At 42.0% G+C, this 72,089-nt stretch overlaps 1 protein-coding gene and 1 long non-coding RNA gene across 2 annotated transcripts; one reads left to right on the forward strand and one right to left on the reverse strand.

The window, feature by feature from the left end:
• Positions 1 to 1,890: 1,890 nt before the first annotated feature.
• On the reverse strand, positions 1,891 to 41,385 carry LOC106630860 (uncharacterized). The gene is made up of 7 exons (XR_008732963.1): positions 41,059 to 41,385; positions 31,538 to 31,637; positions 18,755 to 18,864; positions 16,168 to 16,393; positions 13,142 to 13,348; positions 4,346 to 4,482; positions 1,891 to 3,713 (listed from the first exon to the last, which is right to left on the reverse strand). It is a non-coding gene; the product is annotated as an uncharacterized LOC106630860 (long non-coding RNA).
• A 20,483-nt stretch (positions 41,386 to 61,868) lies between these two features.
• On the forward strand, positions 61,869 to 65,154 carry HTR1B (5-hydroxytryptamine receptor 1B). Its single transcript, XM_005434977.3, has 2 exons — positions 61,869 to 63,083; positions 64,040 to 65,154. The coding sequence occupies exon 1, from the start codon at positions 61,887 to 61,889 to the stop codon at positions 63,018 to 63,020; it is 1,134 nt and encodes a 377-aa protein (XP_005435034.1). The 5' UTR covers positions 61,869 to 61,886; the 3' UTR covers positions 63,021 to 63,083; positions 64,040 to 65,154.
• The last annotated feature ends 6,935 nt before the right edge of the window (positions 65,155 to 72,089 follow it).

Genomic DNA, 72,089 nt, shown 5'->3' on the forward strand with positions numbered 1-72,089 from the left:
AAATGAAAGATGTGTCTTCGCCCTTCTATTCAGATACATTTTTAACATGAAGAATCAAAGTGTAGTGGCATGAGAAAAAAGTTTGAGAAAGATTAATTTGGCACTAAGGAAGAACTTTATAATGAACACTGATAGATTTAGCTGATGGTTTTTTCCCAATTATTATCTTTGTCGTCTTCTGTGCAGGTTATGAATGAGATGGATTTACTCAGTAGTTTGCTTATTTATTATGAAGCACTTCATGTAACAAGAGCACTGTTCTTCTATGCTATATGGCTTTTAAGTAGATCAATACTCAATGAAATTACTTACGTAATATTACTTTAAATGTGCTGATCTACAAATACTACCAATTTCAATTTCCCCTTTGTACTTATAGGCATAATATATTTCCAGCCATAATCTTTGAGAAATGCGAACAATCTGCTTCTACTTTTCTTGGTTCCACCTTTAATTTTGTTTGGCTAATGTTAGTGTGGTTTTATTTATTTTGTTAATTTTCAGAATTCAGTATTTATAGTCCTTTTGAGTTAGCTCAGTCTGGGCTTGGGCTATTGGCAAGCTGGTATAAAATGGTTTAGAAAGTTACTTTATTAGCTTCTAACAACATTTCTTCATCATTGGGAACACTTTTTGTTTGTATTGCTCTGGTATTTTATAATCTGAAAAAGAAATTTGAAATAATAGGACCAGATGCTGGGAGGACCACGTGCAGATCTTATGTAGAGCACCTTGCTTGCTGAGAATAGTTCTGTTAATGCTAAAATCATTATGTTGCACATTAAGGTCAGGCTCTGTCTCTGTGATCTCTCAAGACCTGGCAATGCCACATGCAGTTAGTGTTAGCCAAGTGATGTCCTTGTAGGTGGAGGACAGACACCTTTGGAGAGGAGTGAGGTCCACCTGGAGCTTTGGCTCTGACAGCAGCTGTTCCTGTCTCCTTCTATTAGCTGGAAAGGGAACAGACCGGTATCCAGATCTCTAACCTTTAGAAAGCTGGGCTTAGGTGAGAGGAATTGCAGCCTCAGTGGCCCAGTGCATTACTGGAGGCCTTGCCCTGCTGGGGTAGGGGAATGGCTGACAGGGCAGTGGTACCTCAGAGCAGCAGCTGCAAAGATGCTGACCTGAGCATTTGCACGGAAGGGGCATCATCCCAGAGGATGGCTCACTGCCATGCACCATGGCAGCCATGGGCATCCCAAGCTGTCCTGACACCAGTCCTGTGCCAAGGTGTTAGGGTATGGGGGGGTGTGCACTTCCACTGTGCACCGCTGGACTCCAGCTTGCTGGCCGAGCGTGGGGCTGGTGTGATGGCAAAGAAGGGCTTGGGGTGAACATGGCAGGCGGGTGAAGAGATGCAGCTGGGTCACAGCTAGAGATGCTGGGGAGAGAGCTGAGGAGACGGGTTGTATATCAGCACAAATGGTCATAACAAGCGGGTGGTGAAGGAAAGGACAGTGACGCACTTTTGCCTGCACACATGCATGGCTTGACAGAGAGTGAAGAACTGCTGTTATTACCACCGAAGCTACCTTCAAAGACAACTGAAAAAATTGTTTGAAATGCCCTGCTTTTTTATTATTTGAAATTTTTTAATTTTTTGTATTTACTTATATTCTTTTCAAAAAACGTTTTCCAGTGCCTCTTGCCCCCAAAGCACATGTTGGGACCAAAGTTCTTTCACCAAAACATCTTGACACATACGGGATAAAATGCTGCTTAGTAAGATTTCATTAAATAACTAAGAGGTTACTGTCAGAGCTGAAATTATTATTCAAGAGTTGTGCTGTCATGAAAAAGATTTTTTCTCATCTTTAAATCTTCTTTTAATGATGTGTTTTTCATTCACTTTGTTAGAAGGAAATTACTTGAGTTGTCTTAATAAAAGTTTAAGCAGTCTTTATTCTGTAAATGAAAGGATGCACAAAACCAAATCATTGCAAAGATATATATCAAGTGTATACAAATTCTACAGAATCATCTCTTTTAAAGCAATTTTATAAAACCACTTAAAATCATATAGTGAGACATAAGACATAAATAAAACAGGTACAATGAATTTAAAATATGCAGAATGAACTTAATTTGTGCTTGTTTGTGAACATTTATTACTAAGAGACATTTAAAACAGAACGAATGATGTTTACAACTGGTTCACTCAGTCACCTCTTAACCACTTCCAGCATTTCTGTAACGGAGATAAATTTCTGGAAAATTATTATTGTTTTGTAAGCAGCTCCTCTATTCACCCAGTTGTAGCATGGAGAGCGGGATGGGCGTCTCTGTGTAGGCTCATGTACTTTACCAAGGCCTTATGGAGAAATTTTGGCCAACTCTAGCATTGTAGCTAGGTCTGTAGTTCCCCGAACAAGCTTCTGCATACATGCCCTGCAATGTATCTCTGAGGAGATGGTCATGCCTCTGCTGTGGAGGAAAATCTTCATGCAAACTCAGAGTAATCCAGCCCAGGAAAGCCTGAGTACCACATATTTTTCAGTGACTTGGAGGCCCAGAATTCAGTGATAATAGGCAAAGAAGAGATGTTTTAGGTTTTTATTGCTTGATAGGGCTTGATTTTTTTGGTTTAGTCCAACATATAGCACAAACCATAACACCTTACCAGGTATGCTGTGTTAAAGCCTGGAGACTTTTGTGGTACTGAAGCATGAGAGTTCTCAGGAAATTAAACTGTGCAACAGACAGAAAATACAAGAAACCAGAAGTGTCAGTGGTGCACAGTTGTATTAGCAAAGGAGCAGGTACCTGTGCTGGGCAGCAGCCTTTCTCTGCTCCTCTTCCACAGGTGAGTAAGGGGCAGTCCAGTGTCTTCCTGTGCTAAAAGTGCTTTTGAATTCTGGACCAAGCTGCATCTGGGAATAGATGGGCATGCACAGTGCCTACAGAGGGCATGTGGTGCAGGCTCTCTGGCCATCCCTGCTGTAGCCCCTGTCTTGAAGAAGTCCTCAGCGGCCACATCCAACTGATCCTTAATCTACGTGTAGCTCATGAGCAATGGATATGTCACCTCCAGCCTGAATAGATCTCCCCAGCTGTGGCAGATACATAGCTTGTCCCAAAACATTGCTGGAATTCTCCCCAAAATGAGAATGCCCTCCATCCCTGTCCACCCAGCACTGTCTGTCATGTCTTTGTGGCCTGAGACATTTCTGCTGCCCTGTGTGCCATCCCCGTACTGCACCAGGTGGCAATTCAGACAGCTCTGTGCGTTTGTGAGGAAGGTGAACTTCTTTCTCGGGTATGACTATCTTCCTCACAAAAAGGGGTATAGGAGAAGAAGTTTAATCTCTGTGTATTGAGATATTAGGACAGGCATAGGTGATCTTGTTAGGTGCTACCAGGAGGTGAACAAATTAAAATGTAAGAGTCATGACCATGTCAGACTTTCTAGTCTAATTCTTGCCTTAAGCCAATATTTGAGCAATAATTATACTCTCCGTTGAGCTGCTCTATGGACACGAGTAATTATAATTCCCAATACACAAACCCATGTATCTCATTATATTGAAACACAGAAGTAAACAAAAAAAAAAAAAAAAAAAGGCCTAGAAATAAATATTCAGGATGGCATTTATATGCTCGGCTTTAGTCAGTCAGCTCAGGTTTTACATAACAAGGAAGTCTGCATATGGAAATCTGGCCTTGTAAGTGGAGTTCGTGTGAAGAGTAGTTGTTAAGAGATATTTGTCCAATACCTGAAAAGAAAATGGCTATTCAGTTCAAATATTTCATTAGGTAGTAATCAAAGTGAGAAGTTTGCAGAGATACACTGCTTCTAAAGTTAAAATATAATTCTGTGCTCACATTTCTGTAGTAACTAGCTCAGTAACATTAAATAATTCAATATTGCAGCCTTTTTTCATTAAAATCCTAAAGCATTTACTAAAAAGTAAGTATAAAATTATAAAATTGATGTGGCTAAATGTAGTTAGTTACTGTAGACTCCTCTTAAGAGTCAGCGCAGACCTAGGGAGCAACCCAGTTCATCCTAGAGCAGATGTCTTAAATATACTGTAGATATGTGTATTTAATCAAAAGAATCTACCCCAACAATATAAAAAGTTTAGACTTAGAAAACCAATCTCCATGTGTTCAAATTTCATTAAAATAGATCTGATACCAGACTTTCTAGATATCCGCAAAACGTATAAATCTTACCAAGCAAAAAGCTGCAGTGATGGCTACTCAGCTGTTAAGACAAATTTAACCATCAGTCAGTTCAGTTCGGTCTGATTTTTCATTTTCATTTTACATTTTTCAATGTAGGGAAATTGACTACATGGCTACATAAAATCACATCATTTCCAGCATTTCCATGTTTCCTTACCTGAAAGAATACAGCACTGGAACACGTACGTGGTGGAAATCCTGATGACGCTGAAGTCAAAGGGGATGTTTCCTTGATTTCAGAAATGCCAGGATTTCACCCAGGGACAAGAATGGTTGTGCCATGTCACCACAGATCTGCACAGGGAATGAAGATAATCCCCGAAACTTTAAAAACAAAGCCAAATACCCACCACCCACCACCCCTTGTCTGGCGGGTTCATCATTTCATGTCCCATTAAGGCATCTGTAGGCAACTCTGTCATAGAGAACAGGGTGTCTTGTGCTTGAAACGTGAATGAGGAAATGAGTGCTGGAGTTCAGCGATGAGTCACATCTGGCAAGTGTCTATTCCTGTCACTTCTGAGCAGCACTGCCCTGCTCTGCTCCACCGAAACATTTTAAATGATGTGGGAGATATTTTATATGGAGAAGCAAAGCACTCTGTACATGACTCAGAGATTCTGTTATTATTTTATCCCTTATTCAAATTAATCTTTAGATCAAGATTGTATTATTACTCATAATTAATTTGGCCTTGCATAATGCTTTTAATCCAAGTATCTCACAATACTTCTTGAGCATTACCTAATTAAGCTAGTCACAATATCTCTGTGATGTAGTCAAGGAATCTGTGGCTTGTTTCATCCACTGCCAAGAAGCAGTCACCTCTGGGGTCAAGTAAAGCAGCTGTTCAATAATGCATAGTGGCATTGCGCCACACTTTGGGAGAGGGAGTGAGAAATAGCATCCCTAATTGGGACAACAGGGAGATTAAGGGAGGAAAATGTAATTATCCATAATGTCAGATTTAAAGGTGATAACTCGTCTTTTCATCTGAAGATTGTCAAAGGCTTTTTAATGTCCAGTGTTCTTTTAGCGCACGGAACAGATGTTTCATAAAATACCACAGGTCCTCTGGTACCCTCTGGTCAGAGCCCGAGAGGAGTTCCTTACCTTGTCATGATTTGATGACCTATTTTACTTTGAAATTCTGTATCTACACATAGCATTTACATGCCCAAAGTAAATAGCTAGTGTGATTCTTTGATCAAAACCTTTAAGCAAGTGTCAGTATTTAACATTTCTCCCTATGAGGCTTATTTCAGGTAGTGTTATTATCCCCACAGTACAGAATGAAACTGAAGCACTGGGAAAATAAATGACCTTCCTCTACATACTGAGAAAGCCAGTGATTAAAAGGTCATCAAATCTTATTTTCCAGGCCTATATTAGTTTGCTAAACTCTCCCTCATCCTTCTTTCTGCCTGTTAAAATATCCCTTACATTCAGTCTGTACGACAAACCCTTTCTGTATTTGATTAAAATACAGCTCGAACACAGAGTCTAAAATATTGTGCTTAAGAGGAGAGCTTTCACATATCCATTCTCATTCCTGCCTCCTGTAAAACAAGATTTAAAACCCCCACGAAACCAAACACTACTAACCCCACTAATGCAGAAGCTCCCCAAGTGTCTTTTGGACAACTACTCCCCAAAGCAGGAGCACCCCATTTGTGGCTACTGCTGCTTCAGCCCAGACCCATCCCTGCGGGAAACTGCAACAGGCACCCGTCACCCAGGCTGTTCACAGCTCCACAGGCCGAGGTGTGTGGGACACAGGGCTTCGGGAGTGTGCCAGAGTGGGGACAAAGGACATTATATGCAGTTCCCTCTTCTCGGGAAGGGGCAGGAGGAGCAATCCCATGGACAGGATAGTCACTGAAAACAGCATTAAACTTTTCACAGGTTCTTGCAGCCAGATCAAGCTGTAGTGATCTCCTGTAACCTCCTCTGCAGCACACAAACCAGCAGGTATCACTAAGGAATTTTTGCATACGATAAAAACCTGACCTTCATTTAGATGCTGAGAGACAAAGGAACCGTTGTGACTCTAGGCAAAGTATTGAAATGGAAAATGACACTCACCACTGAATACCAGATTTTACTAAATCTCTGGTGGCTCAATCTCAATTATAGGAAAACCTGTTCCTTGTAGGTATTTATAAACAAGACTGGGGTGGAGGCTGGGTAGCCCAGATATTTTGCCAGGGCCTAGAAAAGCCAAGAGGGCCATAAAATTCACCTTTCTCCATCCTGCTTGTAGCGTAGCCATTTTTCAAACTTTGACTTTCATGTGCACATCTCTTTTTCAGTTCTTCTGTAACACAATGTGCATTCTTATGAAGCAAGAAAATGGAGGAAAAATGATAAGCAACAGGCTAAGGAATCCTGATGATTATTAAATTTAGAGACAGGACAGGCACTACTGTAACACCTGGAAGATCCAGGTCTTAAAGCATAGGAAATTATATAAAACCATCTATAATCCCAGTATTTTTACTATCTAGTAATGACATAATCTGCAGTGATATACCATCCTCCACTTTATGAAAACTCTGAGAACTGATGTACTTTATTATCATCAAGGGAGCAGACAGCCAACATGACCATTCCCGAGTTGAAAACACCTTTGCAAGATGACCCTTTAAATAGAGCTCCTATGAGGATGAAAATTCCAGTTCTTGGATGATTAAATGTCTCCCCAAATCTTGATGCTTTCAGATACTTTGTGAAAGAACTATTCTAGGGGGAAAGAAAAAAAAAAATCCATCAGAGTTCCTATTTCCAGTATTCTGATTGTAGAACAATTACAATTTTGAAACAAAGTACTTCCTGAAGGGAAAAAATATAAATGTTTCAGTCTGCAAAAGTATTGTAACAAAAAGTTCTGACACGCTCAATGTAGCTCTATGTTATTTGGGTTAAAATTGACAGTTTCACATTTCACCAGAGTAAAACATCTGTCAGTTTTAATAGCTTTTGTTGTGTTCCTTAAGCAACTTCAGTCACTTAAAATAAGTAAATACATAAATACATAAATACTCTTTATTCCAGGGATAATGCTTTAAAAAGGAAGTTAAATTTTCTTTCCAATTATGCCCAATGGTAAGTTAAATTATTTTTCCAGTTATGCCCAAATGTATGCACATCTCCTTCTCAGTAGGTAACAAATTCCAGATGGCTGTATTACCTATGTTCACTGTGGTGTGCATCATGAAGAGCTGTAGCATCACAGTCATAGTGGCTGCACTTATATTTTCTTTGTAGAAAAACACATGCCTTTTCTCCTCAGGAAAGAGGAAGGACATCTCTAGGTTCAGCTACTAGTACATGTAAAATGAGGAGTTTGTCACATTGCAGGCCAGGGAAACACACATTGAGCAAGGTATGAAGTTAACTTCAGGGTGCTAGAAGTTAGAGAAGTCAAGGTTGAGCTCTTCATAGCGATGAGAGATATGGACTCCTAGGTGATTCATCTAATTCCAAATGAGTTACCTAATTATACACCTTCACTAAGTCAGGGAAAATAATTGCAAGTTGGAAATTCCTGTTATTCTCCATTGACACTAAAGGGAGCCAAAGGTAACTAATTCACTCCTTGATAACTAACTTTGTCTAAATTTTGCTGAGATGATCCTACCCTAAGTGCCTACAGTTATCTTAAAATACTTTTTAAAATCTACTTATGGATTTTGATAGCCATTCCTAAAATCAACAGGAAGGCATCCAGCCTGGGCAGGTTCCAGGGATTACATGCCTAAGGGTGATGCTAGAGCAATGACATTACCAGTGCTAAGTGTGCAGCAACAGTGTATTATGAACTCATATTTCAGGTTTAAATCTTCATAGAATATTGCATTTGACTGAATGAATGAATGTGTTGTTTGAATATTGCTATAACTGTACCTGCTGCTGTACCTAAAGTGGATGAAACGTCAAAGCACAGTAGATGTTACAAAACACAGTGCTGTAACCAAAGCCGAATGACCAGATGGCTTGGCTTGGCACAGATTTGTGGATACTTTGCTATATGCAGAGCTTACGATCTTTTTTGCACAAATTTAGAGACAGATTTAGGTTTTAAATATGTATTGTGCTAGTGCAAAAATCTAGCTGAATCAATCAGAAATGTTAAACAAAAGTATTGCTGCATGTCAATTCTCTGTCAGGATTTAGAGGCACTTAGGGGGAAAAGTGTAGCCCACAAGCTGCACCGATACAAAGGGAATGAACTCTCCTCCTAATGGTTTTGACACATCACGGCTAGCAGAATAGCAGAAATACTTAAATTAAACATTAATTTGGGTATCTCCACGTTGTGTGGCATTCTGACATATTCTAAGTTGCCTTCAGTGGGACCGCACAGATGTTACAGAGGAGACAGTAAGCCAATTCTCATAACTTTACAGCATATGTTTTGCTGTACTGCTCAGATCTGCCTGGCTTTACTAGCCACATTCAAAATACATTAAATGTCAATGATTCCTTTCTATTTGTAACAATTTACTCCACGGCAAAATTGGATTACTGGTAGAAAAGGAAAAAAAAAACAGGTGATGAGGGAGTATAAACAAGAAAAAGCAATGAAGATTCTCTTACAAAAAAATTCAAGAGAGTTACTTGCACTGAAACAAAAAAGGGCATCTCAAATGCTAAATAGTTCAACATCCTACCCAATAAACCATACTTAACCGACTACACAAATTAAGACCATTATAAATAAATTCAGCCCCCACACTGCTTTAATCAAATATAGAATCAAGGCAGATGGAACCCCAAGTACAAAAGGAAACATCTCATTTCTCAGTCATACTCAGTCAATCAGGCGAACAGATGGCTTAATAGCATGCCCTGAAATGTCTAATTACATGAGAAACTTTGTATAGTTTTTCTGGACTTTTAATTGGTATCCCAACTGTGTGTGAAAAGAGCCAAATGTTTTAATAGATTAATAATAAATATCAAGATAGACTGTTACGGCATGTACAAGACCTTGCTGGATTATTGTTGATGTGGATTTAAAAGATGAGGCAGTGCAGGGAGGGATTCAGCCCTGTGAGTCCAGACTGTCATGCAAATAAGCAGACAAGCGATACTTACCTCTTTGGAAGTCTTCCTCATAACAAATTGGGTACCTTACCATCCCACAAAACAGAAACAACAAGAGGTATGTCATAACAGATGTAGGGGCACTAAGAATTTAGCCTACATAAATGGCATGAGAGGAGCAATGGCCAGTAACTATAGCAACCAATAAAACCCTAAGAAGAGAGGGGAATGGACATTACACATCAGCACGCCAAACTGAAATGTAACAATATGACTGAAAGATTAACAATATAATGCAAAGATCAAATTACTGAAATAATAAAATATTTTATTTATATTGTTAAAAGGATTAATGTATATTTAATGACCGAGATGTAAATATCTAAACAGCAGCAAAACAATGTATAGTCAAGTTCACAAAATCTTGTTCACAAACAACAGGCACAGAAACTAAGCATTGAGGCAAGAAAAAATCAGCAACAGCAAATGTGTTTTCCAGTGTGCAGTGAATTCAGAAATTTTATCTATAGATATCGGATCTATACCTCTATTGCCCAAAACTTTGTATAATGTTTCCCTCAAGCCACAGGAAAGCATCAGAATTCTGCTATTTTGGTCACATCATTTAATCCAGGTTGCGATCATGCTGTTTAACCACATTATATATTGTGCTGGAATTAGAAAAGCTGTTCAAAAATGGTGTTGCTTTGATGCTTAGAAACCTTCTTTTCAGGATAAATTTATTAATGGCCAGTTTATATCCATTTGTTCTGGTGCCAGCAGTGGCTATTAGTTCAAATAGCTTTTATCTGGTGTAATAACATGCAATATTATAGACACGCAACATTTTGTTGGACTGTGAAAGTCGAGTTCCTCTCAGAAGACAGAATCACAGAGTGGTTTGGGTTGGAAGTAACCATTAAAGGTCATGTAGTCCAACTCCCCTGCCATGGGCAGGGACGTCCTTCACTACATCAGGTTGCTCCAAGCCCCATCCAACCTGGCTTTGAGCACTCCCAGGGATGGGGCATCCACAACTTCTCTGAGTAACCTGTTCCAGTGTCTCACCACCCTCATCATAAGGAACTTCTTCCTTATATCTAACGTAAACCTACCCTCCTTTAGTTTAAAACAGTTACTCCTTGTTCTGTCACTACTGGCCCTGGTAAAAAATCTCCATCTTTCTCATAAACCCCCTTTAAGTACTGGGAGACTGTACTAAGGTCTCCGCAGAGCCTCCTCTTCTCCAGGCTGAACAACCCCAACTCTCTCAGCCTGTCCTCATAGAAGAGGTGCTCCAGCCCTCTGATCGTTTCATAACCTTTCTTTACCCTAATTATCTTGGAGTCTTTCTCTGATTTTCAGCACGTTTAATTCACTTGTGTAACCAGATGTAAATTACACTCCAGGTAAACTCTTGCTGGAGTACTCTTTAGTACTTCCCTGTCCTTGAGGATATGTTTTCTTTTTATATGGCTGTATCACATCAGTCTGTCACAGGATAGCTACCAGCTATCAATATTTTTTTCTTGGTTTATTGTTCCAACAGGTGAGGTAATTTACTGAAGAAACTCTAGAAACTACTGCTTAATCCTTGGCCTTGCATTTTGCACTACTGAATGTTGTCCAATTTTTACTAACTCAACCATCAGCTCAACCCATCACGGTGCAGGAGCCTATATCCCAGTTATGGTTGTTATTCCATTATGCTTATTATACCTGTACATGTGGCTGTGTAACAACTGAGCCTTTTCATTATTATTTATACATGTCCTCCAGCATATACCTGAAAAATTGCAATCCCAGTAATAAGAATTTGCTACATACAGCGATCTCTATTCACCTGTCTATAGGATCTGTGGCAGTACATCAACGGTGGCCCCAGTGAAATCTCTTTTGCAATCCTTCCCATACACAACTGACCAAAATCCTTTTTGTTTTCATCAATCTAACCTTTATTTCACTGTTCGTTACTAACATGGTAATTCTCAACCCCACCAATTTAATCTTATCTTTCCTGGACAGCACACAGCTTTCTTCCACTGATGGTTGTAGTTTCATTGTGCTTCTTACTGCTGCAGAGGAAAGAATCATAGAATCGTTGGAAAAGACCTTTAAGATTATTGGGTCCAACCATTAACCCGGCACTGCCAAGTCCACCACTAAACCATGTCCCCAGGTGCAACATCTACACGTCTTTTAAATACCTCCAGGGATGGTGACTCAGCCACATTCCTGGGCAGCCTGTTCCAATGCTTGACAACACTTCTGGGGAAGAAGTTTTTAATACCAACCTGACCCTCCCCTAGCATAACCTGAGGCCATTTCCTCTTGTTCTATCACCTAAGATCCTGACTGATAAGCAGTACTTTGCACATATTTCCAAGAACAAAGAAGGAAAAGAAATTAAGGAAAATGGGTGATCATGGTCATAAGGTCTGTAGTGCTAAACTGAAAGCAAATCCTGTTCTACCTAGGTGCAAAGGGTAACAGAGGTGAAATAGCCATGTAGAAGGTATAATGCCTGAAATTATAGTGCTTCCCATTTTGGTTTGTATAGTTAGCCAGTATGACACACCTTCTTGGCTATCTTTGCTGTCTCCTTGTCACTGTTTACAGGGGAATCTGGTTGAATCTCTGTTTACTGTGGTCCATAAAGGGTGGGTTTTTTCCTTTTAAACAGAGTAAAAATCTTATGAAGCAAGAAAAATTACAGTGCTAGTCCTACTACCAGCCAGCAGTTAACCCAAAAGCTCCCTCTCTGTGTAGTACTACAGATGTTTTCTGAACTCTCTGTGGTGATTTGTCCCTGAGGTTCCTAGTGCTCATTGCCCAAATACTGGGACTCTCTATGAAGTCCACTCCCTGCCCCTTCATGCAGATCCTACTTGTTAACTGTATATGGACTATAACTGCAAAAAGCCTGGCTCTCAGGCACTGCCCTCTCGTGCCCATTTCAGGTGCTTCTACCGTGAAAAAGCTAAACTGCATCTATTGGGGTTGTCAGACCCCACTCCCCCACCCCTCCCCGGGGATTTAGTCCAGCTGCAGTTCTGCAAGGCATACCCAAGCACTCCGCAGACAAGATGGTTATGTCTATACAAGTAAAGGCACCAGTCCCAAGGTCCACTCACTAATCCCCAGGCCAACCAGCTTTGACTGGCTGTGCCTGTTCTGTTCATTTTTCTCAGCCTCCAAAACAGAGCGGCCACTTCCAAACTGCTGGTTGGCATGGGCCAGCCTGTGCTGTGGAGCTGCTCAGGAGGCTACTAGTTCACTCAGTTCAAAATGTGCCAGGGACTGGTTTAACGATTCATCTGTGCATACATTTCATTGCATCAGTTTAGATTATCATTGAAGACAGCTGCAAAAATGCTCATACCCTTATATTTCAGTTACAGCACCCATATATGTGCATTTTCCTTTGTGCTCCTGAGAATTACCCCTTCTCAGGGTTGGATGTTAAAAGTAGTGTCAAAACCTTTATTTGCAGCTATCAGAAGGTCTGGGAGTTCAAGAACTTGCAAGATTATAGCTCTTGAAGTACAGAGATTTATGCCTGGCAATTAGCATTTTTGTGTCCCCATATCTCACCTTTCATTGGCATACAGGCAACCTGCTTGTACTGCAGAAGCCCGTGGAGTCTACCCCTTTGTATAACGACTTCCAGAGCCTGCAAAAGTTTCCTTGTATTTAAAAAAATCTACAAAGAAGTGCAGCAAAGATAGCCTCGTTTACAAGTATAAAGAGCTAAAATGTAACCTCTCTACTCTTTAAGTATCATGACAACTGCCATGCTAGAGGCAGAGCTGTACTATTGGAAGTCTTCCAGGGTGGAGAAATAGGATAAGAAATAGGATAAGAGGAGCAGCATTAGAGGAACACAAAGCCCCATATTACTCACAGGATGCTTGCTCTGCAAGATGTCCAAAGGAAAGAAGATTGCTGAAGTGATGGCAAGACGGGGAGGTAAAGCTGAGCTTTGGGGAAAGAAAGCTAGTATCAGCAATCCCAGCAGCTTCAAAATACTTAGATATATTGTCCAAGTTGTCCTGTTCTTATGCTGAAGGGAGAGTCAGTCCATGGGAATTCAAATCAGGAAATTTTGAAGCTGTCAGAAAGGGCCACAAGAAAGCAAATTATAGATAAGAAAATAAGAAAGTTATTTGGAAATACTATTTTGCATGATAATGGACAAGCCAAATAACATTCTGGATGAAATCACCTTACACAAATAGGGAAGGTAAAACACAACAGCCCTATAATTGAATACAGTCCTAACTAAGATGACTACTTCTGATAAGTATCCAGCACAGAGGATTGCAAGTTCATAAAACACCAAGAGAAAGCACATCCCAAAGACACCTACATGTGTGATCACAGTTTAACCAATCAGGCAGATGAATAAATCAAGTGAGGATTAAATATATTAAGATTCTTAGCATTAGATTAGAAAAAGAACAGAAAACACCTTGTTTACAAGAGAACACATCTATTCCTGTGGAATAAGAAATACGAAGGAGCTTTCTTTGTAAAACTGTGAAAACAATTCTCAACTAGCAATACATAGCGTAACTCTGTAGGTAGTTATTCTGCATTTAAATTAGATGTATGAGTTGCTATCAAAACAGGATAAGCCATCTGGCTTGTGTGACAGCGTGTTTGCTATTTCCCATCTAGTTGTGTATTTGCTTTACTGTTTTTTTAGTTTCCATTCCATATCTTCACAACTCTTGCCTTCAAAATAAAAATAGGTAGACTGAGGCAGAGGTATTGTTTACTAGGTGCTTATTACAGGGTGGCTGTTAAATAAACTGATTGGGGTTTCAGAAACCATAACACAACTGATCTAGATCAAGGTGCAAGGTCACATAGTCAAATTAAGTCTTGTTTCCTGTGGTTTTCATGGTTAACTCTGGGGTTTCAAATTAGACCAGACAAGGAATCCCGTTACTGCAAGCCTGTCACACTACAGACAGAAATTACTTGAATTGAAGCACCTGTCCACTGAAAGGCACTTTATGCATCGGGATAGTTTTCAGAGCTTCACATTCTGAAAGATGCAATTTCTTTTCTATAAAAAATATTAAAAATACATTATTTCAGTCAGAGATCTTGGTAACAGAGGTTCCAAGAAAATAGTTTGATATACAATAAATTAGAGTTTAGTATAAATTGATATTGTGAAAATAAAAGATAACATAAAAATTATAGTCAAATTATCAACACATTGAAACAAAGGGTTACAGCAAAAGATTTTTTTATTATTTGTCTGCATTTCCCCAGGTTTAAACAGAGTTGTGGGCAACATAGTGTTCACAACATTTTATACACAAATAATTATGTAATTATATACAGTGGTTTTAGAGTTCTAGACACTTAGAATGGAAAATGTCACAAAAACTAGGACTACTTGACATAATATCAGTGTAAAAATGCATTATTTAATAGCTTCAGAATATTCACTCATGGCCATGGAACAGTTATGAAATCCTCTGCTTTAGACTTAGGATGGAGATATATATATATATTTTTTTTTATATATATATATATGTATGTCTGTGTGTACACACACACAGAGTTATATATGTGTGTGAATGAGAAAACAGGATCTTCTTTGGGATGGTCTCGTTTACCTTTTAATCAGAAGTAAACAGTAACATGCAAGGCATGTAGACTTATAGAAACTATTAGTGTTTGAACAAAACAGTAAACACATGTAATAAAAGATTAGTGTAATAGTCATGAAATTATCAGCTAGAAAATATGTTTGGACAGAATAGAATTTCACTGTGATTATGGATACAAAAGAAAAATAATATAGAAGTAAAACAAGTCCTAGTGGGAAAGACATACAATTGCACAATTTTAATATTCAATTTTTAAAAGAAGAAAGGCAGAAAGAAAATAAACAGAAAAATACTTAATCTAATAATTTCCTGTATATTCTTCATTATAAATTCAAATTTATTTTTTTTAAATAAAAAGAATGGATACCAAAAATATTCCCTTGTGCTTAGATGAGGAAGCTGTTAACGTCTTAGACTTAAAGGCTCTCTTAAGTATTTGACCCTGGTTAAAACTGGAGAAACAGGACTTATAAATCATCTGAACTGCCCGGCCAAAATGATTATGACCTTTAACTCGCTTTGAATCAATTCAGACTAAAGAATTAGGATCTCAAGCTGCAAATAAATAAGCATGTAACAAATTGTGATGGCCCGAGAATATTTGTGCTTTTCCCACAATACCAAGGAACCTCTTTAGATGACCCTGCCCAGCTCTCCAGAGTAGTATTTGTGGTAAGCAGAAGCAATTGTGCAAAGCTAGAGGGAGAGAAAGGAAATGCTGTGAAAGGGCAGATAAGGAGAGAGCACCAACAGCAAAACAGGGACTCAGAATTTAAAAACAGTGGGTTTTCCAGGAATTGAAGTACGTCTCTAGCTACAGGAAGGTACTCAAAATAATAGTAGTACTGAAATCTAAGGTCACCATTACATACCTAAGAGCAGACCCATGTTCATAACTTAGTACTTTACAAAGACAATACTATTACAGTGAAACAGGGGGGGGGGGGGGGGGAAGGCATTTTTGCAAGTCAAAACGACTTACTTAGGATGTTTGGAGATTTTTCCCGAGTTTCTGGATGATCTAAGAATAAGTTCAAATTGGGAAAGCAGCCCATGCAAGAAGATATAAATCAGTCCCAACCATAGTGCCCCATAGTGCCAGGATAAAAAAATACAGGACTACTAAATAACTTGAGGGTTTTCTTCCTTATGAACTTCTTGCTTAAATTAAACCCAGTATTTTTATAAATTATGTGTACAGCTGACTGGGAATTTTTCAAAATTAAAACACAAACAAATGACAATGTCCAAACCCAAAAGCAGAGGTTAAAATTCAGAGGTAAAATAAAATTCAGCTTACCACTGGGAGATGAAATATTTAGTCTGGGGCCGGGTTACACAGCAGAGTTGGCTAAGTTTCATCAGTTGAGTTAAAATAGAATGGAGGCACAAAGACCAGCTCTTCAGGAGTCAGTGCAGCAGCTCAAAACCCAGAGTAAATTGGAGGAAGCTGACATTAAAGGCTTCAGTTATGCTCACAGGGAACCCAAACCCAGTATCTGGAAATGTCCAGAAGTGTCGTTTAGCTTAGAATGACAAAACAAAACAAAAGAATGGGATGCTGTGAAATTTTACTGCCATGTAAAAAAAGTGTCAATATTTCTTGTGTCTGACACAACGCAAATTTTGAAACCCTGGTATTTGCACAAGAAGTAAGTATTCATTTGCATCCAATTCTGATAAATTCAAGTGCTGCATGCTGTTAAGCAAAGGATGTGTGTTCAACAGTGTGAGAGGAGAGGCAGGTAAAGCTCTGAGATGCGTGTCTTGACCTTTGCTTTAGGATGTAAACCCGAAGACCAAAAAGCTCTTTCAACTCAAAGCCAGATTTTATTAAAATATAAACAAAAACAATAAACATTTTAAAGAGAGAAAACTTAAGAGTGACTAGTAAGGCAGAGCAGAAATAACGTATATGAAAAAATCTCCTTCACCCATCATATACTTACAGGCAAGTTCTTGTTTCTCTGCTTGGTTACTGTGATCACAGTAAGTTTTGATTTGCAGCCAGCTCCCTCTGATCCCTAAAAAGTTTCTTTCTGCCACTGTGGGGGTTGAGTTATGGGTGAGTCAGGTCCCTGCTCCTTTCAGTACTATCTTCATGAGCTACAGCTCCTGCCTTCTTGCCATGACTCACCCACTCTCATCCTCTGGGGCTGGTGACCATCTCCCAACCCTGTGGAGGCACCACCACCTAAGCCCACTACTCTCTGCTGAAAGGCACATCACATTACCGGCAATCTGGGAACAAACTGTCCAGCACATGTGCCACAATCTGTATTTATTTAGTTTTAGAATCTGGTATTTGGCATTTGGCCCTCAGAGCTATATTATTTGGCAAGATGACAGCTTTCCAATGTAGTGAGTAGAAAAGTATAATTTATTTGAGTATATGAGAGGAATGTTGTTTCCTGTTCGTGAATCCGTTGCCAAAATTAATTAGTTTTTCCTCTGTGTGAGGGTTTTTTTCTCTAAGAAGCTTTTCTGATAGAGTCTTTTGGAATTTTAAAGACTTTATTTAAGCTGTGTTCGACATATTTAACAGTTTTTACATCAGCATGATAAATTTTGACTTTTCAGTGGGTACCATTTTTATAGCAACAAATTAAGGAGAAAGTTTAAGAGCTGTCACCTCCAAAGGAGAAAAAAAATTCAATTTCATTCAAAATACCACAGAGAAAATTGCCTGAACTGAGAAAAATAATGTAGATGTATACTGATGATCATACTGGCAGCTTGGAGGTGATGAGAGTAATGATGGTGCTCATGGAAGGAGGCACTGAACAAAAGACTCAAAGACTGAGAGGTCTCCCTGAAATAAAGACTCACCACATGTGACATCCAGGAAGATGTATTGCATCAATTTCATCTAGGTCCAGTTCAGGCCACTTAACTACAAATAGCTAGTTACAATAAAAGCTGTGATTTTTGCTGAAGAAATTGGTTACACATATGAAAAATATTTTCATGCTATTGTATCGGTAACTCTTGTTCAGTACACAGACTAGAACCAATACCATTATGTATAGACATCCCTAGTGAGATGTTGTACATGCAGTATGTTTAAATTTACAAAAAAGAAAGCAGACTGTTTCCATGACATTATTTACATAAGTAAATTTAAACATCTGAGTGGAAAATACAGTCCCAAATTGGGAACATATTTGTGCAGTCACCAAAATTACTTGCAAAATCAAGTGTTCATTCACACAGATTTCCATTATAAAGGAAAATGATGGTATTGCTATATAGAAACAAGCTGACTTAAATTTGCCATCTGATGATGAGATTTGCATATCTAAAAGCAGGAATGTGATAGATGCAGAACTCTGTCTTCATTAACATCTTGCTCAATGAATGGACAAACCTTTTGTTTTGTCTGAGAATATCTCTGGAACATCTCAGAGGAAGCAGCATTAGTTGGATAAGGTACCAGAATTATTTTTAAATAGATTGTGAAAAAAGACATTAGTCTGAAAACAACCATGAATTGTAACAATGCTGTTATTTCACTGTTTTGTGGAGTCATTCAAAAAGAAAATGTTGTGTAGCAAGTCCAAGTAATTAAAAGGTATATAAAATGGACATATGGTGCTAAAATCTCAAGATAAATATAGATAAGAGATCCAAGAAGAAAATATTGGAAAAAAAATTGGAAAAGAGCTATCTGTACAGCCATCTGGTTAAAAGCAGGTTTAGACTACATCCAGTATTGGCTTGAGCAAACAGCTAACCTATGCTCTAGAGAGAAAAAAAGGCAAGCATGTTGTAATTGAGTAAAATGGCATATGGGGATAGATTAGAGAAGCTTCCACTTTTGTTGCACCTAATCTTGTCAAGACATCCATGATGACAACATTAATAAACAAGTAGCAGTCTTAACTTACTAAAAGTCATGTTCTTCACTGGATTTTCTTCTAGTGGCCTTCCATCATGAAAATCTGTTTTTCTTCAGGAAGTCTTCTGAATAAATGAAATATTTATTCAGAGCAGTACTCTGTTAGAATGAAAAATGAAAGTCGATTTAAGCTGCCTTTCTATACATACAGAGAAAATCTACACATTCAGATGGAAAGAATTTAATTCATAAAAGAGGGAAATCTGTATAATCGGTTAAAACTGCAAAATTCTTGAATTACTAGAGAAATTATATTCTCTCTTTGATTCCATTTTAATAATTTTAAACACAGAAGGTTCCCTTTAGGATTTCCAGTATTAGTATATCATCCTAGGTTTTATGCAAGACCCTGATGTTTCTGTGGGTGACGTCAAAACCAAAACACATCCCCATTCCTGGCTGCTTCTGGGCCTGGACTTGCCATCTGCATCTGACATTTGCCTGTGCCTTTATGGCACATCTACTCAGTGCAGTGTATTGCCACAGAAAGATCACCAGGCACTTCTGAATACCACTGTCAAGCAGAGGTGCTTGTTCAGATCCTGTGATCAGCCACATTGGTGCTTTTTTAGAAAGACTAATTCATGATGGTGGAGTGGCCACAGTGCCTCTGCTTGTACACTAAGCTCAGGTATCTGTATGTAGCACTGCACTGAGCAGTGTAGAATTATTTACTTTCAACAGTAAACGGGGAGAGGTAGGTGCTTCTCAAAGGCAATGTGCATTATCTGTTTTCATGCTTATGTCAAGATGGGTTGAATCGCCCTCTCAAAGGCTGTGCTTCAGTCTGGGGCCTCCAGGACCTTTCCAAATCTTAGGAATGCTTATCCCATTTGAAAGGAAGTGAAATGATGTGCAGAAGATTATTCATTGCTTAGAATGAGTTGGAGTAGAGCTTTTTGTAATAGGATGGTCTGGCAATTCAAAATGGGGGAAAATGGTAATTGGACAGGAACACAGCAGAGACCTGTAGAGATCAGCATACTGGGGTGACATGTTTTGACCAGTTAAACAAGGAATATGGACAATTGTTGCCCCTTGTGAAAATGACACAGAATTTTAAAGGTAAACTGAAGGAAAAGTGTGGTTAATGTTTTAATTTGCTACTTAACAATTTGATTTTTATTTAGTCTGACAAGCCATTCTATTAGTCTTTAAGACTGTTCAAACTGAAGGCTTATACTCATTAACAAAATTTTGTTTAAATTAATAAATAAGTCTAAGTACTTAAAATGCCAAATCAGCACTAAAGCATCAAGAGTCATTGTTTTATAGGGTGTTTTATATATGCCAGTGTGCTTTAATACGTTCTCTGAGAAATGAAGAGAAATGAGAGGCCCATGTAACAACGGAGGGGTCACAAAGAAGATTTCACCTAAATATCAGAAGTATTTTTTCTGCCAAACAAGACTGCTGTAACTGAACACATCAGAAGTACTGAGATCTCCCATATGGATATCTTGTTCTAAAAGATCAGCATAACACCAGGTGGCCTCCCTTCTAATGACCGCACAAATGACTTGCAGAGGGGAAGCTTATCTTCTGAATGTGGTAAGATTCCACAGTGCCTACTGTTTTTTCTATTGAGAAATAAATCAAAAGCATTAGATTTTCAAAAGTATTTACTCTTATCAAATACAGTGTTAAGGTCTGAGAAATATATATTTTTCTTAGAATAATTCTAATCTCTTGAATTTTTACTTTGTGAATTGGTTATGGAGATAATTATAAACATAATTATATGTCCTCTAAAGCCTCATAACCATAGACTCAGTGAGGGTGAATATGCTAGAAGGGACATCATATCTTCTTACCTATTTCAAAGTAGTCTTTGAAAATTCCAGGACAATATTTTATAAGAGAAGGAAAATTATTTGACATTATTTATTTAGATTTTGAAACTGCCTTTGACAAAATCCCTCGCGTCGAACAGATAAAGACTGTTCAGCGGGAACAAGGTGAGAGGCAGTTTGTTGCCATGGACTAGAAACTGGCTGAGTCAAAAAAAGGTGACTGCTGAGGTTCAGTAAATATATTCATAAGGTTTTCACAGTTATATATGTGTAGCCGTGTTCTGGGGAGGCTGATAAACAGCAAGATAGCAAAATTATGTAAGTCAAGCAAACCCAGGCAAACCCAGAAGGACTAATGTGGGGAAATAGGCAGTGTAGTGAGCTGGCAATATGAAATTCAATGCTACAATAAGTCTGGATGCACTCCTAAATTACTAATCACATCTCTCGAAGGATCACTGCTCAACAGAGATGAAAATCAGGAAGTAAGTATTAGGCTACAAAAGGTTGGTGTGAAGAATATGAAGATCATAAGCCCATTTATAAATCAGGATGTATCTGCTGTGCTAGGAATACTGTCCTCAGATTAGCCTGTCTCAAAATATAGTCTTTCTAAGGGTGCAGATGGGAGTAGTAAGGAAGATTAGGAAGAAACGCAGAAGCCTGTACCGAGCTGAGAACTGGAACTTTGTGCTTTACAGAGACCTCCTAACCTACCTTGTCTGATCCAAGTGAAGACTGGTGGTGAGGAAGACAAAAGGTATTTAATCTTACAAATAAGTGTGCTTCTCTCCTTCATGCTTCTGACACAGATTTTGGAGGAGGAGGAGGAATATGCTTTTTAAACAAGGAAAACAATGTGAGGATCTATAAATATTAAATCCAGATTCATAAGGAAATTGGATTTTTTTTGATACAGAAGGCGGCACTTTTCCTTCAGAAGAACACTTAATCATTGTCCATATAGTAGTAAGCACCACACAAAAGCAGCATTAAGTGTAAAATACGATGAGTCCCCATTAGGACTTGCTTGTGAAGTAGCTGCCTATTTGGGAAATTCCCTGGAGGTGGAGAAACAAATCTTAGACCATGCAGAACTATCACAGCAGGGACCCACAGTCATGAAAGGTTGCACCGTGCAACTTTACACAGAGCTGATCCTGTATATTTTGGCTAGATCTTTGTCCCACATGAACCTCCCAGTACAGGCCTACACACTATTTCCTGCCCCTAGGCCATTTCTCTGCCAGCATCCCATAGAGAGCGCGACTAGCTGACAAACTCTTGAAGAAACATACAGGGCTGACTTCGTCTCTAATCCCTCTCGCTAAAACCTGCTGATACCTTCCAACGCACTCCAGTTTAGTTTATCCTCAGACTTGCCCATTAAAAAGTCAACCTTCAGTGTTCATTTCGCTCAGCCCCTTCTTGCTTCTTCCCCCCCCACTAGCCCAAAGGTGAGGATGAGGTGAGGTCTTCTTGTACAGATGATCACATTCCTCACATGAGAGGGAATCAATCAAATGCAAGAGATCTTGGGGAAGATAGGTGGGTTAGGGTCCCTACCCTGGATGTCGGGAGCTGGAAAGGCACAGCAATGGCTGAAAGACCTCTTTGGTTGCTATCCTATTATATCTTGACACCTAACTTCTCAATTTAGGAGGAACAAATCCAGGGTGTAGTCTTTATTTTCTGACCCAAGCATCATATAATTATTCAGTGGAAAATGAACCTTCCCCTAAAACCAAACTCAGCTGCACTTGTGAAGAGCTTTGGGATCATTCTAAACAACTAAAGCTGCTCACAGAAATCTTGTTCATTTTAGACTCATTTTATAGTGTAAGGAAGATCAAATGAAACACATTCCTTTTCCCAGACAAAATTACCCAGCCTTCCTTCTCATTTCCACTATTTCTACTTTAATTCTCAAATAGTTAAAACAGCCTCCCCTTTTCCAGAAAAGTAGTTCTCCTCCCCAGCCTGAGTCCTCAGATTCAGAGTACAAAATCAACTGGGAAAAGGATAGTGTAAATGACATGGAAAATAAAGTAAATGCATTAATACTAGAGCTGGCTAGAAAACTAGTGACATCTGTATGTTACATCTCTTCTGTGCTTCATTTTCCACTGCTGTGTTCTGCTGCTAACCTTTGCCCTGTGCTGCTCAGAAAGTGCCCATATTATCTGAGTAAGGCTCCGAGCCTTAATAATTTAGCTTATTGGTTTGAGCTGGAACAAAATGTGGCAGAACTGATGACAGAAATGAGACTGAAATAGATTTGATGGAATTAATGGAGCATTTGTGGGTAGAAGTTGGCTTAACGCATTAAAGAGTTTTTTCCTAGCTTGACAGTGAAATGCAGGACTGTATAAGAGGTGGAGTTGACGGGGACTGATACATCCAGCGTAATGCAATAGCTAAAAGCACAGGTACATGGGGAAGAGCCCAGTGGGCCAGGGCTGTATAACACTTCTGCAGCGCTGCTGGAGGTGCTCTGCCTTGGCAGGGTGGTGAACTGGGCAGTGGCAAGCGTGCCCATAAGCAGCCATTTGCTGCAAGCTGATAAAAAGGTGCTCTTTTATTCCCATTGGAGCACAGGTTGGAACAGGATGAGCTATCCATTCCCTGTCCCTTGGATCAGCCGCCCCACGGGTGCAGCGCATGTGGCATTTCCCTTTCTCTGAGCCACAACAACAAGGGATGTGGGGACAAGGGTGAGCCATGGGCTTCTGAAGCTCCCAGGTGGAATCAGTGATCTCAAGCATTATATGGCTCCATGGAAATGTGGGGAAGGCCTCAGGATCGATCAGATTTTTCTTGTGATCGCAGCAGGAGCAACACAACTGTTCTCTTTGGGAGATATTTTTTCAAGAGGGAGACAGCTGACAATTTCTGAATGAAGTGCCAGGTTGTCTTGCGAGAACTCCTAAACACAAGGTTGCCCTGTGTGAGTACAGTTTGATGTCCAGGTTGCAAGTTCATCCAAATAAAAACCAAGCTCTTCATATCTTCTATAGCTTTATAAGTGAACCTGTCCCACATGCAGATTACCATGCAGAGAGATTCCCCTCTTCCCCTCTTCCCCTGAGTAGCAGAAGCAAGAAATAGTATTTCTAGCTTTAAGGAGTTGCAACATATTTCACTAGCTTCAGCTGTGACTCCCTGAGCTGCAGCTCCACGATGGGCAGTACCCAGCCTCCAACTTCTGGGTGACTCTGTGCAGCTTTGGAGCAATACCAAAGAAGTTCAGAGAAGTTTTTTTCAGGGAACAGTGAAATCCTCTTTCATGCAAACAATGAGCTAAGAGAAGAAAGTTGGGCTTTGAAGGAGTGAGTTCTGTAGATCTACCCCTTCATAAATCATGCTTTCAGCATCTTTTATTCTTCATAACTGTCAAAGTAAAAAGAAAAGAGAATCATATAATAACCTAGCCTTCAGACTGAGAATCTTGAACAAATTCACCTTGGTAAAATACCCTATCCATTCTGTAGCACAACACATCAGCAGGCTGGCTGGAAGGTCTGGCCAGTATGGCTGAACAGGCAGTTTGAAACTCAGACCGTCAAGTGTCCTCTGTTTTGCTGCTCTTGAGTACCCTTGTCTTATTTTCCTCACAAAGCAACAGTTATACAGTTAGTCTGACTAAACACCATGGAAACTACTTTCCTGATGTCTCCCCCAGTGTTTGGAACACTTTGTTGTACAACACGCTATCTCTAATTGATGGCAAGCAAAGTTACTTTGAGCAACAAAAAAAACCCACCCCTAAATCAAAGTCAAGAGGGTAATTAAAAGAGTCAGAATACTCACGAGAAAACCTTTCTTTTTATTTTTATACTCAGTGGAGGTAGGAAGTAGGGAGGAGGTTCTCCTATATATTTTAATTATGAAATAATGTTAGAAATGAGACCTTAATGCATGCTGCTACAAAAAAGAAAAGTAAAGCAGATTTTAAAAGTAAAGACTTTTTGTTAGCAGAAACCAAACTACAAAATGCAGAAATTCCAGTATAGAAAAGCTGGACTGATGTAGTGATAATACCTGGAGGAAGGAATGGTTTAATTGCTTTATTTTGATAATGAAGATAGACCTTTCTTATTTACCTATTCATACTGAGAAAATATTGTCCCTCAAAAGCTGCAGTTTCATATAGATCAAAACATGGCACAAACACGAGAGGTGTGTAAGGGATCAAGATTTGTGAGGAAAGTGTGATTGTGAAGAGGTTCTGCTTCCCAAGGAGAATGCAGATCACCACCTACACAGAAGAAAGATAAGTAGGACTGAGATGCTAGAAAAAAGCAGGTAGCAGTGACTCCCCAATTTTATTCCTTTCCCTTTCCACTGGAGCCTGTATTTACATTCTCTGTCTAATGTTAAAAGTCTGCCCAGCAGATGTAGCAAACTACTGATGAGGTAAACATCTTCCAGCGGAGTCAAGGAACACCAAAGGGGGACACAAGCATTCACTGAACAAAAGGATAGATCAGAAAACAAAAACATCACTCTCCAGCCCTAACCCCCACCCCCGCTGAAATCAGAAGAATTATAGGACCTGTGTCTAGGACAGAACACCTTTCTTTTGCTGTCTGAGCCTTCTGGGTATTAGAGTAGTGGGTAATGCTCCCCAATTTGACTGTCCTTCTGTTCCTTATGAAGAGAGTGAAGAGGGTAACAAGAGGTAATTCCCCCTCCCTGTCTATGACAAGGTCCTTTATGATTCATTGTGTTGTTCTTCATCACAGGTCACAGCTGTGAGATCACAGACTGAGTCTGTACATGCAAAACCCAGGAGACTAATTTTACTGCATAAGAAATTCAAGAGCTGGTGTGATTCATCATCAATCACTATTGGTTCCTGCCTACACCAGAAACTCAGCAACAAACAAGGTATGATGTAGGATGAGTTCCTGGCCCCTGACAGTGAAATAAAAGATTTGGGGAAAGTTAAAAAGACTTCAAAGGAAGAGGCTGAACCTCTGAGAAACCACTTGCAAAGTGACTATGTAGCTGTCCCCATTTTGACTGGAGATGTGCTTTTGGCAGAAAGGTAGGACATGTTCAGAGAAAAAAAGTGGTCTTAAGAATATGGCAATGACAACTGCATTTGCTAACCAACAACTTCAAGCAGATTTTGATGCCAAAGTTGTTGAATGCTGCCTAAATGAAGGTATTCAGAAGATCAAAAATGCTTATGGCAAACAATGTTCATTTTAAGTACTCAATGCCTGTGCAAATTAGGATACTTTTTCTGCAACTGAATATCCAAATATAGATATAAGTACACATACTTAAAAAAGCTCACTAGCCTACATTTATGTAGAACCTAATTCTGCCACTCTTAGTGATGAAAGGTAGTAGCTGAATACATGAGTGATCTTATTAAATAAATTTTCCTTTCATTACGAGTAATACTCTTAGGATCAGGTCCAAAGATACTACAAAAGAAATATCAACAAATATCTATTAAGCAGAAGAGCACACAGAGGAGCATACAGAGCTTGTTTTGTATTTGTAAACTGACATGCAAGGCAAATGAAAATAAATCTAATCCAAGCCCAAAGGCAAAACTGGCTTTTTTATTGATACAACAAAGCAATGACTAACAAACCAGTACTCTGGTCTTGCATTTCTAAAACATACATTTCTGAAAGCTTGGCATCACTGAATTGGTCACAAAACACTGAAAAACAAAATTTGCCAAGCAACAGTTCGCTGAAGTGGGTTTGGTTTTGGTTTTCTGTTTGGTTTTTCTTCTTTTTTGTGTTACTGATGAAACAAGCCTACATCAATGACCCTGCTATCTTGTAATCCTAGATGTGTTACCAGGCAACCTTTATATGCAGCGGTACCTAGCTTGCCCCCCTCTACAAAGATCCTAAACCTCCCAAATCTTTCCACTCCATGCAGTAATGAAAGTGCCATCTTTCTACTGCTAAATGCTTACTTGGGTGTTTTCCTTAAAAATTTCAGAGTGACAAAATGCTGGTTATCCTTTCCTGAACATGCTGCTCTTCAGTTCACAATGTGATCAGTTAACAGGCTCTACCTGCATATACTTATATTTTCATTCAACTATATACTTTAAATGAGGCTACATTTGGAAACTAAAGTAAATTATTCAGAAGCTAGTAACAATGTCAACAAAGGCAGTATGAGTCAAAAATGTATGAGATCTGGATTACTATACAAAAAAATTTATTACAAGCCAAACATACTTTTGTATCTTCAATGCCATACAACTCTGAAACAGTAAATTAGAACCATAAAATCGTAGAATGGTTTGAAGGGACATTTAAAGGTCATGTAGTCCAACGCCCCTGCCATGGGCAGGGACATCTTTCACTACATCAGGTTGCTCAAAGCACCATCTAACCTGGCCTTGAGCACTTCCAAGTGTGGGGCATCCACGGCTTCTCTGGGCAACCTGTGGCAGCGTCTCACCATCCTCATTGTAAAAAGTGTCTTCTTTATGTCTAATTTAAATCTACCTTCTTTTAGTTTAAACTGTTACCCCTTGTCCTAATACTAGTGGCCCTGGTAAAAAGTCTCTCCAGCTTTCTTATAAACCCCCTCTAAGAATTGAAAGGTTGCAGTAAGTTGTCCCTGAAGCCTTCCTTTCTCCAGGCTGAACAACCCCAACTCTAAGCCTTTCTTCATAGGAGAAGTATTTCAGCCCTCTGATCATTATTGTAGCTGCCAGTTGTCTGTAGCTTTTCTGAGGTATCACCAAAAGATGCATATTTAGCATTTAGATAATGAAAAAATGACAAGAGTAATGTTTTCTGTATATTTTCTTAAGGTAGATGTCACGTACTGACAAACTCCTGAATCTGGTGGATCAAGACCAAGAGTAAGTTGGAGAAACTGCAAAAGTGTAACTAATGATGCTGGAAGAAATAGCGACTAAATGGTAGTCAGCATCTTCTTGCCAGTGCAGGGGGTCCTGCGTAAAAGGAGAACTTTCCAAGGAAATCAAAGCCTTGCAGTTAATCATGTCATCCTTCTACAGTGAAGCTCTAAAATGTAATGCAGAGGACACAAAACCCATTCCAACTGGGCTTGACTGTGAGACTTCAGTGAGATTGGAAGATGAGGTGTTAAAGACTTCTGTGTACACTATCCATCAAAACCTGACAACCTGAAACCACTGTGCAATTAGCAGCTACCAGCACAGTCTTTCTGATGGATTCCCAGCTAGCGATAAATCCAGCACAAGCAGAGAAACTGCCACCTATGCTGGGAAAAAAAATCATAGAAGAGCAGCACTGCCATACATCATGTATTTTACACCCTGAGTTGAGCTTTTTCCATGGAAGAGTCTCTGGTTTCTGTGCCACTAGGAACTCTTTACCAGCTCAATTTAGGATTAACATCCAGAACTTTTTAAATTAAGTATGAATATGGATCTTCACACACTTCTACAAGCCTGAACAGGGTGTCTTACCACACTACAGAATGGTCTTAATGCCTGATCAGTCACACCTTTTGAGTCTCCCCCTGATCCATGCCTGAAAGTGTCAGTGGAATCTTACAAAGCCAGAGACGCTCAAAGCAACAAACATCCAGCAGCAGGAGCAACTAGGGCATGAAAATGCACTCTGGAGCAAGGAATAGCAATGCAATAAGCAAAATGCATTTATAAAAGCTTAAAAAAAATCTTCAAGAGAGCTAGCAATGATACTTCAGAGGCAGGTAAACACGTCAGTGTAATGGCAAGAGGGAGATAAATGAACGACACTGTACACTTGGAAGCCAATCTACTTTATGGTATTTTTAAACTGCAGGGTAGATTAACCAACAAAGAACAAACCCTTTGTTCTCTGAGGAAATTATACAAAAAAAAAAAAAAAAAAAAAAAGAGGAATCACTAAGCACTCAAACCTGCCATGTTTTAACTGGTCAGCACAGTTCCACTTTTTTCCTCAATAGCACATGTGTGAAGTGGAAGGGCTCCTCACACAGGCATAGACATGAGCAAAACAGGACATTCACACACTGGATTCAACTTGAGGGGTAGAAGAATGGTCTGAGAAGCAGAGCCCTGCTGTGATTCTGGGGTACCCTGAAAGATTACAGCCAGCTAGAAGGGAAAAAATAGTTTTGACTGGAACAACCTAGCATCTGGAAAAACACTGCATCTACTCTGTAGCCCGGAAGTGGAAAAAAATGAGCAATCAGAAAAGATATGCTTCTGTAGAATTAAAAAAAGCAAACAAACAACAAAACACAACCCTGAAAACATATTTAAAATGAGTAATTTCTAAACACCAGCAACGATGTTTCCTAAGATGTGATTTGTAGTCACTGAACTCAGTGACAGCTCCTGACTCTGTTTAAATGACTAAAAGACCCCATGAAGGACTTTCCAGCTCTAATTTTCTATGAATCTACGTTAATATTAGCGGTGACTAGCAAGGCCAGTTCTATGCATTTTGAAATTGGTTAGACTTCCTATCAGCTTAAAATGCCTTCAGTCAAGCCCTTTTGTCCTGAATTTTGAGATAATAAGTCACTGAAATTATAGAATCATGAAGACAACAGCAGGGAAATTTGTTCCTGATGGGTTTTATTCATGGTACTACCTTCCTAAAAATTTGAATTTATGTATGCCAGTTATTATTAATGCAATGTCTTATAAAATGAAATAATTTAATTGGCTAACAGGAAGACATTTATAAGATCTAATTGAGACAATGGTAGAATGGTTCACACCGACATTTTAATCTACGACGAAACACAGAAACAATTTTAAGTGAATTTGTGGCTGAACTGGAGTCTCATGAACCAGAGGTTCATTATAAATTTATAATATATAATATATTATATACATATCACATAATATATGAGATATATTTATGTTATGTCATTGTAAACTTGTAATATTATGTAGACAAACTCAAATACTATGTTGTATATATGACATGACAAAGTTGTAATGTTTGGCTCACTGCAATGTAATACTACTTTGTCCAAAGTTTCAAAGAGAAATGTACTTGAGAATCTGCATGTCTTTTTGAAGTCTCATCTTGCCCTGACACTACAGATCTATGGCTGGAATGTTACTTACAGATACTGAAGTGAAGGAGCAATCTGGTTTTATCAGGCTTTGCATTACTTTTTCTTCTGTGACCTCATGTATATTTTTCTTGTTGGCTCCTTGGGATTTCTAATGCCAAAACTGTTCAGAGGGCTTTATATTTAACCATTATAAAATGTCTTTCCAAATGGGTGGCAATTTGGATTCTTTCTTTCCTTCTCATGTACTATCACCAGTGCTGATCAAATTCCCTTTTTGGATAAATCTGTCATCCTCTCTTATTATGCCTCAGTAGCTGCATCTCAAACAATCAGTGATGCTGGTGAAGGGTATAGAGAACAAGTCCTATGACAAGAGACTGAGGGAACTGGGGCTGTTTAGTGTGGAGAAAATGAGGCTGAAGGGAGACCTTATTGCTCTCTGCAACTACCTAAAAGGAGGTAGTAGCAAGGTGTGTGTTGGTATCTTCTCCCAAGTAACAGGTGATAGGGCAAGAGGAAAGAACCCCAAGCTGCATCAGAGGAGGTTTAAAATTACTATTAGGAAAAATCTCTTCATGGAAAGGGTGGTCAGGCAATGGAACAGGCTGCCTGGGGAAGTGGTCAAGTCACCATCCCTGGAGGTATTTAAAAGATGTATAGATGTGGCATTTAGGGACATGGTTTAGTGGTAGACTTGGCAGTGCTAGGTTTACAGTTGGACTTCATGGTCTTAAAGGCCTTTTCAACCTAAATGATTCTATGACTCTTCTGTTCATGGTAAACAACAAAGAGAAGAAATCACTTCTCTCTCTTGTTTCAATCGACTCTGAATATTGCTTGAAGAACTGCTATGTATATAGGTAGTATGGAAACTCTATTTTCCTTCCTTCTGTCCTTCATTAATGCTCAAACACAGGGCAGATTTTGGTCTCTACAAAACTCTTCCGAAAGTATTAGATGCAGTATGAGTCTCAAGACTTCTGCACAAAACACACTAATAAACAGGTGTTAATAGTTTCCAGTCAACTTTCAGTGCTTACAGCAAATAGGGTAAATTGTAAAAAGCATATAAATGGAATCCTGTAAATCACTGTGAATGCTATGCAAGGTTGTGGATAAATTTTAAATAAAAGCTATTTTACAGGAAACCGACTGATTTTCCTTACACAGAATTTCTACTTAGTTGCTGTGATACATGTTCAAATGCAAAAGTTTCAGCATTTATGCCTCTGTGTGTAGGACATGTGTGTAAACACATTCTTCTCTTGTCTTCTTCCAAATAAAATGTCTCAGTATTTATACCACTATATAATACATAATGTATTTTCAGTTTGCATCTTGTCACTGTAAATCCAGTCTTTTTATGAAGAGTTTGCTTTGTAGTGAAATACACAACTGGAGCTGAGCTTGTGAAACCAAAGGCATGGTTTAACTATGCCCAGCTGATCTGCAAATGCAGAACAGATGCTGAAGAGAGACCATGCCAGCTCAGAATCAAAAGTCACACAGAAATGTCAATACAAAATGTGACCCTTGCTAACAAGTCCACATAGTTTTGAAGAGTGACCTGCTAAATATTCTTCTTTGTGTTAGCCTGTATTTTGATGTGGGCATACTTATTTGTCCTTAGCTAGGAGACAAAATAGCTCAATTAAGCAGAGGCCCCCATAAAGGACAAAAGAATAAAATTCTTCAGATCCATCTCAAGTTTTGTACTTTCAGCGTATAAACCATCAACTAACCCAACAGACTGATAGTCTGGTAATTGTTAGATGCCCTGTATTCTTCTGAAAGGAGAAATACTAACAGAGGATGCAAAAATATGCATTTCTGAAATACCACACAGATACTAGGTCACATTTTGCCCTGGAGCAATCCCACTGTTTTTTCCAGCAGGGAACTTGGTTACCCAAATAATTCTCTTAGAGTCTTTCTAAAAGATACAACAGTAAACATACCTGTTTGCTTCCTGGAGATGAGAGACTCTGGCACTGGCATGTAAAGCAGCACCCATAAACGGAAAGCTACATCCTCCTTGCTTCCAGGCCCATACTACTTCTGTGAGAGCACACAGGTTGATAAAGTTTAATTTATTAATGATAATTGTCCAAAACTAGATGTATGACAAACTTCTTAATTTGTAAAACCCACAATATGCCATGAGCAGAAGGAAGGAAACAAATAATAAAGAGCGGGCAAGGAATGGGGTAAAGAGCAGCCAGGTTCAGTGTATCTAAAAGATCAGACTGTAAATTGAGAAAAAAGAAAGGATACAATTACTGGATCAAAGAACAGAAAGTCTAGCAGTAAATTAAAGAGATGACAATGAAGTAAAACATGGCAGTGGTGTTAAGCATGTGAAGCTATATGAAATTGTATGAACCTGAGTGAGTGAAAATGAACTGTGAAGTGGAACAAACTGGGAAGTTCTGTAGGACCTATGGGAGGAACCTGGGACTGGTAAAACATACAAAAGAAGAGGTTTTGCTGTTGTTTTAATTTTGTTGCACAGGTGCTGTTTACAAATGAATACAGTTGGTTTGTCCATATCAAATCGATTACAAGTGCTTTGCTGATCTTTTCCCTCTAACTTCAGACTACTTAACCTTGTATTTAAAAATTACTAACTACTGCTACATCCTGACTTCCTCCTCCTGGCATGGTCCAAGTTAGATCAACTCATCTGCCATTTTCAGCTTTGGTGTTGCAAAGTTCAAAAAATTGCAATCCGAAATGGCATAAATATGACAATGGTCATCCTAAGAGGGGCAGCATATCAGGGGACATGAGATCTGGCACTGGCTGTAGCTTCTATTCTGAAACAGTTTGGTATACAGATGGGACCTATATGTTCTCTGCCATGCTAACAGCAGCCATCAATCTTTTGCAGAGCTGTCACACTGTTAAAAACAGGGAGCATTCCACAAAGTAGCGTATCAAGAGCCCTTAGACATGCAGCCGAAGAAGTTTAGGACAAACACACAGCTATGAATTTGCTTTTCAGTTTCAGACTCTGCTAACTAAATACAGTGTTTCTAAACAGACCCAGATTACCTAACAAACATCTAATTTCAAACCAATGTGTCTAAATCCTTTCTCCATAAAGTTTGTATTTTGCTCATTCCATTGGCCTTATGAAACTATTTATAACTTTTGTTAGTCTAAAATTGAATTAAGCATCACTGATGAATTAACATCAAATCATGCTTTGAAGCACATGGATGGATCAACAAGAGGGTCCTCACTTTGGAATGAAAGCTTTGCAGTGAATGAAAGTCATTGTCTGTTCATTGTCAACATGATTTAATGCTTACCTGCACAGCTAGTTGAGAAATCTGTGGTGACCCTCCTGAAGATACCCTGGTGTTCTGCTTTTGTTTCTCTATGGTCTAGTTTCTCCTTAACACTTTATGCATCAGCCTTGGACTTGTAAGAAAAAAAAAAACAAACTAAAAAAACCTAAAACCCAACAAACAAATGAACAAAAAACTTCTCCCTTGTCTATTTCTCCTATTTTACCAATGAAGTTTGAGCTTTCAGCAGATGTGGAGATGACTTTTTTACAATACACCAGCTATAGGCACTGATAAGAAGCAGGAAAGTTTTATAAGGAGAGACGAGCCAGGAAAACAGCAGTGAGAAAAGTCCATCCACCCGTTTTAGAGTTATTCCTAAACATATTATATGGACCAAGCTTGTTTCAAGCCAGTTCAGCAAATTCAAGCAGAGGAAACACTAGGGACTGCTTCTCAAAGCCTGGAGATTTTATGGCCTCGCATGAGCTATCAAATGTACTGGAGAATGGTCTCAGCACAGTGAATGTTGCTGCATATGGATGAGGTGACTGTTCCTGGTGCACTTCTCCGAGAGCCCAGAGGGGCCATGATGTGGGTCCTCTGACCCCAAGTGCTGATGGCTTCATCAAGGAGCAGGGCTGGAGGACTACCCTGCGGAGCAGTTTGGGAAAGTGTTCAACACTGTCATTCTGAGAAATGGTGAAAACATATGTGCTTTCCTGATTGTGCCAAAGGGTAACATATGTGAGAAGATCAACTTTCTCTGTAGCATGTTGGAGCATTCCTGTGCTCTGGTCTGCATTTTCTTACCACTCTGTCTGAGGGGGATAGGAGGAAGAACCATTAGCCTGTAAGAAAAAGCAAAAAAACCCAAACACCTGCATAAATGCACCTCCCTGAGACTCTTTCCTTTTTTCCAGTGGGTCTTGCCTCATGGTTTGTGCAGTTTGCCTTGGCTCAGAGAGCACAGATTGGTCTCTCCAGGATGTCTGTGTCCTCCTCATACCTTCCTTAACAAGGATATCACAGGGTTGATGTATTTCCTCCTTCTCCAAGGTTTTCAGAATGCTCCCTGTCCTTCACAACATGGATATGTAGCCTTGCCCAGCCTGGCATCCATTCTGAAAAAATACCACCAAATGAGGACAGACTCTCAGGTCCTTTGAAGGCTTCCTATGGCTGTGGCAAAACTGCCTTAATTCCTTCCTTTCCTTTATTTCCTTTCAATGTTTTCACCCAGAGGCAATTCTGTTGGTGGACTTTCTGAGAAGGACAGGCAGATAGCAGATAGCCAGGAAATGTTTCCCACATCAGGCAACCACTTAAGACTGCAGCAAGATGTTCCCATTTTTGCATTTGTATTCTCACAAAGCTGGGGGAGGAATATCTTGGAACAGGTCATGCATGGAAATAAGTCATAGGAACATAACTCCTTGGACCGACCAGTGGTCTGTCTATTCCCATTTCTGCTTCTGACACTGGCAACAGGAAAGGTTGTCTAAGGAGAGGAGGAGATCCTGACCTCTTCCTGCAGTCCATTCCTCTGTACGCTTAGGGGCACCTTCACATACTCTACATATCCAAGTAACAGACAGGCTCGAGGCTGCTGTTACCTCAAGGGAACAAAATTCAAAATTGTGAGCAAGGTGCAACGGCACAGCTGTGGGCACAGGGGCTGATGGGGTTCCCAGCATCTCTGACCTCAGAGCTGTACCACAAATTCCCACCCGGCACCGTGACAGTGACACGTCCTGCCCTGCCCCCAGCCCCTTCTCAATAAATCCTTCTTCTTAACAAGCGTAACCAATTCTACAGAGGTGGAAAATACGGCATGAAACAGCTGCCTGGTGCCTCATTTCCCACCACACCGCCCTGGCAGGTGCGCTGAGGTGGGCTGCGGGCAGGCCACACGCGTCCCCCGGCACCCCCTGCACAGCAGCCCTGTCCCAGCAGCCGGAGGGGACAGCCTGGCACCCACCACTCACCCTCCTGCTGCACACAGCAGACACCTGTTTCTGCCTGCCTTTGCGGTATTACACAGGGTTTGTAAGCCGCAGTTAATCAGCCATCAGTGTGGCAAATGTAAATAAGGCTGTGTAAAAGTGTGGCTGTGTTCCAGTGGTTTCCCAGAGCAGCTGACTGGGAGACCAGTGAGTGAAGAAGGGAAAATGTTTTTCTTTAGACAGCCCTGATGGACCTGTGCTATGCATGCTGTCCAAGCTCCTTTCTGCTGTCGAGTCACATGCACGTCTTTCCCATAGGCCACGATCCACAGATGTAGCTGCCCTGGTTGAGCCAGAGAGTGCTCAGGAGATGTGAATTCAGTTCAGGCTGCAAGGAGCCACGTATCTCTACCACGACGAAGAGTCTGTTTTTTTTCTAGCCAGAAATAAGGCTGATGCTACCTGCATCCAGAAACTGCTGACACATCTAAGAGGAATTGCTGCTGAGGAGCTTGCTGTAGCTTTCCAGTACTTCTTCAGAACTGCTTTGTGCTGATGGGCATCACTGCAAGACCTCTCGCAGCCCACTCAGCCCCCCTGTTCCTGGGGACATGGATACCCAGACTGCGATAACGCAGGAGTCATCTTCTTATCTCCTGCATGGCACTCACCTCGCTGTTGGTCTTGGATACATTTGGCATACACTGGCCAGGTCTTTTCAGTCCCTTGAAAAGTAGTATCATGTTTCTGACATCTTGATACAGTCAAAATGATGTAAAGGAGCAAGGCTGCAGAAGGCGACTTTGGCTCCTGGTACTTATAAACACCTCTGTGCCATGCCCTTTGTAAAGCTGACTCCAGCACATTGAGTTGTTAAGATTGAAATAGGAAAATTGCCTTCCCAAAAGACAACCACAGAACCCAAGACAAGTACAGGTTTTCTTGTTCTTATCCTTCATCTGAAAAAAGGATCAAAATTTCCTTTATCAGACAACTGCTTTTCAATGTGTCTGTTTTGCTCTATGCCATAACAAATGTGCCATCCTTAAGACTTAGAATAGCTGTGTGTACAACTACCTCTGTTGGTTAAGAGACTGACCTGTGTTCTATTAATATTTATAGATTTAAATTTTTAATACACAACAATGCTGCATTATTGAATAGGTAACTTCCTGCATTTTAATGGTTATGGAGTAGGAGTGGGGTCTTTGTAGTTAACATTGCAATAAATGTTTCATGATTAAATAAAAAGTTTTTACCTCTAACTTCCTCAACCAAAAGCCTCTCGGACAACATGTTGGTGCAATGGTGAGGAATTCTCTCAAAAGATATATGATACTATATTTGTGCCAAATTTGCTTAGGGGATTTCAATGTGTGGTACATAAGGATTTTCCATAGCTGGAAATATTTAATGTTTTGTTTTAAAGTTGCCAAATTTTTCAAACATCAGTTTGGAATTACTCTACTCAGTTTTGGCAACAACTGGATTCTTATTTGCAAAATCAATCTCCACGTTTTAGAAGGTGCATATTGGCAAAAGAATGGATTCAAAATATTCACTTGAGTTGGCATCCTGGACTAGGACTGGGATGTAGGTTCAGGCTTCCATTTATTTACTTTGAAATCAAGGCCTTTTCTAAAGGCTTTAATAGCTGCATTGTAAGGAATTTGTATATTGGAGGACAATATGGGATTTCAAGATCTTTTAGGTGTTACATAAAAATATGAACCGTTTGGAATAAGATGAGGTCAGGTAATTTCTTAGGGAAAATCCTGTGCATTTAGTCATTACAGTAACTGACATTTTTCTTCTTCTCAATCAACTGAATATTGTCAAGGTCTGTTTTGTGCATTAAATGGTGGCAGAACACATGAACAGTGAATAACAGTTTCTCTGATATAGGAAACCTGGTGCTTTTTCATCTTCAGGTGGGCCAGGATCTTCACAGTACCACTCAGGTGGGCTGTTATTGCATCAAGAAGTGCTCTGCTCTTCAAATAATGCAGTGAATCCAATGAATTATCATTTAGGAAGAAAAGGATACTCCACGTGAATACGGCAATCACAGTCTAGTCTAATATCACCTAGTATAATTTTCTCGGATTGGCTTTTAATGTAAAATTTGTACTGCATAAAACTTAGTCATGTCAAGGTTTTTGGTTTTAAAAATATGAGTGTGATTTGAATTAAGGTGTACTAATGCACAAAGCACACTTCTCCTTTATTTGGATGATTTTAATGGTGCTGTCCTCAACTTGAAAAAGATCTGCAAAACCCCAAGCCCTTTTCCAATATCTGCTTTCTTTTACATCTGCTTTTATTTGTAACTTTCAAGTACAAATAGGTCCAGCTCATCTTATATTATTGTTGGAATATAATTATGCCTGTAAGCCAAGGATTCAGCTGATGGATTTGCCACAGTAATTCTTTATTTACATGATATCATGGCTCTATTTACCCACAATGAATGTAAGGAAGGTTACAATTCTTGCAATTTGTGCAGAAGAGTTGGTGTTGCTTTGACAGCATCTCATACGAATTGAAGAAAATTGGTCATATGTGTGCTTATGAGGTATACTTCAGTGTTCGGAATGGTCAAGAATAGTCAATTCATAACTGTATATTTGGAATTTGAATCACGGTATCATCACAGAAGGTTCATCACAGAAAATTCCTCCAGTTTTAGAGAAGAAATGTTTACTGAGGAATTTGAAAACAGGGCAACCCAACCAGTTTCATTTTCTATCCTGTGGTGTATCTACGTCCCAGCGGCAGTGAGGTGAATGTACTTGCACGCCGTGGCTGAAACAGCAAATAAACATTTCATGGTGCTTGATGAAAGGGATTGTATTATTTTAGATTCCTTCTTGATGCTATTCTCATGTTGACTTCACTGAAAGCAATGTCTGTCAGTAGACAATTGAGAAATTAAATGTGTTCCTAAAGCAAAGCAACAAATGACACTAGCCCAGTTATATTATACTTAAAGCAATTATAATTATTGATAAAATATTTAGGGTGCAATGCTTCCTTCTGGCTCAGATTTCACAGCCCCTGAAATCCATCCCATTCTGTGAAGCTCAATTCAATTTCATTTTTTAACTTCACTTGCAAATAAATATTTTGTTGTCCCTTTGAGTGTGAATCAATTTAATAACCTAATCAAAGATCAGAGCTTTCTGCGTATATGGAGTATAATAAATGTATGCCATTTTCCTGAAAAAGTGTACCAAAAGAGAGTAACACTTCAAGACAGACACTGCTATATTTCATATCTGGACACTATATAAAATAGCAAGACACCCACTCTCATTAGACAGTTCTGTAAAACAAATACCAGGCAATAACATTATTTCCTTGCATCTTCAAAAATGCAAGCTGGCAAGCTCTCCTGGGATGTGATTAGCAGCTTGTCAGCTGGGGGTACTTACAAATGAAATTATTTCTTTAGCTATTAACCTTTGACGACATCAGTAATTCCCACATCTAGGACACAACATGGTCTGGTAACGGACATGGAGGAGGAACGTGCACTGACTCATGCTGCAAGCAGCCACACTGAAACACAGCTTTTTGGATGGGTTTAGCTTCCATGTCAACAGCTAAGCAAAAGCCATGTTTTCAGTCGCAGTCAATAGCTCATGGCTCCTGCAGTCATGCTATTGGGAGATTTTCAGAAATATTCAGGCACCAGCTCCTCTGAAAAACCTACGTATTGCTTTACGTGCTAGAAACAGCTGCAGTCTTCTAATGAGCTGCCCCTTACAGACATTTCTCAGCCTCAGGGAAGACTGACTCAAAGGCACTGCCTTACTCTGCGATTCCTCTGCCGTTATTTTCACTTACCCCTTCCCTCACAAACCTTTGCTGCCTGTGTTTTACTGCTGTCACAGCTCATCCCTATTTCAACGGTAAGTGTGGACTATTTTATTTTGTGCCTGCCCAGCAGAGTGGCATTCCCTTCCTGCTTGAATCCTCTGGGCATGACTCCAGTACAAGGAATGTCTGTTTGCAAATTACCCTAGCACTGGGAGACAATGATATACGACCTTTCACAATATTGGGCGAGGTATTGATAAAAGTCATTGATCCCACGTTTGAGTGACTGTTTCACCCAGGAAGAGAAGTGAAATAAAAAATCTGACAGTGCCTGCAAAAGCCTGTGCCAGTTCAGAGACATCGAAAGCTTTTCGTAGTTCTTTTGTTGACCTTTTGGCCTCAACAGAGTTAACAGGTATCATGATATTGTTTGTCTGCTTTGTTAAAAGAGCCTTCTTCTATGCAAATAACTTGTTTGTTTGCTTGTTTGGGTTTTGCGTAGAGAAGAGACAATTGAATTTCAGGAAACCTTTTGCTCATGCGAGCAGCCCTCAATGACAGGGCCACTGCTCCCCCAGGTAGGAAATACTTTGCAGATGAAACAACGGGATCTGTGGGTATGTTTTCTCAGGCTACGAATGCACATTACATAGACAGTTTTCTGTTTTGGAAGAAGCCTTTCTAGTTTTTAAATGAGTAATCACCTACAGGAATCAGCTGTTACTTCTTGGTGTTTTTTACTGAAACGTCATTAGTGGCTTGTTTTCTTATCATTAAAAAACAACTAAGGCTGGCTCCCAAACAGCAAGTGAAAAACATATGACCTTGTAAGTCAGCTTTTAATACTTTCAGATTTACAACTGTAACATCCTATGTTACCTGAAACTAAATGTTCCATAAAAATGTTTTCATTTCTTTTTGAGCTGCGCTGCGTACACATACCGATAATATTATAGCTGGTTAGGTGAGGTTATGTAATGACAACCTATTTCTGAAGGAGCACGTAGGCAAATTTCTGCCAATGACATACAGACAGTCATCGACAGAAATTTGCCTATAAATAATGGAATCAGCATGCATGCATGCTAAATTGCGGTAATAAAGATGCTGGCCTTGGCAGCTGAATTCGTGTTAAAATGCAAAAATAACTGTGTTTTGCTCTTAGATCTGCAAAGCCAAAACGATCTCTGGTATCACCTGGGCAGGGAGATGTGTGTCAGAACAAGTTGCTGGCAGGATGTAACAAAGCAGCAGTTAAGGAGATAGCTGAGAAATTTAAGTATCAGCTCTGCAAAAAATGTGAATATTGAGAAAATATTTTCATACCAAAGCCAAACAAACCAGTCAACACTGATTATGTGCAAGAGGTTTCCCATGCAGGAGATGCTCCGTTGCCCAGTACACTCCATCTCCCAAAGAATAATTCTGTTTTCCCACTCATCCATAGTGCTTAGTGACATCTGCTATACTGTTTCTGAGAAACACTGTGCAGCATTTCTCCCTTAAATCAAAAGATACGACATTTCATATTTTTTTCTCTTTAAAATTTATTTTCCACATTTAGTATGGTATAAAAAAATCCTTCTTTGTTAAGGTCAGCAACTTCACAGTTGGCCTTCATAAAACACTTCCCTTAGCCTTCCTGGATAATGCTGTGCCTCATTGTTCCCCTTGCCAATACTTCAGACTGCAAACTCAGGTTTGCTCAGGTTACTGGAGCCAAACCGGTCACATCTTTGTGTCCAGTCAGCATTTCCCTTTTAGCCTCATCCTTAGGCTCCCTGCTCATGGTTATTCTTGGTTAGTTGATGGCAATGGACAAATTAAAACGTTTTAAGGGCTGAAGCATGTCTTACTGGAGTCCTATTTTCTTTCACATTCTGCACCTTTAGAACAAAACCAAGCAAGCCTCCCACTGTAGTCCCATCATTTGAACATTCACATGTCTGGAATTAAGCCACAAACAAGCCCACCCAGGTCCATATAGAAACGCTATAATCTATATTCTCTCCCCTCTCCTGCTATTGCCCCCTAACGCTTGATTAAACAGGCACAACAGAAATGAACAGCAAGTTAATCAAGTTTCTCTCTAGTAAATGCAGAGTCACATTTTACTTATCATCTAGTTACCAAGGTGCTAAACAGCAACTTGGGACTCCTGTGCCCCTGAAATCCCTGATTTTTAGCCTTGTTGATAAAAAAAGAGAAAGGTGGCACAAGGCATGGTTCAAGCCAAGCCTCCCCAGCCGGGACACCTCCCAGGTTTCCCATCTCAGAGCTCTGGCTCCAGAGCAAAGCCTGGACTCACCCATCCTGCCACCTACAATGCTTAAGCAGCACCAGCCCATGCAAACTTTACAAAAATTGAGCACACTGGCAACCCATCCTCCTCGGGAATGACTGCAGGCTTCCACTCACCTCTGCCGAAGAAGAAGGAAAAAGATTCCCTGCGTAGGCATCTGCACGGTCAATGAACTCATCCGGTCACCTCTCACATCACTGTCAGGGAAATATGCTGGCACCAAACACACAGAAATTAAAGCAAAAGCCTTTCCCTGCTGGACCAATCAAGTCTGACAATTGTCTTGTGGTGGATGCCAGAGGGATTCTGAATATTTTGGCAGAAACGCTGGCTTTTTCTAGGTGAGAATCTGCCTACATAGGATTTATGCAAACATTTCCTCACTTGGTTTGTAACCACCCCTTCACAGCTAAGCAGTTCATCATTATCGCCAATTCTTTACATAGTTCTGAGTTTAAAATACTACCACTGCCTAAAATAAGAGGAATTTCAATTACAGTGCTCTCTGAAATGAAAGAGGTGGAAGCCAGTTTGACAATTTAAGCTGATAGCTGAGATACTGCCTCACCAGCATTTTTGGCACCTGGCCTAGGGAGGAAGTAACGAGAGGACGGGAAGGGACGAAGAGAAAGAAGGAATAAAGAAGGGTGCGAGCGATCCAGTCCACTTAATATAATGACATATATTCCCTGTAAAGGGACCTTCATAGTCAGTGGAAAGAGAGCTGTGCTTCTTAAACACTACAGAGAGTGTTCTCATCCACGGAACAGAGGCATCTCTTCCTTTTCATTGACAGCATAGGGGATTCGGGTGTTTTCAGGGAGTGATGAAGCACTAAAATGAATTGCCTCTCTTCCTTGGAGAGCACAAAGAGGTAGTGGGAAATATCACTTTCACTCACTTGGAATACGGTCCGCCTCATGCTCTTCTAAGAATGGCACCCACTGGAGCAGAGCATACTGCTGAGGGATCATAAAACTTGACTTGGAGGTGTGGGGGAAGAAATCAAATGAGACCAGAGTTGCAAGAAAGCCCTGGAGGGGACACTGATTTACACCTACTCAGAACAGGCACTTCAGAGCTGGTATTAATAACAGGATAAATTATTCAAAACAAGCAGTCCATGGGAGTGGTTGGCAGGTCAGAAACTGCATAATGACAGTTACAAATAGGACTGTGAGACCCTAATGATGATGCTCTGCAAAAAACAAAACAACCCCAAACCAAAAAAACCCCCAACAGATCACAGCTGGGGAGTCCCAGGTTGCAGCCCTGAGCTCCTAACTGAAGGAACAACATTGCCAGCCACACGGGGAGCAGGTACCCAGTTATACAACTGATACAGCTGCTCAGAGAGAGAACGTGATGTAAAGAATTATACCTAGCATGATAAAAACAATCAAGCCTGCAGGTCACAAATGAAATGTACCTGCTAAGCCAGAAATGACTACCTTGGCTGGCAGCCAATAAAAAGGGTAGGTCATAACTCTACGTGCAGGCAAGGTAACACTCAGGTAGGAAATAGGTATTTCTGCATTCACACCTGAACTGAAAGCACCAGCGTGTGAAAATTGATTCACCATCCAGGCAAGTATACAAAGTGCTTTAGAAAAGGATTCCTGAGCCCTCCGCGAGCACAAGATCAGGCATACAAAAGAACAACATTAGCATCAGCAAACCATCTCTTGTAGGTGCAGGTACAAATTGCTGAATTAGGCACTGGAAGTATTGTCTTGAAAAGTCCTCAAACACCCCCTCAAACTGAAGCAGAAGCCGTGCTCTCAGACTGAAAAAAGTGTTCTGCTGCAGGGAGAGGTGTGTAGGGGTATCAAGCATTCAGAAAGTTAACTAAGGCACAAAACTTGTAGGCATTGCTGGGCTGCCTAAGCATCACGTGAATGTAGCTGAAGCAAGAACATTACAGAAGCTGAAGTACACAGAAGTGTAAGAAAGCCAGCACACTTCAGATCAGTATTTAGCTCACAGTTACACCAAATCTAGCAGCACATTATGGAAAATCTAGAATGCCAAGCAGCGTTACTGTTCACAACAATGAGATTTGCTTTATCATGGTGGATATGACAAGCTCTCCCCTCAGTGCAAACAGCCCTGTGGAATCAAATGGGAAAGCAGTAAGACCATATTTGTAAATGCATCAAGCAACGTTTGTCTGAAGCTGAGGGAAACATTTTGCTACAGAACTCAAACTGGCCAGTATAAAGAACTATTAATAACTGCAAAACATGTCATTTAGAAAGCTAAATAAGAATCACTTCTGGATTATACTGTCAAGACCAACATATTCAGGGCCAAGATGGCAAACAGGAATCATTTGCAACTGATCCGCAGGATGATGGGGAGGGCAGAGCCCAGCAGTGGTTCCAGATTTATTATCCTCTGTTGACATAGACTTCTCATTTCCAATATGCAAGAATTAGAGACAGAACAGAAGGCACTGAAGCTCCTTTGGCCAAGCTGTAAAGATTGCCAAGTGCCAGCTGTGGTCTGGTCTTTCAGTCCTTTGAATAAATGGCCACAGCTAATGCAGCAAGTCGTCCTGGTATTCAGGACTTTCTTTGTGACCAAGAAGTGATGTGTCCCTTCTGGAATTGAAATGGCCCAAAAGAAACTGGCCTGTGGAAGAAAGGCCCACATGTAATCTCTAAGGAAAGAAGGTTTGCTTGTCAACTACTTTAAATGTCATGTATTCAAACAACGTACGTCATAACATAGAGACAGTATCTTTCAAACCATCAGTTTTCTCATTTTTCTCCAGTAATTTCTAGGTTTCCCTCTGTGATATCAGATATGCTGCAGTTCCTATGCAGGCGGTTGATAGGAACACCATGGATAAATGCTTGATTCTTCTGGAACAGCCATGGCAATCTCTTTCTGTTCTTCTCCCTCACATTTCCAGGGGATTAAAACCCTGGGAAATGTCTGTTTACCTAGTGGGTAAGCATATTACATACCATGAACATCAGTGCCATGACAAAAAAACCTTCAAAATGTAAACTCAGTGAAGGCAAGCTGTCCACAGAAACGTGCCATGCCACTGGCAGGCTTCAGTGCCTCTGTGGACTGGAGTAAACTATGCAGTTTTCAGTGACTTCCCCTGCTGCCTTTGCCATTACTGTCTCTTCTAGTAATTTCTCTCTGATATTTTTTAAGAAGAATTAATCTCCCAGAGCACCTTTCCCTTGTTTTTACAAATGCAGATCTTCAGATTCAGTTTTAGCAAGCTGTCAGTGCACTGTGCAGAAGACAGTTGATAAATTCTGTATCTTTATCATAATTTGAATCACTGTAGACTAGTGACTTAATGTTTCAATGTAATCCTCTACACATCTACAATCAGAAAATGCGCATTTAGAAATAAAAATTGTTTCAAAGTGCCACCAACTGTTGTTTTTGCAAACTGCAATTCAAAGAATGTGTTTTTTAAATGCTTCTACTGGATGTTATAACATTTTCTGATATATAGCACACAACTTACAAGAACAAGCCTACATTATCCTTTTCCCAACTAGACAAGCAGCACATTCCATTGTAACAGGTCCCCTATGGCTAGGTTTCAAAGGCAACACAATACAGTACACCAGGCACACCTTTTCTGTCATTTGTGAAATCATTTTTTTCAAATGCGTGTGTTTTAGTGACAAGCAGATTTCCAAAACTCTCAAGAAACCTCCAAAATTATCTGAGAGAACCAAGTGCTAAGAGTCTGGTTTGTGTCTTAAAAATGTCTCCTATTAATGATGTGTGAGTTCCTAAGCATTAAGTACATGCTGAAAACACCATGCTCCAGTGCTTTGCCTTCACCTCCTCCAGACTTTAATTTTCACTCTTCTCAAACTTTGCTTTTCTCAGTTCCCTCACCCCCTGCTTTTTGATTTCTCCTGAATCAAGCTGGACTCCCCACAAGAAGAAACTCTTCTGTGATCTGCTGACAGTGAGCAATGAAACAGTCCTATAAAGTTTAGCAAAAAGGCATAGCGGTACTGATCTGTTGGTGCCATGAACAGGGTAAATAATCACAGTTTGCCAGTCTGCACTGCACATTAGTAATCCAGCTTGAGACAGTCTTCCAGGACACTGATGGTTACAACTTCTGGTGAGCTGATCTTCATAAATTGCAGCTCTAAATCAATTCTGTTTGCTTGCTGTGATCATATGAAATGCATCAACTGTTAAATAAATCAACGTGACCCCAAAGATTCCTTGGCTTAACATCTTATTATTTTGTGGCTATAGGCTGATTAGGCATTTAAATAATTTCCTGTGATAGCATCTGCAGTATTTGAATATGCCAGATTCTGAACACAAACCTTTAGATTTCTCCAGTACTTTAGTTGCCAGCAATAACAATAATTAAAATAATAACAACCCTCCCTTAGTTTTGTTGATACCATTTAGTTTTTTCCAGAGAGGACAAAGTAGGCATTTTACTGGTTTGAAATAAAATGTGTTCTGCAAGGTCTGAGTTATTCAGCTATTGGCTGGTGCAAGCATTCATTTTGAAGAACGGTAAGCTACTCCAATGTTCTCAGTTCAAATTGATCCAACAGAATGAGACCCCCTTTGAAGTCTGAATTCCTCTACATTTTTTCTTTCAAAACTGCAGCTCTGAACCCCCTGTAGACGTAGCAGGTAATCAGGGCTGATTGATTTCTGAGTGTGTGTATGGAGAACAGGGAGAGAAACAACGCAGTGACAGGAGAGGATGCAAAGTTCAAGAACGTCATAGGCATGTGCCAAGGAGACCTTTCATAAAAGCAATAGAGTGACTGCGGAAAAGCCAGTGAGAAAAAAGAGTGAAGGATACAGCTGAAAGGTGAAACAAGGAAATTGTAGCTTAGAGGAAACTGCCCGTGCGACGTCTGGGGGAAGGAGAAGTTTTCAGCAAAACAGAACATGGTTAAATGGAGGAGACAAAGGAGAAGAGGGTGGAGATTTGCAGAAGGTCCCAATGCCATGGAAAGTAATCTGCTCAGTTTTCTGTTCTGAGAGATAAGGATCCCAAGGCAGCAGATACTGACAAAACACTAGATGTCTGAGATGTGTGCCAGTTCCTTTTTCTTAATAAAAAAAAAAAAAAAAGAAACAAATTAATAGTTTGATTGAGAAAATCACTGACTTATAATGCCAAGAATTTTCCTTAGAAGAGGAATTCTGATTTTCAAGATTATCTCAAAGATTTATAATATTTTTTGACTGTTTCAAATGAATAGAAATATCCAGATCCTCAAAGTTGCCACTGCCTTATTGGTAGCTGGCTTTATCTCTGAACTTTCTGGTATAAGAAAAACAAAACAAAACATAAGACATTAAGAAATGCCTTTATTTTCATTCAGTGTTTTACAAGCGACCATGTTATTATCAGCTGGATAAATCTCAAGTGCTGTGGAATAAGACTTCCTACTTTTGACTGGTCTGACAGATACAGTTTAGACTACATAACATCCACGATTACCACTGCCACAGAAAAGTATGACATTAAATAAAAATAAGGCTGGATTTTGCAAGTAGCATTGCACAAGCAATGGAGAACAGAATGACAATTGGCAAACAAAACAAAATCTTGAGAATCTGCAGGGTAAAATATCAGGTTTCTATGCCCTACACTACTGAGGTTCTGCAATATTGTTTTCCTTTCTGGTTTAGATCTAGGAAACCCTAATTATGATTCATTAAATGACTCTTCTGGTGTCAACTTAGGTGACAACAAATAAAAAGTATATCCTTTTCCTTAATGAGGAGTAAATTTGAATTTGTAGAGCTGCAGCCAAAGCCTACTGTCCATGTTTAACATTGGTTGGCAGAAAATATATCTTTTCAATTTTCCTTGCTTCCTAATCAACTGCTTCAGCATCCTTTCCCCACAGTGCTTTCAAGACGGATATGTCTCACCATTTCATTAACACAGACTTGAATAGCAGTGCTTCCTTTTGTAACAAATTAGCATTACTGTAGTGTGCAATATGAGTTTGAATCTCATTTACATTAGCATCCTTCATACCATTCTGACAAAAGAGACATTTTTATAGGGAAAATCTAATGTATGCTGCAAATATTTAGTTGCAGAGGCAAGTAGGCTAAGGCAGCCTCCCTGCTTTTTGCTGCGGCAGAGACATGTAGCACCAAATCCTCTATCCTTGCACAGCCTGCAAGGCTTTTAACAGCACTCATCAGCACGGGCCAGGCTTTCCGCATGTATCGATGGCTGAATGTTGACCCCCAAATTCCTCTTACCAGAGAAAGATTGTGAGTCTTTTATTCTCACTAATGAGGGACAAGACGGGGTGAACAGGTTTGGGATTTCGCTGAGACTCCCACACCACAAAAACACATTTTGCACCACACAATCACATCACCCATCAGAGGTGGTTATCAAAGAGAAGCTGAACTCAAGTGCGTTACTACAGGCTGATTTCCAAGCTTGCTGAAGACTTGAATTTCTGACTCGCCTGCAACAAATGAAGTAATTCCCTATTCTTTACTTCATCACCCTGATTATTACAAACCCACTTCTACTGAAGTGGTCAGGTGTCCTTTAAACCCAATATTAATCGCAAACTGCAAACCTCTTCATTTGACATTCCTCATGGCTGTTTGAAGAATGAATAAATATCCTTCTGCTTTTCAGAAAAACGCCTCAGCAATTGAACTTCTTATTAAATCCTTAGATTAGTAAGAGCTGTCCTGTCATACAAATACTCTATTAGCATGTAAAAAAAAGAAGCCACTGAGTGTTCCTTCTAAATGAAAATCATTATTATGAAGATCATAAGATCCACAGGATTTGCCTAGCACAAAAGTAATCTTTAGCAAGTTGCACTGGGTAACTAATAGGAACAACAGTCAGAGTGACAGCATTCTAACACTTCGCTTTCATATGCGCTAAGGACAAACTTTGCCTTGGTCAATGATCTAAACAGATCATCAGTTTTGCATCAGTTTTGCTTTCTAGCACATTATATCCCCCCTTTATCTTCAGTCAGACCAGTGAAATGCTGCTGTTTCCTGTTCTATGCCTTTTCTGTCTTCCACATTCCCGGCGATCCCTCGTAGCTCTTACTTCATTAGTTTGGTCCCTATTTTCTCTAATTCCTGTAATTTTACAGCAATTCATTCTGAAAGCCAAACAGCACGCTGTCAGAATCAGGTCACCCTTATTTTGTTAACACATGGTGTTGGCCAGTGGCATGACAAGGCAGGATCCAAATCATGGTATTTTAACCCAAATGGTGATTCTCCCCACTCCCATCCACACACAATACTTAAAGTGGCAAGTCTGTATCAAGACTGACAAAATCTTCATGGCCTTAATAGCTAAAGCTACCTTTTGAAAATTCAGTCATTACTATTTACTAACCCCTTGTGGCTATGCCCAGATGTCCTGCTGCATTAATGGAGAAGGATCCTCTGGAAGTCATCCAGCCTGACCTCCTCTGGGGAGCAGACCTGTGCCAGCACTGGGTGAGGTCAGCCTGTGACTTTGCCTCTCCAATGCAGCAGGTGTAGACACAGCTTCTCTTTAAAGCTTGCTTCCTCTGGTTAGTTTGTAAAATGGTACGGTACATCTGCAGTTTACTAGTGAACAGCTATGTTGCATATTTATATTTTAAAATAAAATGTGCAGCTCTGATTTTATAGTAGTTCTGTTTCGTGTTCCTCCTAAAAGTAAGACAGCTTAAGAACTTCGCTGTTCTCAAGGTGAACTAAAAAGTTTTCCAAATGTATTGTAAGAATTTTCCTGACTGCAGTTTCCCACTACTTCTTATACTAACCACCATGGTCATAAGCAATAGACTCTTCCCTTGTTTTCTGTGATAGCCTTTCTCGTATATTTATATAAATCACACATAAACATATATCCATATACATGTATGTATTATATAATATATAAAAATCTATTATATATATATGTCAACATATATACGATATACAATGATATATGTTTATATTATATATATCTGATATCTTTCAGTCTTCATACACTAACTTCAGGTAACATAAGGGAAACAACTTGAGAGTGGTGTAGGAAGAACTAATGGGACTGAGAACTCAAACATCACAAAAAGTAGGAATGGGGGTACAAAGAGCTGAAGACGGCAAGTCTGTTCTACCTGTGGAAAGAGGTTAAGAAAGCAGCTTGATGGCAGGCTACAGAGAGCGATGCTGGCAGAAGCCATTGGATACCAGGTACTCTTTCCCTGAACAGACAAAACATGGAAGTACCAACTGTTGAACACTGAAAGTATCCACGTTAATGTTAGAAAGAAGACGGAAATTGTTATCAGAGGAAGCGGTTTTACAGTGGAGTAGACTAAAAAGGCATGTGGGAGAATGAGTTGGGATGGGTCAGCATTCAAATGGGTGACCTGCTGAAGACCTCCCTCTTGTGTCCCTGAGGATTTGTCTGCTTTTCTTCCAGTTACCTCAGCTGGGCTGATAAAATATATCGCATGCTTCCCTGCTCTATGGCCTGATTCTCACTCCAGTCACAAACACTTAAGTCAAACTAGGGTTGGTGAAATTGTGTGGCCTGTGATTATGGTAGAAACCCCTAATATTCCTCGGGTCTTTAAAAATCTGTTACTTGACTATGGGTTGCCAGAAGCCTCAGATGGGTAGATGTATTTCCCCAACTTTCATGTTGTTTCTGTAAATAGACAGCTCTTATTTCTTAGAACAGGCTGTAGATACGCTCAGTCTGCCATTCTGTTCTACCATCCTGTTATGTTAGCATTATATTGCTTTTCCCAGAACTCTTTGCCATTATAATTGCTCACTTCTCAACAAATTACATTTAATACTTACTTTATTAACATTGTCTGCAGTCATCTCTGAATATTTTATGATCAAGAGGATTCCCTCCTTGAAGAATTATGTTTACTTAGCTTTTGATTTCTGCTGTATAATTATGACAACATTTAACTATGGTGACCTTTGATTACCAGAGTGAAGGAACTTGCATCCCTAGCAGCCCCTCTACTCTGTCATTTTTGATCATGGATAAGTAGGGAAGCATGCTACCATAGGAGTACCTAACCACATTATTTATCCTGTGTATGAATTATGGTTATGGATAAATGGTAGATGTATTGGTTGTGGGCTTCTTTATCCAAACCTCTTAAAGCATAATTTCCACCAGCCTAGTTATGTATGACCTCCAGTATTAGTGTTTGGTTTTTGTTTTTTCACATTTGTTATATTTGTTCTTAACAATCTCTTCCCATGTTCAATTTGATCCCCGCCTAAAAAAATTGTCTGTCAGGATATTGCCACTATCTCAAACTTTTTTCTGCTTGCAATAGGGAATGCTCAAATTCTTTAACAAGTTTCAATTATTCAAAAAATGCTATCTAGTATGTAAGTAGTGTAGGTGGAATTTAACTGCAAATGTACATAGCTATATTACTTAAATGTTAGTGGGGTTTGATCCTTATTTTGTCAAAATTGGGTTTCGGTCCCTGAGATCATCTGTTGTTCTTTTTCTATACTTCCACATTCCTAGCTTTCAGAGTAACCCACACAAACCTTTCCTGCTGAGATACATCCATTTGCAAATAACCTCCATCTGAATATTATATAATTTAGTGAAGCTACTGCTTGTATAATCTACTGTTGTCAAGACGCAAAGACTTAAATTATCTAAAACAGTTGAATAAATATCTTCTAAATTCCCTACTGCTTTCCTTCATCTGTCTGTGCCCACCAAGTGTTCTTTAAATTACAGAGAGTAAAATTGTGCCCTTTAGCTTCAAATATATCAAAACGTTGAAACTTCACCAAAGAGCCCTAGAAACATTTTATCTAGTCCTCTCTTTTCAAGGTCACATTAAACATGCTTATGGTTAGACATCCAAGTAATTTGTTCTTCATTTCTCTGGTCTTTGGTAAACCTGATAAGCATTTTGATGGAAACTGCTGATACATCATGGAAAGTCAGAGGGGTTGGAAATGGTTAATGATTGGACTCAATGATCTTAAGCGTTTTCCAGCCTAAATGATTCTATGAATTGAATTATAAAAATTCAGTTATGAAGGGGTAATCTATGAAAAGCTGTAGTCTGGCCCTTTTAAATGAAAGCACCATCGGGTCCAGAAAAAGGAGTGAAGTACTGAGAAGACCGCAGATGATTTTAAAGTGTGCCTAAAATCTCCAAAATAAGCTTACAGGTCTCCCTCCATGAAAGAAAAAGGAGGGTATCTAAACATGCTCTAATAATTTTCATGTATCAAATCCAAGAATGGGAGTGCACATAACCATCAGGTCTCGGCAATACCTCTCCTCATATTGCTTCAGCCAGATAATATTAGGCTGTCAACATCTGACTGACCCACGTTTCACTGCTCCTCAGAGGATGATGTCTCACAGAACTTTGTGTACTTAATGGCAATCAAAATGGCAAAGACTGAATAATGTTACCAAAATGCTGGTTTTGAAAAGGGAACTACAAAAATCATACAGGTCTCTTGGAGAACATGAAACTAAGAACTTTTTTTGCAGGAATTTACTAAGTGTCCGTGATGTAGGAAAGGAGACCACTGCTGAGATCTGACCAGATTCATATTGCATCAAGCAGAAAAGCAACCTACGTTACTGCATTTGTCACCACTGGTTCAAAGGCCACTGACAGGCCAGCACAGTGGAAGACACGAGTGCATTAACACCTAACGTATATTTAGTGCTAAGCCAGTAAGAAAGTCTGCCTGGCTCAAGCAAGAAACATACCCCTAGTGAAAGATTTCCTAGAATAAATGCCAGTGTTTGCACTACAGCCAAAGGAGAGAGGAAGAGGCCTGGAAAGCCTCTGAGAATTGAGATCCTGTCTGCCATGACCAGGTGCCTAAAGTTTCATTTTAATTGTATACACTTTAGGCAGAGGTTAGGCAGGATCACTTAAAATGAAACGCCTAGTTCTTATGAACAAACTTTAAGTGAGAAATTGTCATCTGGGGAGACTTAGGAGAAATTGATCTCTTAGGAAAAGTAAGGAGCAGATGCAGAAGGGAAGGGGTAATCATCCTCTGCTTCCCAACCCCCCAGTCTTTGGAAACAGCTTTCCTAGCAGGTTTGGGGTGGGTTTTTTTCCCCCTTTTATCTCTACAGCTCAGAACTCAGAGCTGCAATAGAAGTGAACAATCAGGTGTGCGTTACATCTTAATAGCCTGCTCTTTTACTTTCTTTTATTTCTAGCTAGTTGTATAAGGGAAATAAGGGTCAGTTCTTACCTTTTTTTAAAAAGCAAAATATCCCAGTTTTCCTCAAACCGAAAATGAGGAACTTTTACATTTTTTTTAGGTCCTGGCTGATCTTATTTTGAGCTCTCTTCTGCACAGATCATGTCAGTCTGTGGGGATCAGTCACATGTTGCTGTATTGGGTTTGCATGGCAAGGCTTTGGTAGCAGGGAAGCTACAGAGGTGGCTTCTGTGAAAAGCTGCTAGAAGCTTCCCCCATGTCTAATGCAACCAATGCCGGTCAGCTCCAAGATGGACCTGCTGCTGGCCAAGGCTGAGCCTATCAGCAATGGTGGTAGCATCTCTGGGATAACATATTTAAGAAGGGGGAAAAAAAAACCCTATGCAATAGAAACTGCAGCCTGAGCAAGGAGTGAGAACACGTGAGAGCAGCAGCTCTGCAGACCCCCAGGCCAGTGCAGAAGGAGGGGGAGCAGCTGCTCCAGGCACCAGAGCAGAGATTCCCCTGCAGACTGTGGTGAAGCCCATGGTGAGGCAGGCTGTGCCCTGCAGCCCATGGAGGTTAACGGTGGAGCAGGTATCCACCTGCAGCCCGTGGGGACCCCATGCCAGAGCAGGTGGATGTGCCCAAAGGGGGCTGTGACCCGAGGGAAGCCCACGCTGGAGCAGGGTCCTGGCAGGACCTGTGGCCCCTGCAGAGAGGAGCCCAGGCTGGAGCAGATTTGCTGGCAGGCCTTGTGACCCCGTGGGGGACCCAGGCTGGAGCAGTTCGTGAAGAGCTGCAGCCCATGGGAAGGACCCATGTTGGAGCGGTTCATGGAGGACTGTGTCCCATGGGAGGGACCCCAGGCTGGAGCCGGGCAGAGTGTGAGGACCCTGCCCCTGAGGGGGAAGGGGCGGCAGTGGCAGCGTGTGATGGACTGACCCCAGTTCCCATTGCCCATCCCCCTGTGCTGCTGGGGGGAGGAGGTAGAGAAATTGGGAGTGAAGCTGAACCTGGGAAGAAGGGAGGGGTAGGGGTAAGATATTTTAAGATTTGGGTTTATTTCTCATTATCCCACTCTGGCTTCTAATTGGCAATAAATTAATTTCCCCAAGTTGAGCCCGTTTTGCCTGTGATGGTAACTGATGAATGATCTCTTCCCATGCTTATCTTGACCCATGAGCCTTTCATTATATTTTCTCCCCTGCCTGGTTGAGGAGGGGAGTGACAGAGCAGCTTTGGTGGGCACCTGGCATCCAAGCAGGGTCAACCCACCACAGTTTCCAAGGGCATGCCTTGTATCATTCCTGGATTAGACAGTGATTTCTGAACTGTAGATGAAAAACAACACAAGAGAAGATGTTGTTAATAGTTACTATTGATATAAAACCAGTTTATTGCAAGCCAGTCAAAGCCCAGGATCAGGACCCTCAACTCTATTTTCAAGGCTCTGCAAGCACTGAGAGCAAATACGTAGTCTCTGTTCTAAAGAGCTGCAGTCTAAGATTAGCACTAGCAGAGGCACACAGGTGGGAGAACATTGGCAAACAAAATACTACCAGGAAGAATAATAGGTAGCAGTCATAGCTTAATCAACAGCCTGACTCTTGTCAAGTGTGTTGTGTTGGCATCACAGCAAAGGAGGATTCTTAGGTAAGATAATGAGGGTATCGATGCCTGTTACAGAAAGCTCCTCACAAGCCTGGGAAGGCATGAAGATGTCTGACTGAAATCAAATAAGACTCTGGGAGGGGCCAGCATGAGAGGCTAGTGGGAGGCAGTAATTGGCCTGAGCATGTGATGAGAAGTGGATAAACTACCAGAGGTTTTGAAAGTCATGTAAAGAAAATTTGTTTGTTACTGAGTTATTAGTAGAGGAATGAGATAAGGGAAGGGATGCACAAGGAAGGGATAAAGAGAGAAGGGGGTCGTGACCACAACAGCAGGCTATGGAAATGTGTGGTATCATTTGGGTGGGTATGGTGCAGCTTCCAAGGCTAGAAAAAAGTAACTGAAACGTGATAGAAACCAGGCCAGTAGTTTTAGCTACTAAACCTCCCTAGCTCGCTCTTAAGCAGAGGCAGGTTCGTCAATGAGATAACCTCACCTGAGGTTTTTTCAGCTTCTCACATGGGGCTTAGGGTTTTGGAGTGCAGAAATCCACCATTATTTAGTTCTGGTTTTAAACATGAGAGAGGCTTTAAGTCTTGGAGGGATATGCAAGGATGTTCTGGATGTTCTCACTCCTCCTTTGCAGTGACAGGAGTGTAGCAGGGTGGGGGAACAGAAGATCAGGCTCCTGTGCAGAGGTGTGCCCAGCCGCAGGAGCCAGACATGGAGAAGGCAGCTTGGAAGCAAGGAGAAGAAGGTTCATGACTAGGATGAAAAGTCATGAACTAACAGGATGCAGGGACAGATCTGGACCAAGTCCAAAGAATGTTTGAGAGTGATGAGAAAACCAAGGAGAACCCAGAGACCTCTACAGGTTGCTTTTTTTTTTTTTCCTTTTAATAATAGATGGATATTACTCTTGTACTTGGTAAGAAGTTGACTGCTTGGGTACGGAAGCCTTGGCTTGCTCTTAAAGAGGTGAACTGTACACTCCATGTGCCTTTGCAGACCTCCTGGAGCGTAGAGACAGGACTATGAGGAGAATAAGCACTGGGGAAGAGGTATAACAAAATTTTCCCGAGAAAGGAAAGGGAAACCCATGAAACTCACAACTGAAATATAAAAGCTACAAAATAACATTAACCGATTCTGCTTCCACAAACAGACATGATCTTGCAAATGAGGACAAAACCATGTCTCAATTTTTAAAATCCATTAACGATTTAAAGGCTACACCCAGAAGCAAAGTATTTTTTAGATCACCTCAGAACCTCTATCTGGGCATGTTCTACCCGAGACCTGAATCCTTAAGACTGACTTCTTCCTTCTAATGAAAAATAAAATGTACCTTTCTAAATAGAGATCACATCTATGTTTTACCAATTAAGTATTCCCTTCCCCAGTAAACACACATATGAAGAAACGCAGTTTTACAGGCTTCTATGAGACCTCTCAGTTAAACAATCTTTGGATAATGAAAATTGGAAAATAATAACAGGCCACATCCTTCAACAGTGTTGGCTACAGCATCCTTAAATCGTTGGGTCAATGCTGTAGTTTTACTTGGTTACTTTTCTCAGAGTCAGATGAGATACACTTCTGCTTCCAGCCAGTAAGACATGCCACTGGCTCGTATTTGTCAAAAGCTTAAAGTAACAGAATTTTATTTACCTACCTCTTCTGAGACTTTTGCTTCTCAGAGTCTCTGTCATCTTCCTCAAAGAAAGAGCTACACAGGTAGCAGTGGAGATACCGATGCTTTTGCTAGCTTGATTATTCTTTAGTAGAGTGGATTTCACACTTTGCAGCATCTCAACCAAGTTTCCTAACAGCCTCACTCCAAGACCAGATTATGTTTGATTTGTTTACAGCAACTCTCACTTGTCACCAGAATGAGATCTTCAGCTGTGCACCACCTTGCAAAGTGCTGCTGAGAGTAACGGCATGTATCCTGAATCCCTGAAAGGGCCTCCTGACCTCGCAAAGCTTTTGGATGATGCCATAGCCACTTGCTACTGCTTTAGTCTTGCTGCCCTACTCTGTTGATGAAAGCAGGCCTACAACACCTTTGCGGCCTTCAAAATGTCTTCCTTTACTGATTTTCAGCGCATTGTAAACATCCCTCTCTAAGCCTCCTGCTAAGCAGAATAGACAACTACATTTTGCAATTAAGTCTCATACTGCAGAAGAAACTGTCAACTAGTAAACACTGACATTCTAAAAAGGACTCAAATTAATGGATAATGTGTTTTATTAAATTAGCAGCCCAAATCTGCATGCCAGCAAAAGCTCCTAGCTTCTGATTACCTCCAGGAACAAAGACAACTAGAGCATGCTTATAAATAGTGGCAGTGGGCTTAGCATATGTTACCTCCTTTCCTAGATAAATATTAATTAGCCCTGCAGAAGAACCAGATCTTTAGTAGAGAGAATTTTTTGTAGCTCCCCTTAAATCAATGTTGACATGCTGATTTCACAAGGAAAAGATTTCATTCTTAATTTTCAGCAATTTTACTTCTTTACTGTGATTCACTGCATTGCACAAGTTTCCATCAAGCTTCCTGCATTAGTAGCTTGTTGCTTTAAAATGTGTGGAGACTTTTCTTTTTAAAAACAGAACTCAAATGTTTCATTTCTGAAAACTTGGTATTTGGGACCTGTTTGAAATCAACTCCGGATCCTGAAAGGAAACCCTTACAGATTTCATCCTCTAAAGCAGAAAGAAAGATTTGAACATACTAATGTGGGCCAAAGCTTTAAACCTGATGCAGGTCCATATCTGAAAGTGGATGATTTATCTTCTGCCAGGTCTGAGCACAGAACATGAGACTTTTCATTTGGATCCCTACAGAGTGTAAACGCAGGGTCCTTTGCCTTCATGCTGAACAGGTGCTCTTCTCTTTTTTTGTGTGTGATAGGCAGGAGTTAAGGGTTATGCCATTGAGTTTCAGTCCTGGTAGACAGCTGTACATTTATATCATACTGTCACAGCTGTTTCCTATGGTTCATTCCCCAGTGGATCTGCATGTATTTCATTGCAGACAGGTCCTGGTGGGTTAAAATCCCTTCAGGTGGGCAACTGGAGACAACCTCTGAACTGTAGGGATGATTATTCAGCCAGACCCTCTGGCAGCAAAACAGGCATTTGCACTGATTTTAGGGTGAATTAGAGGCTCCAGCAGCCTCAGATGGAAACCACAACAATGAGGAGGCAACAGCCCTTTTTATACAAGCGGTTATTTCTTCTGCTTCATAATGAAGCAGGAAAATAACGGGCAGAGTGGAAGGAGAGGAGATGGGGCAGGATTGAAGTCGTTTCCTGTGGAGCATCTCCAGGAACATCATCAAAGAGCAAACCCCTTGTAGATGAACGACAACAAGTCACCAACCCCAACTGCTGCCTCCATGAACTGCAGTGTGTCAGGGTGGGTGCAGTGTCTGGGTGATGAAATTGAGAGAGGCAGTGTAAAGGGAGGACTGCAGTTTCTTTTTGCTTGACCTCAGTTGCCTACTTAGAGTAACTGAATACTCTTCAGAAGGTATCTGAGTCACTTTTCAGCAACTGTGCCTGATCAGCATGAAGAATAAGGAGATAACTTGATCTAGTTTTATTCTCTTGGGTCGAGAAGCTCGGTGTGTTTGTGTGCCTATTGAGCCCATGTGCTCGTTTCTTTTTCTGGGTCCTTGGAGTCAAAATCAAAACCAGGCCCAGCTGTTCCTTATAATTAAATTTCATTAATTCAAGCTGGGTGGTTTTATTTTGACTAGTGACTTGAAAGTGTTGGCATTTAAATGGCCTCAGCTATATTTCAAAGTTAACATTGAGAAACTTCACACATACATTAGTGTTATTTGTCTGTTGGCAAACTCAACAAAATACCACTGTGTTGATTTACATAGCGAAGGTTATCTCTGCTAACAGAAGGACTCAGAAGTCCATTATTTAAAATATGAGGATGAATCTCATGGTGTTACACACAACTTGCCACCTGAGTCAAGGGCAGAGGTGAAGTTTATATTGTGCACTGAGCCCCGTGTTCAAACATATCTCAAGGATCCAAAAGTCAAAACCCACACAACATCATCTGTGGCCAGGACAGATCTGACTGCAGGATGAAGACTTTCTTTCTGGTACCTGTGTTTGTTTCTATGTGTCTTAGGATGAGGACTTTTCCTTTCTGGTGGTTAGGTTTATTTCTATGTGTCTGTTCTCTCTCTAATTTATTTATAAGTCATTGATGACATTTATGCCGTACATGGGCAGTTTGTGATGCAATAAACCAGTAATAGGCTTGGTTTTCATTGCAGTTTCTATATTTGGATATTTTAGTACATCAGAATCTAGATATAAGAAGTATTAACAGTCTTATGCTAGCAGAAAGAAATTAATTTTATGCCTGCCTCGGCACAGAAGCCAAAATCTTCAGGAAATAGGATCTCTTCCCATAAGCATCTTTTCAGATCCAGTTAGGAGAGGGGAAGTAAACTATGAAATGCAAGCTTCAGTGTGACAGTACAGCAGTGAGGTATTATCACATGAACGATCATCTATATGATTCACAATATGTTTCTGACTGGAATTCTGAGACTCCAATATTTAGTGATGATCTAGGTAGAACCTAGTTCCTGCTTTCATCGAGCCTTGGCCCGTGGGAGCCCAGCTGTGACACAGGACTATGTGCAGCCTGGCTGGACAGAGAGGAAGAATCATTTTTCAAAATCTGAGCACCTCTTGCTCTGACACAAATCCTGGGAACCAGTATGCACAGCCTAAAGAGAGCATCAGTTCCTGTGCCTGGGTGGGGACACATCATCTGCGTGGCCCACCAGCAGTGATGCACAGTACCAGGTCCATGAAATTTGGAAGGTAGCTTTACTTTCTTGCTGCAGCTATTCCTAACCCAAGACTGAAGTCCCTGAGAGAAGCATGGGGAATGCTTACTGAATCTGCCTGGGAGGACCAGGTGATCCTTGTGGGAAGTCAAGTGAAGTCACCACAGCTAGACCTGGCACACCCTGTCTGAATGTTTTCCTGACCACTGGCAGCAGTACTACATAACTGAGTAAGAAAAGAGTGAGCACAACAGAAGAAAACAAACAAGGGAGGAGAAAAGCATCTCCCTGCCAAGACAAAGAGGGAAGCGATGAATGATGATTACTGATGAATAATAACCCAGAATTAATGGAGAAGGGCAAGAGCAAAAACTGTGCACAGAACACAAACATTTTATAATGAGGGTAAACACTGACATTAGTAGGGTGGCCAAAACTCATTGCCCATTCACATAGTACTTGTCTGCGTTACATGACAAGGCTGATGGCAGTGGCTAGGGTTGGAACGTTAGCCTTGGAGGCTCTACAATTTTATCAGAAGAACCTTTCCACAAGAGGCAAGCTGTTCCAAAACTGAAGGACTAGGTTTTCCTTTTATTATTAGTGTTTTAAATTTAAATCACCCTCAGCTACATAGCCCTATTTGGGAAGAATCTTGAACTATGGAGGCTCAAGGGCAGCTGCCAACTTAAGCACAACTAAATTAAGCCAGAAATGTTGAGCATAAGTGGATGCAATAGCACACTGTATTAGAAACCAGGATTACAAAATCTTTGCCCATCAAAGGGACGAGAAGAATGTAGATAGCTCTGTATTATTTTTAATGCAATAAAGCCTAGAGGCTCCAACCAATTACCAGACTCCACTGAGCACGAGGCACCACAAAATAAAAACATGGAAACAGACCAAATTCTATCCCAAGCCCTTCTGGGAAAACAGAAAGGCTTACTGACATTTTCTCTTTCTTTCAGTTTGGTGAATATAGGCAAACTTTGACTACCACACTTTTATTAACCCAAGGCAATCTTCTCCCTACCTTGCTTCTTGAGAGTCTAACTAAAAAGCAGATCTGGGACTGATTTTACAAAATCTCAAGCACCGTCACTGCTTTTTTTACCTCAGGGGACCTGCGAATGCTTAGCGCATCCCAACATCAGGGCACCTTGCCCAGTACTGAAATAGGGAGGGAAAGGGTTGTCCCTGCAGGGCCCTGGCTCTCCTTCGGTTCAATGCTTCTTTTCCCAGAGCTTCCTCACCCCTCTGGGCCACTCCAGCCTTCTCTTGCTGTCCTTCCTTTGCATGCGTCCTCGCAGGTTCACCAGTCCCTCTTGCTCAAGGATGACCAACAGAGTGATGTGGCTTCCCACCCTGCCCATGAGCTCCATCTCCCAGGCAGAACAATGCAGTACCTGTCCCTGCGTGTGCCGAGTGGCCCTGTAAGGACAGGGGCACAGGGAAACTGCTCACCTTCTCCGGCCACAGAGGAAACAAGCCAGGGGGAGGTGGCCAAAAGAGGAGTGCTGAGACTCCTCAGGGAGCTGAGGCAGGTAACAAGATGTGCAGGTGTGCACAAACATGCCTGCAGACTTCAAACCTTGCTTCCTCTTTGCTGGGTTTGCCGTGGCATCTTTGGGAGGTTTATTCGAGGGCTGGAGCACAGGCACTTCACTGAGCTTGGAATTACCCTGACCCAGCAAAAAGCAAGCTCGCCCTTCCCTTTCCGTGCAAAACTCTCCTGCGGCTGCGGAGAACAAACGCCGGCAGAAGCTGCAGGATCTGGCCAAATGTGTGCTCCCGGTGCACCTCCTGCCCGACCCCCCCCCCCCCCCGCCGAGCACTGAAGGATCCTGCAGGGCACGTCAGGGCTCTTCAGTCACGGATGTGCGTTTCCAAGCACACCAGGAAAAAAAACGAATAGAAAGAAAAGGGAGGAAAAAAGGGTAAGAAAGCCTAAGCCCAGGAGGCGCTGGATCGCTAGAAGTTCAAGTTCAATAAAGCAGGCGATGTGTCCCGGTGGGACATGCATCCCCCGCGGCAGCGGCACCCGCCGCGCTGCAGCGCGCAGCCCCGTGGCTCCCAGCCCCCAGCCGCCGGCCCGGCCCCGCTGCGCCCCGACCCTGCCCTTCCCCGCCCGCCCGGCTCCGGCTCCGGCACCGGCACCGAGCGGCACCCGCAGCGCCGCCGTCGGAGGGCCCGGGGGGGCACAGCCGCCCCCGCGCGGCCAGCGGGCTCCGTGGGGAGCGGGGCATCGCCCGGCCCCGCGGCGTAGCGGGCACGGCGCTAGAAGGGACGGGGCCAGGCGGAGGATCAGGGGGACGCGCACCCCAAGTGCCGCGGGGCGCCCCGTCGGGCTGCGCCGTTGCGGAGGGCGGCTCCCCCTCCGCGCTGCGGTGGGGCCGAGGCGGGGGCCGAGCCCGGGCTCCTCCTGACGCCTGCGGAGGCAGGGGCGGGGGACGGCGGTAGGGCGGTGCGCGGAGCCGGGCCCCCCCCGTCGGGCGGCGGGTGGGTGCGGGAGGGCGGGCCGGGGGAGGCGGTGGCTCCTCCTCCGCGGGCAGGCGGGCAGCCCGCCCGGGAGCGGCACCGGTTGCTCGGTGCCGGCGGAGCCGCGCCGCGCCGCCCGCTATATAAGGGGCGGCGGCTGCTCACCGCTCCCTCACACCGGCCCCTGCCCGTGGCCGCCGGCGCTGGGCCGAGGCCGGGCCCCGACAGCATGGCCCGCGGCGGGGCACCATGGGAGGTGGTCTCCCCCCCTGCCTCCCGCGGACCCTCCTCTTCCTCCTCCTCCTCCTCCTGCTCCTCCCGCACCCGCGGCGGCGGCTGCAAACTTGCTGCGGCGGGCTGCGTGTGAAGGCAGGGCCCGGCGGGGCGGCTCCGCTGCCCTCGCAGCCCCCGCCGTCGCACCCGCAGCCCGGGGGGCGAGGCCGCTTCCCGCGGGCATGCGGCGCCGCCGCTGCCGCTGCGCCCGTCGAGACGCGGTGCGGAGCCGCGGGCGGCGGGGCTGCGCCTAGGGGTGGCCGGGGCGGGAGCCCCATGCCCGGGGCTGGCGCTCGGCGGGGAGGCGGCGGGGAAATGAGCTGGCGGGGCGAGCGGGCACGCCTGGCCCCGGGTTTGCCCGGCTCCCTTGCCCGCGGGGCGTGAGGCTCCGCGGAGCCCGCTCGGTGCTCCCGGAAGGGCGGGCGGGAGGTGGTGCCGGCGCGGGGATGCTGCAGCCCTCCCCCGGCGCCGACGGGGTCCTGCCGGGGTAGCGGCCCCGCCGTGCCGCGCCGCGCCGAGCCCCGCCGTCTGCGGGGGCGGCGGCCGCGGAGGGATGGAGCCGGCCGGCCCCTGCCAGGCGCCGCTGCTCCCCGCCAACGATTCTTACCGAAACTGCAGCGCCAAGGAAGGGATCTACCAGGATGCCACCCCCCTCTCCGGGAAGATCGTGCTCGCCGTCGTCCTGGCGCTCGTCACCCTGGCCACGGTGCTCTCCAACGCCTTTGTCATCGCCACGGTCTACCAGACGAGGAAACTCCACACGCCGGCCAACTATCTCATCGCCTCGCTGGCCGTCACCGACCTCCTCGTCTCCATCCTCGTCATGCCCATCAGCACCATGTACACTGTGACCGGCAAGTGGACGCTGGGCCAGGTCGTCTGCGATATCTGGCTGTCCTCGGACATCACCTGTTGCACGGCGTCCATCCTGCACCTCTGTGTCATCGCCCTGGACCGCTACTGGGCGATCACCGACGCCGTCGAGTACTCCACGAAACGGACTCCCAAGCGGGCAGCCGGCATGATCGCTCTGGTGTGGGTCTTCTCCATCTGCATCTCCATGCCCCCTTTGTTTTGGCGGCAGGCAAAGGCCGAGGAAGCTTCTCGCTGTGCGGTGAACACGGACCACGTCCTCTACACCGTGTACTCCACGGTGGGAGCCTTCTACTTCCCCACTCTGCTGCTGATAGCCCTCTACGGGAGGATCTACGTGGAAGCCAGATCGCGGATTTTGAAGCAGACGCCAAAGAAAGCGGGTAAAAGACTAACGCGGGCTCAGTTAATCACGGACTCCCCGGGCTCGTCCTCCTCCGTCACGTCCATAAACTCCAAGGCCCCCGAGGGATCCAGCGAGACGGGCTCTCCCGTGTACATGAACCAGGTGAAGGTGAAGGTCTCGGATGCTCTGTTGGAGAAGAAGAAGCTCACAGCCGCTAGAGAGCGGAAAGCTACAAAGACTTTAGGGATTATTTTAGGAGCCTTCATCGTCTGTTGGCTGCCCTTTTTCATCATCAGCCTGGTGTTGCCTATTTGCAAGGACGCTTGCTGGTTCCACATGGCCATCTTTGACTTTTTCACGTGGCTTGGATATCTCAACTCCCTCATCAACCCCATCATCTATACCATGTCTAACGAAGACTTCAAACAAGCTTTCCACAAACTCATACGTTTCCGATGCACAAGCTGAACATTTTGAATGTGATGTGTTCTGCGGGGCTGCCCCCATGCACGCCCGTGCCCGACGCCACAGGTAGGTGCGCGCCCCCGCCCCGGCGAGCCGCGGTGCTCGGGGCGGGAGGGCTTGGGGGGAGGGGGGGAGCGGGAGCTGGGGGGGGGGAGGAGGCGGGACCCCCCGATTTGCTGGTGTGCAGCCCCTTTGCAAGCGGCGGCGAACAGCGGCGATGCTGCACGCTCCTGGCATTTCAGTGTGTGTGTGGTTTCTCCCCCCCCCCCCCCCCCCCCCCCCCCAGCTCGCGGGGAGTGACTCACGGCAATCTGCTTTTTATTCCACCGATTAAACGAATCTGCCTCCATTTCGTATGCTAATGCCCGTGTTTAGACCAATTAGTGCTAAACGGCACTTGCTTTCCAACCCGGCTGCCGAGCGCCGGGCCGGGGCACGGCCCCCCTGCCGTGCCAGCGCCCCCCGGTGCCGCCCCCCCCCCCCCCGCCCCCGGCAGCGAGTCGGATGCAGCCCTGTCTCCAGCTCGCGTTTGGTTTTTTTATTTATTTTGTGGTTTTTTCGGGTTGTTTGGTGGGTTTGTCTTTTGTTCTGTTTGTTTGTTGGGGTTTTTCTTCCTTGCTTGGGTGTGGTGTGGTTTTTTTTTTCCCCTGGGTTTTGGTGGTGCTTTTTGTTTGGGTGTTTTGTTGGTTTTTTTTTTTTTTGGAAACTAAGGAAGATAGGACAGGCCCCAGGTTAAGGCTGCTTGTAAAGTTCAGCCTACTTTCTGGCCTCCTTACGGCTCCGGCTGCTCCTGATGGAAGCAGAGCCGGCGGGGAGCGGGCATCCCGAGAGGAAAGCTGCCTCTTGGCCACCGTGGAGGACTCGACACCTCTCCGTTTCTCTTCGCAGGCGAAAGGCAGCGCCTCGCCGCGCCTCTGGCAAAAGCGGCTGCCAGCTCTTTGCTGAACTCAGCGCCACGTTCTGTACTTGCCTTTGTTGTGATACTTTAATAATTCTGCCAATCTTTTGCTTTTTGTCTGCAGAATCAAGTTGCTATTGTAAAGACCCACTGCTTGAAACTTCCCCAAGCCCAGTTGCCAGACTCATGATGCTGCAAAAACGTCAATACATACTGCCACCAAACTGCTCAGCTCTGCATTTCAGTGTAATGACTTTGGCAGAGATGCTGTTCCAATAGTCACGCAGATCAGTTGCAAAAAAAGAGGGCAGCCTCGAATCAAGGTCTATAATTCATCTGGACTGAAGAAAAAGTTTGAGAGTAAACTCCATTTATTTTGCAGGCTTAACTTCTTAATTTGTTCTCCGGCCGGTTGTAGGGGTGTGCACAAGAGCACAGTTGTCTCTGTCTGTGTTGGTAGCATAGTTGTACTTCTGCACACCTGTAATTTCTTTCTTTCAGTGGAAAGAGTTGCTCCCCTCACTTATGAGGCCAAGAGGAGAAAAAAGAAGCATTTAAAATAGGAGCATTCACAGTAAATTCTGTAAATGACTCCTTCAGCTGAACATGTGTGAGAAGTGACAGTGTGCAAAAGTTAGTGTTTCAAAACAATAGCAAATGCTGTAGAAACAAGACTTGTAGACCTGTTCAACTGCACTGCATATCTGTAGTCTGTCCTCATAGTTGCCTTTATGAAATAAATACTTCTTGCTTCTACTCTGTAACACAAGAGCAGAAATCAAGAAGTCCAATGACCTCTTCCATAAACCAGCTGGGAGTAGAAGTAGCAGTTTGATGTTGTAACCATGTTTTCCATTTTGTGTCAGTTGCACACCCTTACTGCATGAACCACTGCGAAATTTAGAATTCTCTAAGTAATTACATTATTTAGTGTATTTCGTAAAGTGAAGTTCTCTTCTAATCTCTTTCAGAAGAGATATATCACCTGCAAAATAAATACCCATGAATCATGAATTAACTGATGCTAGTGAAACTACTCTCGTCCCAACTTCCCTCTTTTTTTTTTTTTTTTTTTTCTCCTTCTCTGATCAGACCTTAAGACAGGTCTATGCCTATTCAGCAGTCGAAGTTAGAGTTTTGGAATATGGTCCACCTGCTGTGATAGAACTGCATTGATTGTTCTTCCTATGTGTAAATGAAAATGAGTATAAACAATAAAATGCTTTACTGTGTTCTCAAGAGTGGTAGCAATTGTGTGACTGAAAGGACTATTTATTGGCTTACCTGGTTTCTCAGTATTGACTTTTTGGGTAAGGCTGATTTGATGAGTCACTCAAAGCGGTTGATGAAGGCTGAAATGGAAAGCTTTGATCAGTGGTCAGATTTTTAACAGGCAGATTTGCTTTCATCCTGACCAGTACTGTTAGGTATAATTCTTACTACTTTGATATAATCCTAGATTAAATTTTTAGGTGTGTTTTACAAATATTTTTTTCTTACTCTAACTCCAAACAAAACTTATTTTAGCACTTAGATACTGCAATCGTTTTCTTGTAAAACTATGCATGTATTCTAGATGGGGGCTATTATCAAGATTGGAAAAATCTTACATGATTGATCTACTTGTTATTCTTCAGTGAATCATTCAAGTAATAAGGATTTATCTAATTGAATAGTAAAGAAAGGCACCTGACCCTCTAGGCCTCTGAAACTCCCATTGGCTGTAAAGAGGAAGACATGGTCACGAGCAGGAAAGAAGTCTCAAGATACAAATTAAAGTAGTGGGAAATAAACACTTTCAGTAATTTGAAGAAATCCAGAAAAGCCTAAAAATTGCATACCTTTAAAAAAAATATATCTCTCTACTATACTATGCTTCTAGAAAGTACCCTCTCAAACTATTACAGACAAATGTGATTGGAGGAATTTTCTAACACACTATCATATTTAAGTGCTTATGTTCCTTCAAAATTTTAGTTTTTTGCATATATGAAGTGAAAAAAGCAAGGAAGATGCCATTAAACAATGCTTAAGCTATTCTTGTTTGTGGTTTTCCAATCTTGAAGAATTAATTTTGTTGACTCCAAATTCTCCGTGAAATCACTGGGCTTCTTACGTGTCTAAAAAATGGAGAATGAAACCGTAAAATGAGTATTTTCAGCATTGCCACAGAGAATCAAGCCTTCTGTCAGTTTTACAAAGTTACGTGACTTGGAGAGCAAGAGTTTCAGGAGTTGGACTTTCCTAGTCCTCACATGGCTGGAGTATACCTTCATCTTCAGCAGCTGGCAGCAAATATTCCTGGCTCCCTGTTGTGATGTGTGGATTTTGCCGAGAAGCTAGTTCATCAGGAAATTATCCTTCCAAGTTTATGCTGAGGCTCTGAACTTTCTGCACAAACAAGCGTTTCAGGTAACCATGCTCACTGTTGGGAAGACAGTCGGTGTGAGGGCTGCGCTGAGTGACTTGGGGCTAGAGGAGAGGAAGCTAACTGGAGCCCTGCTGAGATACCTGCTAGTTAAAGGCTTTGTGTTACCCCAGCAGCAGCATCTAGTTCAGAAAAACGTTCCTGCAGGGAGATAGGTAGAGTGAGGACATGCATCTGTTCAGAGCGAAAGAGAAGAAATGTAGGGCAAACATCACTCAGTGCTGGAAAATATAAATATGTAAAACGTGTTCTAAGATTCATGTAGTGTGGTTTTGGACAGGAAAGGTGGCCCTCGCGAGCTTCAGCTCTTTGTGACTGGCAGAGTATGTCCTGGTTGAACTTAGGTTTTAAAAGATGTTAGGGTTCAGGGATGTGGTGGTGAGGTTTTGACTCTGGAGAGATCTGAGGACGTTGCCCTCCTGCTTCTTCACTCCCTTGCTGCGCTTGCTTACTGTGCTGTGCCTCTGGAAGGATGGAGCATCTGAAGTTTTCAGTAGGAGAGGGCTGTCCTGTCCACCGTGTATCCTGTACACCGTGTATCTGGGCTCAGAGGACCCCGACTCCTGCCCTTGTTTTGTCACGGGAACCTCTTCATGACTGCAGGTAAACTCCAAAGGTGCCTAAGCCCATGCTGTTTCAGTCTTTCATTACAGAAGCAGCACGGCTTCCTCTTACCTATTTGTTGCGTCGGGTTCAGACACTGTTAAATGGTGTTGTTGAGACAAATCTCTCCTGAGTGCTGAGATCTGAAGCTGATCACACATTTGCAAACCTCATGCTTCCCATGTTTCATGGTAAGGGATGCGTGGATGATAGTGTTGCTGACTGCAAGCGCTGCGAGACATATGACTGTTCAACAGTATCTGCAGTTGTGGGAACAGCTGTGTGCAGCCCCATAGCTGCACTATATTCCTAGTATGCCTCAATTTTTCTTGAGGCATTTCTCACTTCTCCAGGTAACAAAACACAGATGCAGAATATAGAAAATGAGACGGGCAATCCCTTGCAGTGAACCTTCATACAGCCATGCGGCAGCCTACAAAGTTCTACCTCCTCTGCATGCGTAACAAGAAAATGCCTTGACTGATGTGCCAAGGCTCCATGGGACAAAAGGGATTTCAGCTAACGTTCTGGATATTTATACCATATTCACTGCCACAGCACAGCGTTTGAGGAAGCTGGTCTGGCCTTTAGCCTCCAGCAAGGCCACGTAGAGTAGGGATGAGAGTTAACAGCCCATTTGGAGTAGCCAATTTCCACCCTCCTCTGCCTCTGCCTGCAAAAAGCCAATCTGACTTCCATTAGCAGAGCATTCCCATGGCTTTATGGTTTACAGTTGCTGCTTCCATGCTCTTTTGCTCAGAAAGCACTGGATATTGTCGGAAGTAAGCACTTTTACCTGAAAATCCAGCCCAGTCTCAAGCTATTTTTTCAGGGAATAAAATGGCAAAAACAAGGAGTAGCAGCAGTGGAGAACAATCATTATGATTTGCAGCAGCAAAGTGTAAGCAGTGTGGCTGAGGGCAACTCTGTATGCAAATGATGAAATCCTATTCAAACTGAAATGTAGCAGAGACTGAAGAACAGGTTTCTCCACCAAAGAGAGCCTGTAGCAAAGAGGGCCAGGGAGTCCTCCAAAATCTCCAAGCCTTGACCTGGCTTTAAGGAAAAAACCTCAGGGTTACAACTCCTGGGTCTCAGGACCACAGCAGGCAGGTGGGCAAACAGTTTCGGAGAGAAGCAGCACACCCAGAGACATGTAGGAACGTTACAGGTGTGCATTTATTCAGTAAAGTGGATGCTAACTTCATTTCATGTGTTAGGAACCCTTCTGTGTTTAGGGGAGTGACACGTATTTGAGATATATCCTTAAAAACCTGTCTACATCAGGACAGAAAGGTTTGTGGTTCATATGAAGAGGCTTTTTACATACTCCAACAATTAGTACCTAAAACTAAATACAGATGCAGTTTTAAGTGAACTGTCCTGCAGCAGTGAGTCTGGCCAATAATAATAATGGGCATGAGACATTTAAGCCCAGAATAATCATATAGAAAAGGAAGCAGAAAATGAAACCTTTTAATCAATCACATATTAAGCTTGAAAGATGTAATATAACAGGCAACTCAATAGGTGAGGTGAAGAGGAGATCCACAGGATATCAAATTTACAATATAGAGATCAAAATCTCTTACCGAGTCATTTTCAGGAGCTGCGGAAAGAAAATCTTTGCTGTTCTTCTCCAAGATCAAACTCCTTGCAGTCACCCTTATAAAGGAATAAGACTTTTTTATTGTCTTTATACAAATAATACTTTGAAGGCTACAAAATAGATTTCATGGCTGCAGGGCTTTCACTGAGTTATCATATGTTCTGTCTTTTAGGCTGAATGGTCACAGAAAAACAGGAAAGGCAGGAGCAAGGGACGATTATGTAAAATAACTCCTTTTCGTCATCTTTCCTTATACAGAACCAAGGCAAAAACTAGAATAACAGGAAAAAACCAAGATCTGGAAAATTCAGGCATTAATGAGGTTACATTATATTTCAGGAACATGTTTGAGGTAGAACAGGACAAAAATAAAAACATTTCCAGAATCCAGAGAAGTGGAAATGAAATTAGACATTTCCTTCCATCCACATACCTCAGGGGTTCCACAATCCTAATATTGGTTTCATAATGCCATTTCTAAAAATCTTGATATTCCCAGATATGTTGAAATTAACATTTATTAATGCATTCATAGCTGCTTTTATATTAAGGCATACTCTTCCCGAGCTTATTCACTCTTTTTCCTGTAGATTTCAATTTTCAATTACTTTGTGCTCTTTTCTACCTGTGCACTGTGTTTAGAATAGGAATCTCATTTGCACCCAGCCCTCTAAAATCCAGTCCCTGAAAAGATGAGAAACATTGTTTTCAAAAGGAACGTTAGAATTACTACATTTAAGAGAGGAAGTGCAAAAAGACCCAAGCAACGTCCCTGTTCCCTATCTACAGGAGAAGGCTGTCCTTCCCTGAACTCCTTTCCTGGAAAAATCTGCTGTAGATTTGAAAGACACAGATATGACATAAGCCAGACCATAAACCAGGCAGACATACAGAACAGCCAGGTGCCTGGGCAGCAGAAGGAAAGCATCAGTGCTAAGCTCGTACTCGGATGGGTCTCTCTCTGACCCACAAGGGACATACCAAACCTCTGCATTTACTGGAGTCCAGAAAGATTCAAAGGATCCGCCAGGGAGCGAAGGGCGAGAAGAGCTTCAGGAGTAGTTTATAGGCAAGAGATGGTGCAGCTCTCGCTCCCCCGGGGCTGGGTGGCCCTGGCTCAAGGCAGCTCAGGCACCAGAGCCACATGGCCGTGGATCTGGCTGCTGGGAGGGGTGTGTTAGGGGAGCCGAATCCAGTAGCCTGGTAGAGGTGAGGCTGCACAGCGCCATGCCCCAGACCCAGCCAGCAGTGAGGCTGGGCGTGTGTTCCCAGGTACATGTATACACGTGTGCAACACATATGTACACATTGCCAGCCTCACAGACAGATCCACGCGGTGCTCACACCAACACAAACAGCCCTGATGCCCTCATAGTGCTTGCCTCTCTGGCTAATAAGGATGGAGGTCCACTAGTAAGAATATATACATATAGGTATATATATATACATATGTACAAAGTGGATCCTTCCAGCAGCTGGGATCAGACACTGGATCCCAGCATCCACAGTCGTTTGTACCTGGACATATAAGCCCCCAGTTCTGTAGCCCCACTCCAGCTGCTGGTATAGACCATCGTACACACAGGCACACGTGCATGCGTGCACGTACACCCACTGAGGATGCTGCAGTAGGGTGTGCATGCGTGCGCACACGCACACACACACACATGCCTGGCTGCCACGACACTTCACCAACTGTCCAGCTACTCTGACTTGAATTTCGCGAGTTATCACACACTCACTCTTGCTAGTATCTCCAGTTTTTGCACCACAGACATGCAGCCCCTCGCACTCATGATCCCACTGCAGTTAGTGGCTCTTAGACCTCCAGCCGCACACATGCACACAAAATCCTCACCCAGGAAAAGTTAGGAACAGAGTTTAGTAAGAAGACACAACAAGACTGCACTGATCAGGCACAAGGTATGTCCAGGCAACCACACCAACCAGCCTTGTTTACACAGGGCCAGCCCCTTTTATCCCTTTATCACTCCATCATGTCATTTGTTCCTACACTTATTCCTCCCCAAACCACCTTGAGCCCTCCCTTTCCCCACCTCTGGTTCCTCCACTAAACATCCCACCATAAGTCTTCTGCTATCCCTAAATGCTCTCCCCTTGAATCTCACAATGTGTCCCATGCCCATAGGTAGTAGTCTCCCGCGATTCAAAAGATGCTCCTGTTGACTCATCGTGATGGGTTTCATGCCTGGACATGGGCTGAGGCTCCCCTGGGACAACTTTGAGAAGGACCTAGACTGGCTCTACCTTCCTCAGTTCTTAATTTGTATCCCCCAGAACCACCTGCTGTTGTGCCCTGAGCTCTTCTGGGCTTGCGGAGATGGGCCTTTGGTGGCCCTTTGGCCCTTCTGCGATGGGTCTGGGAGGAGCTGAGGGAGGGTGTTATCTGGCTTCCCCCACCTGCCATTACCTCTGTGTGCCTTTGTAGGGTGCAGATAAGCTTTTTAACATGTAACCTAACATTTTATCTCTTTCCAGAAAAATTGAGAAGGGATATAGCTGGCAGCCACTATTCCAGATTTTGGAAGCCTAAATGCCTAATATAGATTAAACTAATTAGAATTTCAGAAACTGCCCATCAAACTATAGCAAGAGCATTACAAAAATATGCTGTGAAGTCTTCATGCTGAAGGAATGAATAGATAACCATAGACTAAGTGTGATTATTCAGATGTCCACTAAGCAATCTTGAACAGCTCACAAACAAGTATTTCAGAGCTATTCTCTGTTTCAGGACCTTGAAGAATAACAGTATCTGTGTGTTATATCAGAGCTAGATCTTATCCATCCCAAGTTTAGATCTTACATATCAGACAGTTCTGAAGTGCCTTGGTGCAAGCTTTCTGCACTTTGATGATTTCCACACTAATGGAAAAGATGATCGAAGAAGTCATCATGGTAAGTTAATCAGTCTCTTTCATTTATATAATTGTGCTTTGGCTAAAATTTTAACAGAAGCTACCACTGAAGATTGCCAATAAGGCACTGGACAAGTATTGGTGCCCAGACAATATACTCACATACCTAAGCATACTTCTGAGCAGTATGTTTACATATAACTAAATCAAATTACCAATAAATTCCTTGTTTTCAGAGTAAGAGGTGATCTCTGAAGTCTGTCATTCAGGGCCTCACAGGAACCCTGGGGAGAGGCACTGTCCTCCTCTTGGATGACAGCTGAGTCCCACAGATGTGCATGAGACATAGACTGGTCAACATTTTCACTAGGCAGGTTGGAAAACAAGTGAGCAAAGGTGAGTGATGCTAAAAAGGGCAAATAATCCCACCAATGAATGCACAATGAAATCACAAAAAGACTTCTTCTTTTAGACACACTGAGGACACTGTTCTGTGAAAACAACTGCAGTCAGAGAAGCAGACAAAAGATGGCACATAGAAAACAAGGCAGAAGACAGCATTGTTTCATCTTGTAAATTCCTGTGTCCTGCATCCTGCATACTATGAGAATATGGTATACTATACTATTCAGACCTGCCTCTGAAATAATACAGT

The sequence above is a fragment of the Falco cherrug genome, chromosome 6 (genome assembly GCF_023634085.1).
Source record: "Falco cherrug isolate bFalChe1 chromosome 6, bFalChe1.pri, whole genome shotgun sequence".
NCBI classification, from domain to species: Eukaryota; Metazoa; Chordata; class Aves; order Falconiformes; family Falconidae; genus Falco; species Falco cherrug.

Bases quoted from the DNA above. Each gene is read 5' to 3' on its own strand.
- HTR1B (XM_005434977.3), top strand. From the start codon at position 61,887: ATGGAGCCGGCCGGCCCCTGCCAGGCGCCGCTGCTCCCCGCCAACGAT.